Source organism: Chrysochloris asiatica, unplaced genomic scaffold, assembly GCF_000296735.1.
Source record: "Chrysochloris asiatica unplaced genomic scaffold, ChrAsi1.0 scaffold00104, whole genome shotgun sequence".
NCBI classification, from domain to species: domain Eukaryota; kingdom Metazoa; phylum Chordata; class Mammalia; order Afrosoricida; family Chrysochloridae; genus Chrysochloris; species Chrysochloris asiatica.
This window is the reverse complement of record NW_006408622.1, coordinates 7,875,266-7,947,354: the sequence shown is the minus strand read 5'-3', so window position 1 is coordinate 7,947,354 and position 72,089 is coordinate 7,875,266.

Sequence of the window (72,089 nt, the reverse complement as noted above, 5' to 3'; positions counted from 1 at the left end):
CAGGCAGGTATGGAAAGGAATATACACCAAGGTAACAGGGGCAAGATTCTTTGTGAGTGAGCAGGGGAGGGAGAGAAAGACTTGGGCAGCAACTGCTTCGTGAATATGGTCACATATGCACACACACATGCACACATTGACACATGGCTGCAAGCTCACATCATTGGTGGTTCCAGAAAAACACCTTCTTGAGCCCCCGATGGCGCTGACGATGGTACTGACACATTCTCTGCAGCCACACCCGCCTCTAGAGGCAGGCAGAGGTCAGGATGCCAATCTGATCCAAGGTGGCCTCTAACACCCAGACATTTCATAAGAAGGGAAGGAACACAGGAGAGAGAGAAGGAAAGAAGGAAGAATGACAATTGTGTTGGCTTGATGAAACAGCTGGGAGAGTACTACCCAATACAGGCCCAGTGACTCTTTGTGGACGGACAAAGGAGACTTGGGCACCTGGGATCATCGCGCTCTTTGCACGGAAGCTGGTTCTGCAGAAGTGACTACTGATGAGCAGGGAGCCCATCTGTCTAGCTTGTCACTGTCCCAGCCAGTCCAGACCTCCTCCATCAAAGAAACTGCCCACAGCCATGCCCCTTCTCACCTGTTTCTGCCCAAACCAAGTCCACCATGCTGGATGCACAAGCAGGCTCTAGTTGTCCATGTTCCTGGCAGCCAGGGCAGGGGTCACACCCTGACCCCAAATCTGGTGGAGAGGATAACACAACCCCAGTGGCTGCTTCTCTTACCAGAGATCCTCTGAGAAGGCAAGGGTTCTCTCCCAGGCCTAGGGGAGCTGGTTTGAAGAGTAGCATCTGGCACCCCCTGCCCACCCTCAAGTACCAGACCTGTCTTCTTTTCTGTGGCCCTCCTCTCAGTTTCTGCTTCCAGTGGAAACAGTGGCGCTCAGGTGGTGCAGTGGGCTAAGCATTCGGCTGCTAACCAAAGGCCAGTGGTTCAAACCCACCAGCTGCTTCGAGGGAAAAAGACGAGACAGTTTGCTCCCATAAAGACTTACAGCCTCAGAAAGCCTAAGGAACCATTAGACTCTGCCCTTCAGGGTCACCATGAATCTGAATTGAACCGACAACAGTGGGTAGTAGAAGACAGAGCCCACCTGACTAGCTGACTTCCTGTTCTATGCAAATGAGCATCAAAAGGCTACTCTGCATCCCTCCTGGGTCTATAAGACCCGAGAAGGGGGCTCACATCATGGGGTCCAGAGAAACTTCCTTTCCCCCAAAGGTGGAGATGCATAGGAGGTTACCACAGGAGGCCCCTACTGTCCTCTCAAGGTTCCCTTCTGTCAAAGTCCCATACTGTTTTCAAGGCAGTAGGGGAGATGCGGGTCCAAAGGCTATCCTCTCCTGGGACCGGACACTCCAATCCATCCCAGGCCAGAGCCTGACTGTCCAGTGCTCAGAAAACACATCCAGAGACGTCCTTCCCACCTGGGACCATTCCATTCTCATCACACACAGCCGCACATTCAGCTCCAAAGACAAGTTCAAAGCCCTCCCCTCCAGCATTCCAGATAATAAGGAAATTCAAATTACTGGGGGAGAGTAGGGAGAAGAGGTTGTGGAAAAGAGGGAGGGTCAGAGTAAGAAAAACAAAATAGCCCCTTGAGTACCCTCCTCCCAATCCCTAGCCCCCCAGCGGTTTCTCTCTCCCTGAATGGCGTCATCAATTTTTACTTTAAAAAAAAAAAAATCCAATTAATCTTGTCAACACCTCCTGGGAGACTCAGGGCAGGGCCAAGGATTCATCCCATTTTCTTATTTATTAGATTTAAAAATTTGTCTCTGGGCAATTCACTTCAGGGAAGAAGCAAGGACTTGGGAATTCAGCCAAAACACACGCACCTCCAGTGGTGATGGGCCAGCAGGCAGGCGGACGGACAGCTCCAAGGACACGCTGGGCTGCAGCTGCTCCGGGGCCTGGATGCTCCCCCGAATCACCCCAAGAACCCCCTCTGGCTGTGGAGACCCAACCCCTTATCCCATTCGAGGCAGCGGGAGACACTCAGCCCCCTGCTCAGGGAAGCACCCACTGGGCCTGTGCAGCCAGGACCCAGGAAAGTTGTCTGCCCAGTCAGTTCCTTTCTTGCAAAGGCAGGGAACGAACAATGACGTCCCTCCCGGCTGAGGGCTCCAGGAGAAGCTGTTCACTGGGAGAGAGGCTGCTATGGCAACTTGAGGAGAATGGAGCCAGGCACTGCTGCCGTCACCTTGAATCCGGCACCGTGCGTTCCGTGGTGGCAGCCAAGGGGGCTGCATGCCTCCACCTCTCCCTGTGCCGCAGATGGCGGTTGGCGTCTGACCCCTGGCTTCCCTTCTCAGCCTCCTGGCCTCGGTAACTAATCTGCTTCTCACTGAAACAGAGCTCACAGCCCGGTCCCCCGAGAACACCACCTCCATCTGTTTTGTCAGACTCATTCTTGTGTGTACGGCTCCGGTTCACTTCTGAGATAGGGTTCGTCTTGATTTCAGCTCATTAAAATCCTGCAGCTAATTAAAATAGTTTTAATGGTAGTAGCAGCGGCAGCAGCAAACTCTAGGACGAGTCCCTCCAGTTTTTATGCATAGGCATAAAGTTGCAATGCTCAGCGAGGATGATAAATGGCTCAGACTTATACTCCAGGCCCAGCCCACAGGCTTCAGATTCTCTCCTGCCCCTTTCACTGAGAGCAGGGAGCGCTGACCTGGGTCCTGAAGTTCCAGGGCCCTGTGCTGGGGAAAGCAAGATAGCCCTGCCTTTCACTCCCCTTGTTGCAGGGCGGGGATCCTTCAAACCTCCATGTCCTCTGTGGAGAGGGCGGAGAGAAACGGGGTGGTGGTCACTGAGGAACAACCCCATAGCCCAACCTACACCACTGCCTCCACAGTGAGGTGCTATGCGGGGGCTCAGAGGGAGCTTGCAAACACACAGCTGCAGTGAGGGTGTCTTGAGAGTCTGGCCAGAGGCCCACCAACCACAAGCCCCTCCACTGCTGTTAGAAGTAGGACTACTCCACAGACACCAGCTCTACCCAGAATGTCTTATATTCTGAGGGCATTTTAACCCAGTGAGGCAGGGCTATTACTGTTCTTAGGTGCCATCAAGTCAAGTCCAACTCATAGCAACCCCATGTGACAGAGCAGAACTGCCCTGTAGGGTTTTCTAGGTGATAATCTTTACAGGTCAGAGAAAAAGTGGAAGACCCCCAGCGAGATGGATTGGCAAAGTGGCAGCATCAACGGGCTCAAGCGTGGAAACAAATGTGAACTGGTACAACAGTGCTTCGTTCTGTTGTACATAGGGTCGCTATGAGTCGGTACCTACTCTATGGCACCTAACAACAACACCAATCTTTACAGGGCATGACCAGGTCTTTCTCCCCCCCTGCAATTAACCATTGTACCACCAGGGCTCCTTGATGACACAGGGTTAGGAAGAGTACTTTTGCAGATGGAGAAACTGAGTTTCCCACCCTCCACTGTGGCAGAGTTCAGAAAGACAAGTCTCTGAATGTTAACCTCCCTCACGGCTCTTTTCCCACAGCGTGGGGAGTCGCTGTGTCTGTCTCCCCATTCTCCACACGTTGAAAGCAGTGCTGCACCTCTTCCCATCTTTGTATTCCCAGCACTTAGCACAGTGCCTGGCACAGGGAAGGGGATCAATACACTTGACTGCATGCGGAATGAGCCCAAGTTAATAGATGGATGTGTTGGGGGCCATCTGGAGAGAGGCACTCTATGAACCTGGAATTTTAAAAAGGTCATTTATGTTTCATGGAGCAGTGGGTTTGTTTTGATCAGGTCCAAAGTACAGCCCAGTCCTCTCAGAGCAGAAAAGGCAAGGAAGTGAAGCCTCACACACCAAAGGCGCACTCACTCACCATTGCAGTGGTACATGTGCATCATCATGTTGGCATGACAGACTTCAGATCATGGGGCTTGAAGACTAATACACTTTTTATTTTATTTTATAGTTTTTATAGTGAACTGAGTGGCAGTTTACATGGGAGGACATGAGCTTTAAACTCATCCTATGCATCATCATCCAATAGCATTTGCTTCCATTCCCTCTGTTTTTTTGTTGTTGTTGGTTTTTTTTGAAGTACACTGAATCACTCAGGAATATATAACCATTCAAACAACCAAAGGGTACACCCCACACAAGCCTGCCCCCCAGCCATCAGCACACAGCCCATCTCTCTCCCTGAGTCTAGAGTCCCCAGCCACTCCATCTCTCCATGTCATCGTCTCTGCCTCCATCTCTGGCTTCACTGCTTCTCTAGATAGGGTCCTGCACTCCACTCTTCTCCCTTGTTGGTGCCAGGACTGCAAGATCAACTACTCCCCTCTTTGTAATGTAATTCATCTACCTTTACATTTTCGACACTCACAATCAGTCCTGACAGCAGTTATTCACTATTGAACCACGAAAGTCTTATCCCAGTCTCCTTTTACCAGCTCTGTCTAGATAGGTTGGAAATCATTCAGTGGAAATTCTACTTTCCCCGTACCCTCTGAAACTACGCTCCCTCTTGAAAGCTAGTAAGCCAATCACTTCATGCCTTTGTAAGGACTAATATACTTTTATAGGCAAATGTCCATCAATAGATGAATGGATAAACAAAATGTGGCATATACATACAATAGTATATTAGCTAGTTGTACGAGAAATAAAGTTCTTATACATACCACCAAATGGATGAACCTGGAAAACATTATGCTGGGTGAAATAAGTAAATCACAAAAGTAGGATATTGTATGATCCCACTTATATGAAATAGCTATGAACTTTTAAGAACAGGCAGATGCATAGAGACAAAAAGTTTATTAGTGGTTACAAAGAGCAGGTGGGAGAGGAGGAAGAGGGACACTGCTAAAGGAGCACTGCGTTTCTGCTTAGTGTGATGAAAAATATTTGAAAATGGATATTGTGTTGTTGTTGTTAAGTGCCACGGAGTCAGTTCTGGCTCATAGTGACACTGTATTTGGTTTCTGAGGAGCAGCTGGGAGTTTTGAACCACTGACCTTGCGGTTCAAACCGACTTTGCGGCCCAGTGTTTTATTCCACAGCACCACACCAAGACTCCATTGAAAATGGATAGCGACGATGACATCACAGCATTGGTGAGTGTAATTAGTGTCATTAAATTGTACATGTAAGAATGGTTGAAATGGCAAATTTTTGTTTTGCTATACCATCATAAAATTTTATACATAAACTATATACATGTATTATATTAACACGTATTGCTATTGTTATTGTTGATAAGGGCCGTTGAGTCAATTCTGACTCATAGCATCGAGTTATAAGGTTTCTGAGGAATGGTTGGTAGGTTTGAACCACTGACCTTGTGGTTAGCAGTTCAGTGCTTTCCAAATCTTTGCAATATAATGTAATGCTAGGAAACCCTGAAACAAAATTAGTTTGAATGTATTGATTAAAAATCGATGAAAGCAAGGGACAGCTAAGTCAATTAACATAACATAATTCACAAAGCCAATGTTCTACACCCTACTGTGCTGAGTAACATCTCAATAGCTTGTGAGCAGCAACTGACGATCTCGTCCCATCCAGAAGTAAGAAGAGTTAAAAATATTAATGACTCAAGGAAACAATGAATCCAAAGGAAGAAGGAATCATGAACCACAGCTGCTACCACCTTAAAATCAGAAGAACTAGATGGTGCCCAATGACCATTACCAAGCACACAGCAAGTCCTGGACAGAATGGGAGAAAGAGGCAGAACAAAATTCAAAATCATAAAAAAAAGATGAAACTTACTGATCTGATATAGACTGGTGGAACCCCCACCCTGGATGAACCTGTAAAATATTATGCTGGGTGAAATAAGTAAATCACAAAAGTGGGATACTGTATGATCCCACTTATATAAAACAAGTAAATCAAGTTGTTGTTAAGTCCCACTGAAGTTGGTTCCAACTCATAGCAACGCTGTATGGGGTTTCGGAGCAGTGGTTCATGGATATGAACCACCAACTTTGAGGTTAGCAGTTCACTGTTTATCCTACAGAGCTACACAAGGACTCCACCCTTAGACATCCTTTAAACTTGGAACTGCAGGGAATACCTTGGAGCCAAACAAAAGACAGGCCAATAGGTGAGCATTAACATTCAGAGGAAATGCACCCCTCAGAACAATCAATCATACAAAAGGGCAGCATGTGCCCCCAAACAGAGCTTGTAATGCAGGAACAACGGACAAAACGTAACAAAACCTAGGGAGAAATCAGGAAGAGTACTGTTAGAATGAGGGACTTGCAACTAAATTTATCAAACAAGATGTGTTGAGTGGGAAACTAATTTGCTCAATAAACTTTAACCCAAACTACAATAAGGAATAAAAGTCAATAAAAGAAAACATTTTTAAAGGTTGATTGTTGTTAAGTACCCTTGAGTTGGTTCCAACTCTCAGTGCTTATGCCCCGTCCTGCACCAACCTCACAATCACTGCCACATTTAAGCCCATTGCTGCTGCCACTGTGCCAATCCATTTCATTGGGGGGTCTTTCCTCTTTTTTTGTCGTTGACCCTCCACTTTAGCAAGAATGATGCCCTTCTCTAGGGTCTGGTCCCTCCTGATAATGTATCTGAAAGGTTGTCATTGAGCATAAATTTCTCACCACCTGTCAGTTCATTCATCCCTCAGATGATCAGGAGCCAAGGAAGACCAGAACTGCCAAGTTCATGCCCCAATGAAACATGATCAAGTAGAGGAAATACACAGGTTTTGTGGGATGGACAGCAGACTCAGAGTCTGGGCCTGTTTTTTCCTCCAACCTGCTGTGTGACAATCAGTACTTAATTTTTCTTTCTTAGAATCATTCCCATCCAAAAATACACATGGCCCTGAAGTTCCTTGAAATTCTGGCGGGAGACAAATGTCTTGCAGAAGAGAACTGCACCTTGTGAATTTCATTTGCATATGGCCATATCCAGGTGGCTCTCTGGTCAGGGTATCCCTGATCAACACCTGTCACGTGTCCCCTGCCACGGACAGGGCAATGGCAAGCCTCAGCCGGAAGAGAGCTGCCTCCCACCATTGCTTTTGCCTCACAGTTCTACATCTTGGACAGTACATTCCAAAGTCAGCTGGGTCCATTCCAGTCCTGCCAAACTATTTCCCTTGCAGGCAACTATGACTGTTCTTGTTAGAGGTATCAGAGCCCCTCAGTGGCAATTGACAAATAGGACATTGTTTTCTCCTGATCTGCAAAACCACACTCTCTTGAGGCCTGCCTGACTGGTTGAAGGGAGTCCCACTTGGGTGCACTTACTGCCTGGTAATGCTGTATTTGAATCTATGGTGATAGGAATTCCTATATGTGGCCTTTTGCCTTGATTCTTTGGAAAAACAGCTTGAGAGATTTCCCCAAAAAACCCTGAGGAGTTACCTTTGCTCTAATTTTCCACCTCAGAGGGTTTGTCCAGAGTAACAGAAATTTCCTGAGCAAGCTATAAACAACTTAGTTTGAAAATGTTGTCTGGTTCTGGCCCACACACAGTCTGCCCAGTGATTGGTATGCACCTTGTAGAGACTGGCCAATAGATTATGCAAATGAGATGAATTGTAGCCTACTATGTAAATAAAGTATCAGTAGCCTATCCAAAGGGGCTTGATCAATTCCTGGGATTGCCTGTCCTTGAAATTGACAAGGAATGTGTGTTATTTAAGCAGCCAGACCCACAAGGGTTTCCCAGATAGAAAAAAGCAGACCAAAGAAATAAAGCAGCAGCAGAAAGAGAGGAGGCAAGGAACCTCCTAAAAGAGCTGTTAACATGGCTCAAAGACTGTGACATTAAAGATGGTGACAGGCCCAGAAGGGGCCCACCGGCAAAGCCTGCAGCCATAGGCCTGGAAGGGGCCCAGCAGGAGAGTTGGCAGTGACAGATGGCAGGGCCAAGAGAAGCCTGTCTTCAGGGGGGCTGAAGGGAGCCTGCTCTCAGAGGAGGTTTACACAGTCAGAGCTGCCCTGCAATGAAGAAGGGAGACTTGCTTACATGCTTCCTGATCCTGTGTTGGGGCTGTTACTTCCTTTAACTGTGAGCATGCTCTGTGACTTCTGTGTGACCACTGCAATGGATTATTAAACTCAACAGAGAAATAAGAGGGTGCTGGTGGGAGGGGTGACTGGTGTCAGAATTGATCCAAATGCTGGAGTGGAGGCATGTTCAAGTTCCACCTCATAGGCATCAGCTTTGGACTGATCTTGATTCAAATGAGCCCACCTGAAGTTAGACAGGCCCTGATGGCAATACCACAACTATGCCTCCTACCATGTAAAAACCATTTTTAATGACAGTTTATCATTAAATGGGGACAGTTCCCCCATTAAATGATGAAAAAACTCTCTCTCTAGACAGAAATCTAAACTGGGATGATAATGAGGATCCCTCTATATCCAAAGTCACCCTTTTCATTTGAAAATCAAGAACTTAAAAAGGATTCTTGAGACAATCTAAATGTTCTGTGTTGTTGAGTACTGTTGAATTGGTTTCAATTCATAACGATCCTGTACAGGACTTTGAAGGAGGAGCTGGTGGATTTGAACTGCTGACTTTGTGGTTCACAGTCCAGTGTTGATCCTACAGTGCCACACCAGGAATCCAAGTTTTCTGTACCTAGACTGTATCAGTGTTCAATATCCTAGGGGTACTATTTTTCTATGGTTTTCTCCTTTGGGGGAGAAGTATAAATGGTACTCGGGATCTCTGTATTTCTTACAAATGCATATGAATCTATAATTATTGCAAAATTAATAGTGTAATTGAAAAATCAAGAACTTAAAAAAACAAAAGTCACTGGCCTTTCAGCTCATGCATAATGAAAGCACATTCTAAATGGTGTATATGTAAATAATAGATAACCACTTTATGGATCAGTGCCATCCCTTTTCTATAAGAAGCATTTTAAAGTTAAGGGACCATACCTTCAACAGGAAGAGTGGATGCATTCGCAACTACTGGTTGATCTTTGTGCATTTTTCAATTGCAAACTGCACTTTAAAAAATGCAAAAAATTATTAATATTGATTTGGACTGAAACGATATTGAATTTCAATAGATTTCCAGCTCTTTTATGAATTACCCTGGTGGATATGGGGCAGTTATGAAAATAGAGTATTTGCATACCTACTCTCCTATCAATGAGGGTCCTTGAAGAAGGATAGCATGCTCCAAGGATAATGAACTTCGCAGGGGCAAGGCTGGTCCCGGAGTCCTTAGCCGTGACCTTGGGCTTCTAAGTTGGTATAGACTTTCCATTACACAGTCCTTGAACTTTGAACTTTATTCAAACTGAGACTGCAGAGCATTCGTTACAAACACCTGCTCAAGGTCTGGAATGGGATTAATTTTCTAAAGGAAGGAAAAGAAAACGAACTGATATTTATTATTCTCCCCCCTCTTTTTTTTTTTGTACATTCTAGGCAATAAGTTGAATACTATATTAACATGCCATTTAACTTCCCCATAATAGTCTTTGGAAAGAAAAATCATTGCTTCTCTGGCTCTCTGAAACCAGACGCCGAGATTAGGCTTGGGGTGCAAGATGCTGGTTATGGGTCAATACCTATGAAGGGAAAAAGGAGGAAGCAGAACCAATCAAAGCAGTCAGACAGGGACACAGGCCCTGTTAAAGCAGTTGGACAGGGATGCAGGCCCAGTCAACAAAGTTGGACAGGGATGCAGGCCCAGTCAAAGAAGTAGAACAGGGATGCAGACCCAGTCAAAGCAGTAGGACAGGGATGCAGGCCCAGTCAATTAAGTCGAACAGGGATGCAGGCCCAGTCAATTAAGTCAGACAGGGATGCAGGCCCAGTCAAGCCTTGATGGGGAGCTCTGACAATGGGCCTAGCAATCTCGATATCTCCACCTTACCCAAGAACGGAGGTGGGTAGCCCAGGGAAGGGAATGATCTCAGATGAGGCTGTCTGCTGTCATTGGAGGAGCTTTTGCTAGAGACTGGCTACTGCCCACATGTCCTGTGGCTGATCAGCAAGTCCTTCCATGAAGGGGCAATGTCTACTGCCCACCTCTCTATTTCACAGATGATAAAATTAAACTCCAGAGAGACTAACAATGGCCAAGTCAATGTGGAAAATTAGAATCTTCCCAGATCTCTCTGAGTCAAATTCTGCCTCTCCCCACCATATCCATAGCATCTTCCCAACAAAAGCTTAGATCAGACTGTCCTGACCTTTAGTTACTGATACACGAAGGTTTGAAAAGCTCCAGGGAAACATACAGAAACAAAGTGTAAGTAAATCTCTGTACCTTAACCGTCAACAGTAACATCCCTGCAAAACACAGACACACACACTCACACAAATGCACACACATACAACGCCCCTTCTTGGCAATTATCTCACTGATAATAGGAGATGGGTAGCAAGGGTTACTGGGGTTAACAGTTGCCCTGACAGTGCATCCTTGAGAAAGACTCTCCCAGCAAAGCCACTGGATCTTGCCCAACATCAGCGGAGACTGTGTGAGGCTGCACAGCCTTCATTTACTTTTAGAAAGCACTGAGCTATTCACATTTTCCAGCTGCTCTGACATCCACAGCCACAGCAGGGAAAATTACAGGGAGGAAAAAATTGCATATTTACTTCTCAAAATTGAAAGTTGGGGTATAATACGGACAGAGAGAAGTGTGTGAGTAAACCCGGAATGGCCTGGCCCCTGGCAGGGTGGCTACTGCTTCCAAACTGCAGACAGCAGTCCAGACTCCAAAAGCGAAAGTGGCAAGGAGGTTGGGCTTCCTTCCAGGGAATTCCTCTCTCTCTGGCTGGCACCAGGAGGACCCAGAGGACTTACTTGCCTTTGTGGTCCCAGCTGCCAACCATGCCTGGCACCGAGTAGGTGCTCAGGCAATCTGTGGTGAGCTAAGGAGGGATGATACGAGGAGGGAGGGGGAGAAGAGATGTTGGGCCACCCCTGTTGGGTGCAGACTGGCTCCAAGGGTGACTACCACATTCTTACTTCCAGCAATCTAGCATGATTTTGCCTGGAGACATCCTCAGAATGAGCTGGTCTCTTCCAGTCTAAGGACTCACAGACTCACAGGTCTCTTCTGATCTAAGGACTCACAATCCAGTCTGTTGGCCCAATCCTTGCTGCTCTTTGGAGAATCATGTCTCTCCCACGCTACCAGGATAATGGCAGAGTTGCAAGTGGCTTTGTATGACATCAGAGCCTCCCTCCTCCATGAATCTCTGCCCCATGTCTCCTTGTACTTCAAGCCTTCTCTATGCCTCTTTCCCCTGTTCCCATAAGATGTTGAGAAGGCAGAAATGTGAGACCGTTCAGAACTTTTCTGCTCTTTTACCCCATACCCAACTTATAGGCTTGGCCTTTTGTTTGCTTTTCTAGCTGCCCAGAGCTGATTTAGCACCTGTCACCTGGACAGCTCCCTGTCCTGACACAGGTATCTACAGTGTATTTACTGTCACTCTCCTGCTCAAAACTGTCTGAGGCTCCCTTGTTGCCCAATGACCTAGGTCCAACAGGCCCCTGAGGACCCATTCCTGCCAGCCCCCACTCCCAGCCTCATCTCACTATTCCTTGAAAGCCCCTAGGCCAGATGAGAGACCCTCATCTGTTTTCCCAGAGTTTCTGGGTTTTCCTCCAGTACAGATAATACTCACAGGCTAGTGTCATACCAAAAGGGAAGAACATGCTCAGCAATTCTCAAACCGAGGGAACTGAAGAAAACACTCAAGCCTTGACTTGAAATATTGAAGGGTTCTATGGGCAAAAATATTGAATGATGCAGAAAGAAGATGGAAGGAATATACCAAGTCACTATATCAAAGGTTGATGTTCATGAATTTCAAGTAGCAATGATATGAAGGAAAAAGTCCAAGGTGCATTTAAAGGCATTGGCAATGAACAAGGCAATATTGACGGAATACAAATTGAAATCTTTCAATAAAATGATTCATTCACTTATCTCATCTCTGTCAAGAAATTTGGAAGACAACTATCTGGCCAACTGACTGGAAGAGATCCATATTTGTGCCCATTCCAAAGAGAGGTGACCCAATGGAATGCAGAAATGACTGGACAATATCATTAATATCACAAGCAAGTAAAATTTTGCTGAAGATAATACAAAAATGCTGCAACCATACATTGACAGAGAACTTCCAGAGGCTCAAGCCGGATTCAGAAGAGGCCGTGGAACAAAGGATAGTATTGCTGATGTCAGATGGATCTTGGCTGAAAGCAGAGAATGCCAGAAAGATGTTTACCTGTGCTTTATTGATACGCAAAGGCTTTCAATTGTGTGGTTCATGACAAGCTATGGACAACATTGCAAAGTAATTCCGGAACATTTAATTGTGTTCATGAAGAACCTGTACATGGACAAAGAGGCAGTTGTTCTAACAGAACATGGGAACACTGAATGTTTTAAAATTAAGAAAGGTGTGCAAAAGGGTTGTATTCTTTCATCATACTTATTCAACCTGTATGCTGATCAAATAATCTGAGAAGCTGGGTTCTATGAAGAAAAACATGGCATCAGGATTGGAGAAAGACATTAACAACCCTGTGATATGCGATAATGAAACCTTGCTTGCTGAAAGTGAAAAAGACAAAATACTTACTGATGAAGATCAAAGAGCACAGCCTTCGGTATGGATTGCCTCTCAATGTAAAGAAAACAAAATTCCTCACCACTGGACCAATGAACAACATTCTTATCAACGAAAAAAAAGATTAAAGTTGTCAAGGACTTCATTCTTGTTGGATCAACCATCAATACTCATGGAAGCAGCAGTCAAGAAATCAAATGGTACATTGCATTAGGCAAATCTGCTGCACAAGACTTCTTTTAAGTGTTGAAGAGCAAAGATGCCAGCTTGAGGACTAAGGTGTGCCTGACCCAAGCCATGATATTTTCAATAACCTCATATGCATCAGAAAGTTGAATAGTGAATAAGGAAGACCACAGGAGAATTTGTGCATTACAGTTCTGGTGTTGGAGGAGAATATACCATGGACTGCCAGAAGAACAAGCCGATCTGTGTTGGAAGGAATGCAGCCAGAATAGAATGCTTCCTGGAAGCCAGGATGGCCAGACTTCATTTTTCATACCTTGGGCATATTATCAGGAGGGACCAGTCCCTGGAGAAGACAAAGTGGAGGGTCACAGAAAAAAAGGAAGACTCCTAATGAGGTGGATTGGTACAGTAGCAGCAGCAATCGCTTCAAATGTAGCGACGATTGTGAGGTTTGCTTGGGACCGAGCAGTGTTTTGTTATGCTGTGCATAGGGTCACTAAGATTTGGTATCATCTTGATGGCACCTGAAAACAACAAGTGTCGTACCTGGGTGGTATAGGCATTTAATGCACTTGACTGCTACCTCAAAGGTTGGAGGTTCAAATTCACTTAGAGACACCTTGGAAGAAAAGCCTAGTCATCTACTTCTGAAAAATCAAACACTGAAAACTCAATGGAGCACAGTTGTACTCTAACGCACATGGGGTCGCCAAGAGTTGGGTTGCTCATGAGTTGGACTGGACTCAATGACACTTGGTTTGGTTTAATATATAAAGAGATTGGGCTTGAGTGTCTGAAATTCAGCATTAAATTTTCTCACTTTGTTCTTTTACATCTCTGAGATTTAGTTTTCCTAATCAGTAAGCAGGGCCTGGTGGACTGATTGGTAGGACTGTGTGTGTAGGTGCCTGCTGTGAAGGGACATTGTCCTGGGGTGAAGGGAAAGAGCTCATGGGAGCCAGATGGTGGTCTTCTTCCTGCAGGATTAATGCTCTTCTCATCAGTGTTTTCCTCTTTCCAAATGTCTTTACTGGGTTTCTGAAGATCTGATCTTTCTCGCTCTTGACCTTAAGGACACAGGCTGAAAAGCTGTGAAACCTTTATAATCCCCTCACAAAGCATTCCATGGCATTTGCTTGTCAGGCTGGGGTGGTGGGTTAAGGACTTGAAAGGCTAAATGGCACACACAGGCCCCATGGTGTACCCCTGTACCACTCTGCCAGCTGACTTTGTTAAGGGTCACTTGAGCCCTGAATTCTTACATGATTGCATAAAAGAGGAAGACACTGATAAAAATAGATATTTTTATGATGGGACCCAAAGAAGTCTTCGGGTACCACTTGTCTGAAGCAGCTCATTTCTTCAATAACCATGTTACTTTTATAATGAAATTATTTTTAAAATAGCATATCCTTGGTAGCAAACCTTCAAATCTTTCCATTTGGAATTCTGCATCTTAACTTGAAATTTCCTGATTCTTAAACTGGTAACAAAGCACATTTTTAAAACCTACTTGGACAAAACAAAGCTCATATCCTCAAATCCTAACGGAATTGACCTGTGGCCCACCAGTCACAGACTAAAGAAGAATTGGTACTTTTGAGTTATCGTGTTGATGAAGAATATGGAATATACCATGGATTACCAGAAGGACCACCAAATCTGTTTTGGAAGAAGTACAGTCAGAGTGCTTCTTAGAGCAAAGATGGAAGGATTTTGTCTCATGTACTTTGGCCATGTTATTGGGAGAGCCCAGTCCCTGGGGAGGGACATCATGCTTGGTAAAACAGAGGGTCAGCGATAAAGAAAAAGACCTTCAATGAGATGAATTGACGCAGTGGCTACAACAATGGGTTCAAACATAACTGCAATTGTGAGGAAGATGCACGATTGGGTAGAGTTTAATTCTGCTGTACGTAGGGTTGCTATGAGTTCGATTCCACTCGATGGAACTTAAACACCACCACCACCACCACCACCACCATCACCAGTCACCACCCCAGCCACGAAAGCTATAGCCTGGACTGGGGGAAGGCAAGTGGCACCTGTATTAAAATTTGTTTTAATAGTACCCAAAGGTTCAAGGGGTTTTGTGCAAAGTTAGCTGAGGGGAGAAGACTCTTGGTCAGGAGCTGGTCCCTACAGCGATCTAACCGGATGGGACTCACTCAGAAACATAGTCGTCTGATGCAGGGCATCTGCCTCGGCCTGGAAGAGTCACTGGACAGGGTGGGGAGTAGCAGCATTGTTGTTGTTAGGTGCCATCAAGTTGGTACTGACCCACAGCAACCCTATGCACAACAGAACAAGACACTGCCCTGTTCCACACAAGCCCCACAATCATTGCCACGCATGAGCCCATTGATGCTGGGGGTCTTCCTCTTTTTCTCCAACCCTCCACTTTACCAAACATGAAATCCTTCTCCAGTGACTTCTTACAATGTGTCTGAAGTATGAAAGATGAAGTCTGGCCATCCTGGTTGTACTTCTTCCGAAACAGATCTATTTGTTCTTTTGATAGTTCATAGCACTTTCAATATTCTCCTCTAATACCATTAACTTCTATGCATCAATTCTTCTATGGTCTTCCTTATTCACTGTCCAACTTTCACATGCATATGAGGTGATTGAAAATACCATGGCATAGGATGTAGAAATGTCCCTCCCCAGCACTGCCTTCTTTATCCCACTTACCAATGTCCACCTCATATGCACTCAGATGCACCTATGGCAGGGAGGTCCTGTCCTGACCTTCAGTGGGACCAAAAGTGGGCCAGGGTGTTGCCAAATGTCAACTCTTGACAATTCAATGGTTACCATCAACAGACAGAGTATCAGACCAAACATTTGACAAGAACTCTGTGACAACCAGCATGTTTGGAGGCAAGTAACAGAAAACCCAACTCAGAGGGAATCCTGTGGCTTAAGGGTGTCACTGAGGTCCCAGGTTCTTCCTGTGACTCTGCTCGTCTGTTCTAGGGACAGGGGTCATCCTCAAATGGCTCACCCCACGAGAGGCTGCCAGCCAAGGTCCAGATTGCAGGCCTCCTCACTACATCACATCAGAAGAGAAAGGGCGTCCATTCCCCAGTTGTGGAACAAAATGATCATGGAACCTCCCTGGGCCAATATCTGAAGTGAGGACCATGCCCTATGCCAGTGACCTAGATTACCAGGACCCATGTGGAATGGAACTGTCCTCCTTGGGGCTGGGAATGGGGTCAGCTCCTCCCAAGTTCAGTGAGTAGGAGACACTGGGAGGAGGATGTGGAGTCGCTAATGTAACTGCTAGGATTGTTTTTTATTCCATAAAAAGGTGTACGAACAACTGTAAAACCCAATTTACAAATGAGGACCCAGTCTCAGAGAGGCTGAGTAACTTATCCAAGATTGCAGTTACTGATGAAGCAAGGATTTGAATTTAGGTCCAACTCAAGATCTCAAATGCTGCCCCTGCTGAATGACTGCACTTAGCCCACGGGAGCCCACAGGAGGGTCTCCTGTGACCGAAGCAACAACACCTGACAGCCATCCACACAGCCTGGGGGCAGCTGCATCAGTCCATCAGGAGCCCCACCCTGATGCTAGAACCCCTCTCTGTTCACACCCCATCCATCCTGCAGTGCTGGTCTGCTGGTTCTCAATTGGACATTGACCTCAGTTGTAGGACAGCGAGCCCTGGAAAGGTGCTGACAGTCCCGAGCTCACACAGACTACTCCTGTCACTTGGCACACATGCAGATGTGTCAGGGAGCCTCTCCTTGTCCTATGGACGAAGTAGGTGACAGCCCCTGTGGTTCTATGTGCACACGTGGATGTGCATGTACGTGTGTGTGTATGTGTTGTATAGAACCTACCTTCCTCTGCCCTGTGCCACCAGCTGGCTGCAGTCTAGCCACAGTCCAGGGCTCCCATAAGAATGACCCCACAGAGCTCTGACCCCCAGCTTAGTGGAGTTTGCTCCCCAGTCACTGCCTGGGGCCAGTCCTCCTTCCTGGCAGAGAACAGGCTCCCTTTACTCCTTGGCGGGGAGTGAAGGGGAAGTGGGACAGGGGTGGGGGGCAGGAGGCCTCAGAAGCCATGCCATCTGCCACCTGGGCCTCCTCCTGCTCCACCTCCCCCTTCGTCCCCTCTCCACCTCGGGGTGCATCACTCTGGTGACCCTGGGGAATTTGAAGCTAATTTTCCACCATCATTAGTGATGGAAAGACCTCAGGTTCTTCCTTTAATTAAAGTCAAGCGCGGGGCTAGGAAAGCGATGTGGATGTGCACACGGCAGTCCTCTTCTCGCTTGTAAAAGCCATATGCAAATAATTAAGCAAGGCATGGAAGCCATAATTAAAAATTTCACAAACCTCTCATTAGTGGAGGAGCCTCACAGGGAATCCGGATGGAGCCCCTCCCCCAAGCCCACTGCAGTGTCTGCAGATGGCTAATTGGGGCTGGGGGACCGTGCGCCTGACCTCGCTGGCCTCCAGTGATGACCTTTCGTCTCCATCCAGGATGCCTCCAGCCAGGAACTAGGCCCCCCAGGGTCCCAGGTGGGTTGGGTGGCTGAGTGTAACCATTGACTCATTCAACCATCCATCATACAGCAAGGAGGTCCCACCGTACATGGACCTGGCCCCAAATCTCAGTCTCCCACTGCTGACAGAGGGAGGGTGAAAAGTTTCAGCTAGACTCTCCTGACAGACATTCTTCCAGTCCCCGAGATAGCCAAGAGGAAGGTGCAGCTCCGATGATAGCTCTTCCAGCAACAGATTCCTCCCAGTCTGGTGGCCACTGAATGGGGAGTAGCAGCATGACAACAAAAGGACCATGAATTCATGCCCATGAACACCCTCTCTCAGCCCATGTTCCTGGAAAACTAGGAAGAGACCTGAGGGCAGCCTGGCAGGGGAGTGGATCTGATGCCTCTCCCACGCCCACCCTGGAGTCCTTAGCTTGTGCTCTCAGTCCCCACAGATGTCTGGTTCACCTCACGTCCAGAATCGATCCTCCCGCCAGTCACTGCACGCATAATCTCCACTTGCTCATCGACATTTCCAAATGAATATTCACTGGACCCAATCGTAGCCACTTGTTTTCCACCTGGTCTGATCAATGGCACTCCTCTGAAGGAACTATGCTCACCAGAAACACTGACAACACTGACCTCCCCATGCGGGAAAGGGGGCCTGGACACTGGGCTCCTGTTTTAACTCGGGTACTCTGATATCAGTGCGTGTCTTGGGTCCACTTGGTGGCCATGAGCTTCCCTGAGATAGGTCTTACACATCCCAGAAAACCTGTAAGGCTCTTCCCTCACCAAGCCTGGGCTCCTGCCTTGTTTTCATATCCTGGAGTGCAGGAAGCCCGGCTGCTTGGTCCATATGAGATGGCAATGGGATAATGGGATATACACAGGTGACTGAAAGCAGACTGCCTGGGTCCAAACCCCAACTCCATCATTTAACAGCCTTGTCGCGCTGGGTGTGTTACTTAACTGTTCTGTGCCTCAGTTTTATCTGCTGCAGAATGGGAAACTCCCAGCTACTTCTCAGTGTTGTTATGAGGACTAAATGGCAATGTAGGTGACACTCTTGGACACTCAGAGAGTACTGGGTATAGTCTGGCACACAAGGAGTCCTCGATCATGTTAGTAACTACATTGGGGATGAGGAACAGAATTCCCCAAAGTACTTTTTCTCTCAGGCACTTCCTTTAGGCCTCAAGGAAAATACCAGAGAGAGGCGGGGAACTGTGGAAGTTTCCAAAAAGGGTGTCCAGGAAAAGTCTCAGGCTCTCAGGCTGCAGACAGACCCACAGAAAGGACTTCCAGGAATCCAGCCCCTACGTGCTTCATCAAGAGGGAGAAATGAGCAGTTGTTCCTGGCACCATGCCTCTGAGCCAGTGCTGACCTTGGGCTTATCACTGTGGGTGTTGATCAAGTAATGGGGTGGGTATTTACCTTAAAGTCCTGTTTTCAAAAAGATTTCAACTACATCTGCTAAATGTGCCACACACCTTTCAAAATGATCACTTAAAAAAAAACTGATGGCGTTGATCTTTTCAACCCTGGTGAACTACGTATGTATGTGATATATGTATCAACCTTTTAGCCCATGGAGTTCTGATGTGGTACCACAGGATAAGCACTTGACCTCAAGGTCCATTTGAACGGCAAGGTCAGCAGTTCAAACTCATCAGCTGCTCCTCAGAAATCCTATACAGGGTTGCTATGAGTTAGAACTGACTCCACGGCACTTAACAACAACTTTTAGCCCATAAACCCACCAAGCCCCTTGGTCACTTTCAGTTCAGACTACAAGTTTGTAATTTGAAAACACCAGTGGTTCAGATATTCACAGAATCAGGAAAACAGCATAGCATTCAATATACTGGTTTTGTTTTTATATAACTAATTCCTTGTTAGCAAGGTTGAAGTCTTATAAAAATTGGCAAAATTGTAGGAGCTGATGCTTGGCAGGGAACGGTAGAATATACTCTGAAAATATTTGTAAGGGTTTCCCTTTGCATTCACGTACACACAAACACACATACACACTCAATCCTGATCTTGATCTCAAGCATGCTGGAACACTCATAATGGATATCTAATATTATTTTCCAGTTCAGCTCATTTACTTTGAAGAAATTTGACTCCAGTTCAGAAACATAATCAATTCTATTGAGAGTCTCCAAGGCTTATGGAAACAGCATTCCCTTACTGATAGCATACATACCTTTACTGCCCACTCATCACCACGAATAGCCAGATAATAGATTTGACCTTTTGTAAACTTGGAGTCCCACACCCTCGTGAAGTTACTGCTTTGGCTCTTCACAAAGAAGTCCTCTGGGCCCCTGTCTCAGTTGAAGCTTCATGAGGATTCTGCCCTAAAATGAAGCTATAGGACTTTGTACATAAGGGTGGTAGGTGTTTGGGGTCCTGATGAAGTGTCCTGTTGCTAACCTCGCTCATATGAAGCAGTCTATTAATATTCTTCTTCCCATCCTCACTGAACTGCTGCTCCTTAGGGTTCTTGAGGTTGCAAATCTTTATGGGAGCAGAGAGCCTCGTCTTTCTCCCTCAGAGCAGCTGGTGGGTTTGAACAGCCAACCTTGAAGTTAACAGCCCATTGCTTAACTCACAGCACCACTAGGGCTCCTTAGTTTCCTAGGGTTCCCATGATACAGTACCACAAACTAGGTGGCTGATTTATTATTGTGTCACGGTTTTGGAGGATACGAGTCTGGTATCAGGTGAACAGCTGTGTTGACACCTTCTGAGTGATGGCCGGTGATCCTAGGTGCTCTTAGTCACCACAATCTCTGCCTCTGTCTTCACATGACTGTCTTACCTCTGTGTCTTCCTTCTCCTTTATAAAGACACCACTCAAACTGGATTAGGACCCACACTACTCCAGTACGACTTCATGTTAATAAATAACATCGTCAAAGACCCTATTTCCAAACAAGGTCACAGATACAGTGATTAGGACTTCAACATATTCTTGGGGGGAACACCATTCAATCCACATCACAGAGAATGGAGTTTTGCAGGAAAAAAAAAGAGAGAGAGAGAGAAACCAGAGGTTTTAAAATAAATTTCACATGATCCTCATCCGGCACCATTTAAGGTAAGAGGGTGGTTTTGTATCACAGCTCAGAATGTGCCAAGGAAGGTGATCACCATCTGTGCAACGGACTGTAAAATAAGTCCACCCTTGATATAACCCTCATTCATACATCACTTCAGCTCCACCCACAGGGACAAACAAGTAAGCAAAAGCAAGAGTCCAGATGCTCAGTTTGGCAGCTTGACCTTTGGGGCAGGGGCAGGCGTCCAGCCCTGCCTAAGCTCCCAGAAGCAGGACTATGCAGCCTGTGGCTGGTATAAAGAATCCTACTTTGCAGATTCTCATTAGGATCAACTCTTGGGAAGGTAAAAACTGAAGATACGACCAAAATCAGTTTCCCCAGACTCAGTCCCATTTTGGAACTTCTCTGTAGTGAATACAAAAGTGGCATTTTTCCTTAAAGTACATCTTCACCTTAAAGCAGAAAACTGTTAACTCTGTCTGTGGCATGTCATGGGAACTATGGTAGAAATGTCAGCATACATGTGTAAAGACAGTCAGTAACAGAGTGCTGGTGTGGCGCTGTGGGATAAAGCATTGGACCAAAAGATTGGTTTGAACCACATGGTCAGTGGTTCAAACTCACCAGCTGCTCCTTGGAAACCATGTACGGGGTCACTATGAATTGGAAATGACTGGATGGAACTTAACAACAAAAACATACCTAACATAAGTGTCCCAAGGAAACCAGGGAGGGCTTTTCTCAAAATCTCTCTCACTTGGATTTCTGCAAAGGCCCGTCCAAACAGAAAAATTAGTTTGTATCATGAAGGTATACTTTTTTATTTTGAATTCCCTCCCAAAAAAGCTCCCCAAGTATTGAACATTCTTTTTCAATACTTACAAATCACTCTCCCCAGAGATTCTGATACCCCTCCCCAAAATTCATCTGATCTGTCCCTCCTCTCCCTGCTGCCCCACCATTTCCTTGGATAATTGCTACTCAACAACCATGTCTAGAGTTGTTGTTGTTGAGTACCATCTAGTCTATTCTGACCCATAGCGACCCTGTATAGGGTTTCCAAGGAGCAGCTGGTGAACTTGAACCACCGACCTTGCAGTTCAAACGGCTTTGCAGTCTGGCGCATTAACCAACAGTGCCACACCAGAGAAGGGAGGTCAATTCCACTTGCTTTTCCAAACCCTAATTGTTTAGAGATTTTCCTTTCCTCTTCAGCAGGGCCACTAGCTTTTCTTCCCATTCCAGACATCTGTGGTCCAAGCCCCAACATCCAACATGGCGGATGGTGGAGTTCCCCCAAGGCTGTGTGTTCTTCCAGCCCTGCAATGTGAAGGCTCTCGGAAGGAAAGCAGGATTTTAAGTAGCGTGCACAGCATACACAACCAGGGTTCCCGAGCTATAAGCTCCATCCCCTGGCAACAATCACTCAGATGCAATTTCGTTAATTCTTTTCCACACTGTCTCAGCATTTGGGCAACCTGGGAGACTGCACACAACAGTAGAAGGGCTAGAGTCCTGGGGATGAAGGCATCTCATAATCATCCTCTCTCAGACAGAGATCATCAGAAACCCAGTGTCACTTTTGCTCTGGCACATGTGGAGCTAGGCTCACTCCCAGTCTTTGTCCCAGGCTCTGTTATTTTAGGATAATATGAAATGACTTCTAAAATGGTCAATATTTCTCCCCTGACACAAGGGCCAAAAATCACTTCATCTTTCAAACTTTCTTTGTGGTACCAATTCTTCTGCAAATGAAGGCAGATGGTTCTGATATCACACTGTGTAATATTCCCCAGCTTGATTTATAGATTTCTTTGTGCCTTCCCTGAACGCACAAACAAGCTTCTGCATCCTCTCTTGCACACTTTAAGGTAAGCTATTCTTGTTGACCTTTAAACCTAAAAAAAAAATAAATGTGTCTGAGACATTTCCCAGCAAACATGAAAATGAGCTAGGCCTGCGGATGCCAATTAAGAGATGTAATTATGAAGGGGATCGTCATTGTCTGTGCTTCGGGTAATGATTTAATTTTAGTTTTATGTGTTCACTCAATGGAGGAAAAGAAAATAAACCGGGTTCCGAATCATCTCGTGAAAGCGACGAGAACAATTTGGCACCATTTGTCCCTTAATTTACCAAAATGGGAAGGAGCCCGGGGAACTTGGCACCACAGTCTTCCAGAAGGAAGGAACACTTCTTAAGAGGCACAGAAGCAGCATGGACGAACCAAAATAGAGATAAGACCGCCATTCACTATGATGTAAATTGGATCTCACACTTCAAGCAGGGCAGGAAATTCCACTTGGGTGCTGCATGAGGCTTTCTCCAATGTTTTTTCTCCCACTGACCCTCTCTGGGTGACATCCACTAGGGGCTGGCGGTAGTCTGCTGAGACACAGACAAAGTGGGCGTGCCCTTCCTTCTCCTTAAACAAACCTCACTCTCCAAGGCAAACGGATGCCGTGTCCCTTCTGTGCTAGCCTCATTGTGACTGAATCTGGGTGCACCGTACATACACACACCTGTGACCACACAGGACCTTGCCCACGAGATTGACTTTGGCATCCCCATGGTCCTTTCAACCACCAGGCTCTAACTGAAATCTATCCCCAAGCCTCAGGAAGCGAGTGAGGAGAGTTCCATTGGTAATGTCCAGCTGTATTGTTCAGTGCCTCTGTCTCCATGTGTCTTGATATCTTACATATGTGCACAGTAGCTGTCCCCAGCTGCTCTCTTCCCTTTCTCCAAACTGTTCCCAGCTGTGTTGAAGTTCCCTCTGGCAGCCCCCAGCCCCTTCTGCTTTCCTCTCTTTGCTGCAGTGGTTGTGCTGCTCCTCTCTGGGTAGCTCAGTCCCCTCCTCCTTCTGGGAGAGACTAAGGGGATTTGCCTTATAATCTCAACAATGCATGACAAAGGCCTTGGGAACACCAGGCAGAATTCTCCTCAGGCCTGAGGATAAGAGGCTTCATCTGTTGGTGACTATTTTGCAGGGAGTCCTGGTAGCGTAGTGGTTACAAATCAGGCTGCTAGCCTCAGGGTGAGCAGTTCGAAGCTACCAGCTCTTCCACAGAAGAAAGATGAAGCTTTCTGTTCCCATAAAGATTTACGGTCTCAGAAACCCTGTATAGGGTCTCTATGAATTGGAACTGACTCCATGGCACATAACCACCCCCATCAACCATGGAGTCTTGGGAGTCCTGGTGTGGCACTGTGGGTTGTTGCGTTGGGCTGCAGTCGGTTTGAACTGCAAGGTTGGCAGTTCAAGCTCACCAGCCGCTCCTCGAAACCCTATACAGGGTCGTTATGGGTTGGAAATGACGACACTTAACAACAACACCACAGTATGCACAGACACAAGTTCCTGCTCACAGAGTGTGAGGTTTCCAAGACTCTAAGTCATTTATTCATTTATTTATTTATTAATGTGAATTGAGTGAAAGTTTACAGACAAGATTATCAGTTTTACATTCAACAAATCCTACACTTTGTTTTGTCTTAATGATTGAGGTCCCCTCCATGCAACAACAGTTATCCTGCTTCCTCCCTGTGCTTCCTAGTTCCATTCCATCCACCTTCCCATCCTTTCTCAACTGTGTCCTTAGGAAAATGTTGTCCTTTTGATGTTGAATGGTTGACTACTTCCATGGTGAGCATACTTCACTAGTATTGCTGCCCTCCCTATATACCTGTCTACTGCTTGGCTGAAAACTGGGCCACAGGGGTGAATTCCTTTCCAGATCTGAATGGTGGTCCAGGGCCACAGTCTCAAGTTCCTCCCAAGACTGTAACTCTTTTTTTTTTTTTTTTAAATAAGTTTTTATTGTGAATTGAGTGATAGTTTATGTGGGAGAACATCGGTTTTACATCGTTTCATTGTAATGATTATAATCTCTTCCATGCATCATCATTCAACAGTGTTTGCTTCTAGTTCCTATGTTTTGTTTTAGATGTACACAAAAACACTCAGGAACATATAATCATTTAAACAACCAAAGGGCACATTCTGTAAGCCTGCCTCCTGGCCACCAGCACACAGCCTTTCTCTTTCCATGAGTCTAGAGTCTTCAGCTGCTCTATCTCTCCATGTCTTCATCTTTGCCTCCATCTATGGTGTCGCTGCTTCTCTGGGTAAAGTCCCAAGAAAGTAAATCACTATCAGAGTAGACAGCCTTGTCTTTCTCCTGAGAAGTGGCTGGTGGATTTGAAAAGCCAGCCTTGCGGTTAGCAACCCAATGCCTAGCCTACAGCGCCACCAGCGTTCCTTGGTTTTTAGCCATAAATCATATATATGTACACATGATTCTACAGTTTTCTTCTTTCACTTAACAAGAGTCTTGGACATCTTTTCCAGTCAGTACATACAGATCTACTTCACACTTTTTAAGCGCCCAGAATATTCCAAGGTATGGGTGTTGCAAAACCTAATCTCAATACATCCAAACATCCAAACAGCCTGTTGAGCTTAGAATAACCAGCCCTCTTTACTTTCCAAGTCAAGGGACCCACTGTCCACAGGCCATCTCAGAAAGGGACATGTCAGTGAATAAACTGCAGGTCCCTACTCCACACCTCATCTTCTTGAAGATGCCCCCAGCCCTGGGAGCCCCTGACTCCTCATCTACAACAGCCACATTGCAAAGGAATCTTTGCTTGACCCTCAACCTCTCCTGGCAGAGTCCCAGGGATCCATGACTCTAAAACCCCCATTCAAAGAAGCTATTTGAAAGGAGAAGCACTGTGAATATAAATGACTTTTTCAGATGCTTGACTTTTTAAAAAGGAAGATGAATCTGGCCCTTGAAAATAAAAAACAGATTGAGAAGCTGAGCTTCGTGGAGTGACTTAAACAGGAATTCAGAGTTGGCACCCGCTGGGAACAGTGCAGCAAAGGCGGGGCGCATAAAGCAGCCAGAGCTCAGAGCCTGGCTCAAGAGCACACCTCCCTCCACACCTCATCTCATCCTCTCCCCACCCCACTGCCTCCACCCACTCCTCATGCAACACCATCAACCTGTGGGCAGCTTGGGGGCCACAACCCCACATCATGATTCAAGTGATGCCTAGACAGGCCCTGAGAAGGGACCCTCATTTGCTGAGGTGGCTAGCGTGAAGAAAAGTCCCAGAGCCTATGACACACAGAGTGAAACAAAAGAGACAGGGGAAGGCACTCCCCAGCAAAGCCTGGCAAAAAGTGTATGCAGGAGAGCATTGTATGCAATATCCCGTTTTGAAAGCCCACTCTGGATAGTTGCTAGTGAGGAATAGATTTATGGGAGACAGTTCCTTTGTCCACCAACTCTGTCCACCTGGCTGGCAAGTACTGCTGGGTGCTGGGAACACATGTGGTGGAAAGAGCAGGAGTCCTGCATGTGGCCGGGGTGGGGACTATGGAACTTGCAGGGCAAACTATGACTGGACAGAGGCCATCACTTCTCCCCATATGGTCAAGCCACGGGGAGCCAGAAGTTTCTCAGGCAAAGAGGATTTCCTGGGGAGCCAAATTCAGCAACAACTGAAGTCCATGAGGACAGAAGTGAAAGCTCCCCACTGGGCTGGCGATCAACTGGATGACAACACACACACACACACACACACAGGCGGCTTAACCTTGGGCTCCTCATTAAAAAATTCCAAGGGTTTGCTGTGAAAGCCAAATGAGATAATATACATAATGCACCCAGCATGGTAGAGGTACTCACCAAACACCTACTGTTAACCACACCTCCAATGTCAGTGGGCGGATGAACAATTTCCTGTGCCTTACTGACAAGAAGGGAGCACAGGAAGTCTCCCTCCCAGAATGAAACCCCAGTTACCATGGGTTCTATGACTCCATAAAGGAAGTTAGGGGTACTAGAAACATTCTTTTCTGCCATAAACTCATGTTGTCTGTCCATCCTGAGCAAGTGGGAGGTTGGAGCTAAGGAGAGCGGTTAAGATGAGTAAATGAGAAAATAACTTCCTTGCTTAAAAAAGCTTCTTAGAATGGAAAGGAAAAGGACTTGTGTGTTAAGAATGATAATACATGGGAGAAGAGCAGGAGCAGAATGCAGGACCCTATCCAGAGAAGCAGCAACACCAGAGATGGAGGCAGAGATGGGGACATGGAGAGAGGGAGCAGCTGAGGACTCTAGACTCATGGAAAGAGAAAGACTGCTGGTGGTCAGGAGGCAGGCTTGCAGAATGTGCCCTTTGGTTGTTTAAATGATTGTATATTCCTGAGTGTTTTTATGTACACCCTCCCCCAAAACAACAACAACAAAAAAAACAAAACCCAGAGGGAATATAAGAAAATACTATTCAATGATTAAAAAAGAAAGAAAAAAGAATGATAATAAACAGCTGTAACAAACACACCCATTTGTGAGGACGGCACAGGACTGATGAACATTTCATTCTGCTATACAAGGAGTTACTATGAATTGAAAGCTACTCATAACAACAACAACCATTTATTTAATCCCTTCTCTCCCAAATTCTCATTGGAAAGATAAAATAAATATACAATTGAGGGGCAGGTAGAGCCTGTATCTATAGAGGAAGCTTGTTATGATGAAGCAGCAACCCAGACACAGTGAAGAACTCTGCCATGGTGATATTGGCACATGGTGGTGGCTGGTTGGCCATTCAGAACATGGAATATGGTGCCTGGTAGAGCTCTCAGGTCCAAGAATGCTTCAGGAGGGTACCAGAATGGGCAAGCCCCACTGCATCTCATAACATAGCGTCCGTCTATAAAGCACAACCCCAAAGCTAAACCAAACTCATAACCATCAAATGGATTCAAGCTTATGGCAACCTTATACAGCATTTCCGAGACTATAAATCTTTAGGGGAACAGACAATCTCATCTCTCTCCGGCAGATCACCTGGTGGATTTGAACCACCAACCTTGTATTTAGCAGCCCAACACCTACCCCACAGCACCAGTTTGCAAATCACCAATCATAATGGTTTTATTACTTTTTAAATCCCTGGAGAAAGACATCGTGTTTGGTATTGTGGCTGGTCAACAAAACAGAGGACGATTCCCAATGACACGGACTGATGGTGGCAGTACTAATGGGCTCAAAGATAACAACAACTGTGAGGAGGGTGGAGGACCAGGCAATGTTTTGTTCTGTTGTACGTAGGTTGCTATGAGTTGGAACCAACTCGACTGCACCTAACAACAACAAATGAAGAAATTATGTAAACAAAATTAAGTGAGATGTGACGAATAAATATTAAAATGATAACTATAGCAGTCACACACTTTATTCTTAGCAAACAGAAGTCAAAATTTTCTCAATCATGCATAGATAATTTACACAACTGGCCTTACATGAGTACAGGGAAAAAAATCTCAGTAGAAGTCTCCACTCAACCACAATGAAATAAAATAAGATTCTAACAAAAACAGGGATATAAAAATGGATATAAGCATTGTTTTTAATACCATAAAGTAGAAATATATAAATGTCCAACAGCAGAAGAATGTTTAAGTAGATTTTGGTCCATCCAAACTGTTGAATTCTATGCAGCTGTTAAAAAGAAGTATCCCATTTGTCTAATACAAGGTCTAGAAGAAGAGAATGGGGAGGCTGGTAGAAAAAGCAATAAACTGAGGAGATAATGGCTGAAAATGTTCCAGAATTGAAAGAAACACACGATTCCTTATACTGAAAATGTACACAAAGTGCTCTGCAGAGTTAAACACATGCACAACAAACACACACATAATAAAATCGCCTCACTTGATAAAACTCCAGACACCAAAATAAAAGAGACAAAATTTAACCGCTATTGGAAAGAAAAGACGGATTACCTACTAACACTGAGACTAACAGCAGACATCTTAGCACCAACAGATGCTCAGACGGCAATGGAATCATATAATATTTTTGAAGTGCTGAAGGAAAATAGCATCAAACTATGAAGTTATTCAAGAATGAGAGCAAAATAAAGACGTTTTCAGACATCCAAAATTTAAAGGGCTTGCCACCTAAATCGAAATGCTTTCTAAATGATACATTTCTGCAAAACGAAAAATGAACCCAGAGGGAAGGAGTGGAATTTTAAGAAACACAAGTAATAGTAAAATATGTTAACAAACTTAATTAGCTATTTGTGGTGTCATAGGCTAAGCCCTGGACCTCAAGGTCAGTTTGAACCACAAGGTCGGTGGATCAAACTCACCAGCTGCTCCTCAGAAACCTAATACAGTGTTGCTATGAGTTAGAACTGACTTAACAACAACAAAAATGACTATAAACAATAGTAATACTTCTTTGTATTAAGGTGGAAATATTCTCAACTATAACAATAAGGAAAATAGAGGGAAAGAAGGCGCAACGCTTCATTCCAATGTGCTAAGATTCTTGCTTGTCTAGGAGGATAACAGTGAATTACATGCATATATATATGTAAATATTTTAAGGGTCCTCAATGGTGTCCTGGCATGGTGCTGTGGGTTAATGAACTGCAAGGTCGGCGGTTCAAACTCCTTGGAAACCCTATACAGGGTCACTATGGGTCGGAACTGACTCAATGGCACCTAACAACTAAAATAAAACAATCGAAATATAGTATATAGTTTTTAGAAAGGGAATAAGAAAATTACATTGATTGAACAAAGCTCAGGAGAGAGAGGTAAACAGAACCCACAAAGTAAGGTTATTAGAAATAAACCCAAAGTATTAGCAATGACAATAAACAGTGTGAACCCCTTTGCAATAAACAGTTTGAACTTTTGGTCTTGATTCCTTAGAATTGGACCACACCAAAGGCCAATGAGTGGACTGGAGGTTAAGAGGCACCACATTGGGTCCCTATGCTGCAATTTATCATAGCCACATGGTGAGGCCAATAAAGGCCTTGGAAGATGGAGGTTTAGTGGACCTTTCCAGGTGGTGAGAGCAAACATCCGCTCTTAGAAGAGCAAGAGATTCCCCTGGGAACATGGAACTTCTGTGATGAGACCCCTCCCAGAGCTCACCCTACGTGTTGGAGTCCTTTTCGTTTCCTATTAAAGAGAGCCCTTTCCCTGGAGTTTGTGAATCATCCTAATAGATTACTAAGAAACACAGATGGAGATGATACCTGCTGAGTTAGCTCTAGGTGAATGGAAATGAGAAAGGAAGGGCTGCACTGGTAGTTGGGATCTGAACTGACCAGGGAAGGGAGGCTGAGATTTCCACAGGACGCAGTTGGCATATTATCCACCAAACATTTGGCATCAGAGTTGGGTGATCCCAGCCTTCCTGGACTGGCTTGGTACAATTGGTGATGAGTTGGGATACACAAGAGAGACCCCTGAAGTCAAAAGTAGTAATGGATTGTTGTTGTTGTTAAGAGCCATCATGTCGGTTCCAATTCATAGCGACCCTGTACAGGGTTTTCAATGCTTTAAAACTTTGCAGGAGCAGTAAGGTTCACCTTTCTCCTGCAGAGCAGATGGTGGGCTTGAACCATCAATCTTGTAGTTTGCAATTCAGTGCTTATCGTATGGAAGCTCTGTGCTCCCCAATAAGAGATTATTTTGAATCAATTTGATGACAGTGGGTATACTAATAATCTAACATTTATTCATTGCTCACTATATGACAAGCCTTGGTCAAAGTATTTTGCATGTACTGGCTCATTTATTCCCCATGACAATTTATCACCACCTGCTAGAAGTTAAGGAATGTATACAAGTCCCCACAGCTATTAGACAACACAGCCAGGATTGGAAATTAGACATCCAGGCTCCCCTGCTCTTCCCCTTCCCCATGCTCTCTGCTTCCTTCAGAAACAGATGCTTCCATACACAGAACCTACATACACTTAGAGAAGAAGATGACCATCAAACTGGATGGAAAAAACAAAAACTCTTTAAAAAGCAACACATAAAGAAGTACAGCCAAAATACTTCTTAGAAGCCAGGATGGCCAGACTTCGTCACTCATACTTGCGACATATTATCAGGAGATACCAGCTCCTGGAAAAGAACACCATGCTTGGTAAAGCGGATGATCAGTGAGAAAGAGGAAGACCCTCCTCCCCCACCAAAGAGATGGATTTGCACATTGGCAGTAGCAATGAGCTCAAGGGCAGCAACAATTGTGGGATTGTGGCAAAACCCAGCAGTTCTGGGTTCTGTTGTATATGAGGTCGATACAAGTAAATACCAACTGGATAGCACCTAACAACAAGGAGCTCTGGTAGCGTAATTGTTATGAACCGGGCTGCGAACTTTAAGGTCAGTGGTTCGAAACTACCAGCCGCTCCGCGGGAGAAAGATGAGGCTTTCTACTCCCGTAAAGATTTACACCCTCGGAAACCCTGTACAGGGTCGCTATGGGTCGGACCCGACTCAACGGCATTTAACAACAACAACAACAACGGCTTCATGTCGAACTGACCCTTCAATCATTGTATAAGGCTATTCTTTATCTATCATTGATTTTAACTTAAAGTCTGATCCAAAATTAAATACAAATTATTTTTACTAAAAAAAAGAAAAAAAGCAATGTAAAGACTGGAAATAAATAAGTACAAAGTGGAATGACAGCAAGTACTAACTAAAGGAAAGCTGAAATTGTGATGTTATTATCAGATACAACAGAATTCAAGGCAAAGAGCAATTAGGACAAGGAACGGTACAATATAATAAGAAAAGAACATCTGCTGGTTCTACTACCACCATTTCTCTGTCTCTGTGCTTTCAGTCTCCTCTATCTGAGTGTTACAGCTCTCCTTGTGTCCTCACCAGAACTGACTTTGATGCCCATAATTCCACCAATAATCTCTTCAAAGGAACACCAGTGAAGTAGTGGTTACGCATTGGGCTGCTAACTTTTAGGTCAGCACTTCGAATCTATCAGCCACTCCATGGGAGAAAGATGAGGTTCTTTGTTCCTGTAAAGATTAACTGCCTCAGAAATTCTCTACAGGGTTGCTATGAGTTGGAACCAACTCCATGGTACATAACCACAACCACCAGTCTCTTCAAGACGACCTAGACTTTTACTATTAACACACTGCCATTGAGTCGATTCTAACTCATAGCGACTCCTATTAGGCAACCAAAAGCTTCTCCAGCCTTATTACCAATGACCCAATTCCAAAACCACTTCCATGTTTTAGACACCTGTTAGATTTTATATTCTTCCAGTACCAAATGTGTTAGGCTGAGTTCCCTAGAGCAGCAAAACCAGTGAAGCTTATAGATGTCTATCTACAGAGAGAGATTTGCCTTGAGGAAACGACTAACATGGTTGTACAGGCTGGCAAGGCTTCTGGTGTAGGATAAGCACTGGGTAGCACTACAACAACAGACGCTGGCAAATCTTGAGCTCATGGGTCAGACGTCAGACTGGAGGCTTCCCCTGACTTTCGTAGCTGCAGGGGCTGATGATCCCAAGATTGGCAGGTCAGACAGCAGACTGCTGACTTATCAGCTAACAACTCCCAAGACAGGCAGGCTATAAAGTGTTCAAGGGCAAAGGTATCAGTTTGAGGACTCAAACCATGGTATTTTCAATAGTCTCATATGCATGTGAATGTTGGACAATGAATAAGGAAGACCAAAGAAGAACAGATGCATTTGAGTTATGGTGTTGGAGAAGAATATTGAAACTACTGGGCTGTGGAACAAACAGATCTGTGTTGGAAGACATACAGCCAGAATACTCCTTAGAAGCCAGGATCTTCTCATACTTTGTACATGTTATTAGAAGAGACCAGTCCCTTGGTCTCCAAGAGACTTGGAGAAGGACATCATGCTATGTAAAGTTGAGGGTCAGTAAAAAAGAGGAAGATCCTCACTGAGTTGGATTGGCATGGTGGCAGCAGCAATTGAGGGATGGGTGCAGGACCAGACAGTGTTTGGTTCTGTTGTGCATAGGGTCACTGTGAGTTGGAACCTACTTGATGGAACCTAACAACAACAACAACAACATGGCAGGCCACTGGCTTAAGTCCCAAGAACCAGAGGTCAAGAGATGACAAGCCAGATGCAGGATCCAGTGTGAGCAAAAAAGACAGTTCTGAGCTTTGTCAGAACACGCATAGATATTGAATTCAGGCCACCCCCTTGAAGAAATGTCCCATACAGTGAATTGGTTGATCACATTAGATTGAATCATGGAAGGGATTCCATTGTATCACAAAATGGGAGATAACTCTATCATTACATAACTATCGAATTACATCATTAACTGTCAAACCACTGAAAAGCACAACCTAGCTAAGTTGACATGCAATCTGAACTACCACAGATAGCTTTTTAGATTTTTCATGAAAATGTAACTTAAAATTGTACATGATACATTACTATCTATATAGAAATTAGTAACAAAATAAAATAAATAGCTTTAAAATACTCCCTCAACATTCATAACTCCCTCTTTCTTGTATCAAAGAAGAAACAGAAATTTTAGACAATGAAAACTTACGACAATTTATACATACTGAAACATACAGAATATAGCCATAACTGTACCCCAAAGGAACTTAATAGTTTTAAATAATTTATGCTGGAAGAAAAAAAAACAGATAATAAATAATCTAGGCTTTCAATTTTAGAAATTAGAAACAGAACAGGAAAATAAACTTTAAATCAAACAAAATCTGCTGTGAAGTTGATTCTGACTCAAAGCGATTCTGTAGGGTAGGCTAGAGAGCTCCTTAGGGTTCCAAGGCTATAAATCTTCACAAAAGCAGATGGCCTCCTCCACCTCCAGCTGAGTGGCTGGTGCCTTCAAATCGCTGACCTTACAGTTAGCAGCCCAATGTTTAATCCTCTGAATCACCAGGGCTCCTTTCAAACAAAAATTAAGAAAGGATTAAAGATAAAAGGAAGAAAGCAGAAAGGGCTTCAAAAAGTTCGTGGAAAGATTCCATTATATTTTAGTTCCATTTTTCCATGAACTTTTTGAAGCCCCCTTGTACTCATTTTTAAAGAGCTCAGCATTAGAATTGATAAGTAAATCTAACAGCTATCTGTTAGAAATGCAATTAACAAGACAAGCCTCTAGTAATGTCCAATCAAGAGAAAAGCAACATTAATGAGAAAGATAGAAGCGATACAAAAATAATTATTAGAACATAAGAAAACCACATACAGAACTCTATGCTAATAAATTTTCAAATCTTGATTGATTAAACGTATGAGAGTCTAGGGAAGCGAAAGTTACACAAACGGATCTAAAATGAAGAAAAGCTGAATAGAAAAAAAGTGTGGAAAACAGTCATCATTAGTCCCAAAGGCATAGCTGTCTTCAGTTTTCACTAGAAATTTTCAAACCTTCAAGGAACAGAAATTTTCTATGCTATTTAAAATGTTCCATAGCACAAAGAAAGGAGAAAAGCTTCCTAATTAATTTTATGAATAACACATAACCGGATACCAAAACCTGTCAAAAATGAAACAAAAAATAAAGCCACAGACCAATCTTACTTTTCACTAGACACGTAAAAGTCCTAAATAAAAGATCACTGCAGACACATACAACCCTACCACCACCACCCCCAGCTCCAAACTCATAGCAATGCTAGATAAAATTTCATATAAAATAATGAAATACGCAGTTGAGCTTGAAGAAAAACAAAGAAAATCCTCAGGTGTCAAAATGAAGAGATGTGAGAACGGAAGCAATACACTGTTAGCTAGTTCCCCAGAGGCCCAAAATAACAGATGGAGACCCCAGAGTCCAGAGCCTGAGGCTTTAGTGTCCACTGGGATAGGAGGTATACCTAGGGTCCTCATAAGATACGAAACTGAAGCTATGCTCCTATGTAATGCTAAGGAAAAAAACAGAAATGTCCACTAATAGGCAAATGCTTAAATAAGATTTAAGTCCACTCACACTCTGGAATCCGATGTTGTTATTAAGGTGCCATTGAGTTGGTTCCAACTCATACAGGCCCTATGCACAACAGAACAAAACACTGCCCAGTCCTGTACCATCCTCACTATTGCTGTTAGGTTTGAGCCCACTGCTGCTGCCACTGTGCCAATCCATCTTGCTGGGGTCTTCCTCTTTTTCACTGACCTTCTACTTTTCCCAACCTTGTTTTCTTTTTCCGGGGCTTGTTTTTTTTTTTTACCAGTTCTTGGTTTTTAGGTTGCCTTTTTGCTTTTTTTTTTTTTTTTTTTACCGACACAGATTTGTCGGTTCTAGAATCCTATACAATTGTTTAAAAAAGAATCACACATTTTAATAAGAAGCTCTAAGAGAAGAGAATGGAGAGCTGGTAAAGTGAAACCTACACCTCAGTGGCAAAGAAATTAGAAAACTCAATTGTGGCCTGAAAAAAAGTGCAAACAGGCATTGGGTGGGTGGGGAAGTGGAGTGGTAGAAAGTCTCCCAGAAAGGAAATGCCAAGAGAGCACCACAGCCGTGGAGTTTCAATTTACACACGTGTGTGGTGCTAGAGAAAGGGACCTAGAATCCCCAACACAGAAATCAGGGGCAAAAATAAGTCGCAAACTGAGGCATCTATGGGACCCCCAAGCAGCAACTTTTTTTTTTTTTTAATGCTCTGAGAAATACCAATTTCATGAGTCAGGAGTATATAAGGCTATCTTTACAATCAATCAGTCAATCACAATCAATTAGTTTGGATCGCTTTTGCTTTTCTAGAGTATGATGTAAGGAGCTCTGGTAGCATAGTGGGTTTGAATTCGAGCAGCTAACCGCAAGGTCAGCAGTTCAAAACTACCAGCCACTACTCGGGAGAAAGATGAGACTTTCTGCTCCCATAAAGATTTACAGCCTCGGAAACCCTATGCAGGGTCACTATGAGTCTGAACCGACCCCATGGCACACAACCACCACCACTAGAGTATCATGCAGAAATTATAATCCCCCAAGGGAAATGATTCACCATGAGAGAAAATCGGCTGGTAAGTAAATAGCAAGACACAAACCCTAAGTGCTGAGATGAGGAGAAAACCTTGACAGGATAATATAATTATGTTTGAAACCAGTAAATAGTAAAAGAAAGAATTATCAAAGGACAGGAAACTATAAAAACAAGCATGTAGATTTAAAAGATCTCTATGAGAACTTCTAGAAATCTAGTGACTGAAATTAAACACAGAATGTTGCTAGATTCCATCAAGTCAGTTCGGATTTCTAATGACACTCTGAACAACAGAATGAAATACTATCTGATCCCGTGACATCCTCACAATGGTTTAGCCCATTGTTGAAGCCATTGTGTCAATCCATCTCTTGTGGGTCTTCCGCTTTTTCACAACAGAAGGCTTTAATAACAGAATAATTAACAAATGGTGACATTTAGTGATCTCAGAGACAAATGCAATAAAAAACCTGGAAAGCAGACTTGGAAAATATGAAAGTGTAATTAAGAGGAAGAGAACAGAATAAGAAGATCTAAAAGAGGAGTATTAATAATGAAGACTGGGAAAGAAATGTACTCCTGGGGACGGAAGCAAACTCCGATGCTTCGGAAAGACTTACAATAATAACCTTGTGGTGAGCATGTTGGCATCAGTGTTGGGTGGCTGGAGCACTTCAGTGAACGCTATTAAGACTTACATAGATCTAACCATGTGCCAGGCACTATTTAAAGCATTTTACATTATCAAGTCACTTAATTTCTACAACCACCTCCGAAGCTGGTAATATATCACTTGCAACTGTAGAAGAGTAAACTGAGGTACCACCCCTCATCTGCATTGGCATCTCAAATACCAGCAGGGTCACCCCTTAATGGAACTGTCAGCACCAAGTACTCTTAAGCACTTCACATATATTAACACACTTTCTGCAACCAAGAATTCGGTAATATCCACAATTTGTACAACTCAGGCAATTTGACATACTTCTGTGGCTTGTATGTTGCTGTCATGTTGGAAGCTACACCATTAGCATTTCAAATACTAGCAGGGTCACCCATGATAGACTGGTCTAAGAGGAGTTTCCAGACAAGACAGACTTGGACAAAAGGCCTGGTGATCTGCTTCCAAAAAGCAGCCAAGGAAAATGTTAAGTACCACAATAAAATATTGTCTGATATAGGGCCCTAGAAAGGAAGATGAGCCCCTAGGTTGGAAGGCACTCAAAATAAACAGAGGATGAAACTATGGGTTTGAGAATACCAACAATTATAAAGATGGCATCGAACCAGGCAATGATTTGTTCTGCTACACAGGGGGTGGTCATGATTCAGAGTCAACAGCAGAGGCACCGAGATTTTAAATAACTTTTCAAAGCTATTAAGTGTTAGAATAGGAGTCAAATCTAGCAAGTTCGCTACAAACTCTCATGTTCTTAACTACAATATGCTGTTGTTAAGCTCCGTCAAGTCGGTTCCAACTCAAAGCAACCCTGTACAGGGTTTCCGAGTAGCAGCTGGTGGGTTTGAACTGCTGACCTTGTGGTTTGCAGATCAGTGCTGATCCTACAGTGCCACACCAGGAGCTCTTCACATGTGTGACTGACATTTGAAAGGAAAATATTGAGAACAGAGGAGAGGTACTATTTGATGAGATGGTGAATGCAACTTTGCAAAAATTTAAGACAGCCATTAACCCTTAGTTTGAAGAAACCCATCAACTTCTAAGCAGGGGAAATAAAAATCTATACCTAGAAAAATCTCAGTGACAATGAGAAATATCAAAATGAGAAATCATACACACACACACACAAACAAATGAGAATGACACTGTCCACAATGACTGGAAGACTGAATCCAGGTTTCTCTAAAGAGTAGTAGTTGTTGTTGTTAAGTGCCGTTGAGTCGGTTCCAACTCATAGTGACCCTGTATTGGACCCTGTATGGTGCTCTAAATCAGCACTGGACTGCGAAACATAAGATCGGCAGTTCAAACTCACCAGCCACTCCTGCAAAGTCCTATACAGGGTTGCGATGAGTCGGAACCAATTCAACGGTACTTAGCAGCAACAACAACATAGGGTTTCCAGAGTGAGCTTGAACCACAGACCTCGTGATTCAAACTGACCTTGTGGCCCAGAGCTTATCCTACAGTGCCGCAGTGGGAACCAGAAAATAGCAGAGTAAGATATTCAAAGGGCTAAAGAAAATTAACTATCATCCTAGAACTCTATATTTGGTTCAATTTTTAAAGGCAAGAGGATATATCTGAGTAAACAAAGGCCAAGAAAGTTTACACAAGTCTTACCTGAAAGATATACTAAAGGGCTATGTGAATAAGAAACCTGAAAGACGATGTAGGATGCAATAAACGAAAATGAGCAAGGAAATTGGTAAACAACTGTAAATCTACATAATCACTGATTTTAAATAATGATGATAAAAGTAGGGCAATGTATGACTAAGAATAAATGCAAATAACCAAAGTAAAAAATGAAAGAGGTGATATTACAACTGGCCTGAGAGAAATAAAGACAATTATGACAGAGTACTATAAACAACTATATGGCCACAAGCTGTATAAATATAGATGAAATGGATCAATTTTTAGAAGCACACAATCTACTCACACTGACTCAAGAGGACAAAGAAAATCTCAATCCATAATAAATGAAGAGTTAGAATCAATGATCAAAAACTTTCCACCACCCCTCCATTCCACCCCCAAAATGGCCTCTACCAGAAGTCTTCAATGAAGAATTTTATCAAACATTTAAGACTTGACACCAATACTGCTGTAACTCTTCTAAAAGCTAGGAAAGCAAAAAATAATACATTCTATGAAGCAGACATAACCCTGAGACCCAAACCAAACAAAGATACCACACACAATAAAACAAATTACAAGGCAATATCTCTTACAAAGACACAGGCAAACAATTAGTCCAGTGTATTAATGAACCACGTGAATATCTGTCTTCACCATTCTGAGACCAGAAGAACTAGATAGATAGTATCCAATTACCACTTCCAACTGTTCTTAAAGGAATCACAGCAAAAGGTCCTGGATAGAATGAAAGAAAAATGTGGAACAAAACTCAAAATCATAAAGACTGGAAGAATTCCCTTAATCATCCTTCAGATCTAGAGATGAAGTCACCTGCATGGCTCAATTTTCAGCCAAACAATAACATTAGGATAATCAACCATTTGAGATAAAAAGGGCAAGATTTACCCAAGGACAAAGTTCAGAAGAGTTAAGAAAGAAGGAGGAATGATATAAGGAAACAAGGCAAAGAGTGATATGTGATGTTACATTGAGGAGATTGCAATGAAGCAAAATGTATATAAATTGTTGAATGGAAAACTGATATCTGCTCTGTAAACCTTCACCCAATTTACAATAAAAATTTTTTTAAAAGAAAGAAATCTTTAAAAAAAAAAAAATCCTCAACAAAATAGTAGTAAACAGAACTCAACAGCATATTTGGAAGAGCCATATACTAGGAGCAAGCAGTATGTAAGGATAGTTCAACACTAGAACATCAATAGAACAAAGAAGCAGAATCGCATGATCACTGCTATGAATGCAGAAAAAGCATATGATAATATCCAACACCCTTCTTGATGGGATTATATCCAAAGTACATAAGATGAAGTCTCACCATCCTTGCTTCTAAGAAGTATTCTGGCTGTACGTCTTCCAACACAACTTGTTTGTTCTTCTGGCAGTCCATGGTATTTGATATCCTTTACCAATACCATAAATTCAAAGGCATCAACTCGTCTTCTATCTTCCTTATTCATTGTCTAACTTACATATGCATATGAGGTGACTGGAAATGCCATGGCTTGAGTCAGACATACCTTAGTCCTCAAAATAGCAGATTTTCCCAATGCAGTACTTTGATTATGTTATGTCTGCTTCATAGAATGTATTATTTTTTGCTTTTCTAGCTTTTAGAAGAGTTTCAGCAGTATTGGTGTTTGCTTCCATGACGGTGATGGGAGATCCAACTAAAATGAAATTGTTGACATTTTCAATGTTTTCTCTGTTTATAATGTCCAGCTGTGAGGATTTTTGTTTTCTTTATATTGAGCTGTAGGATAAGCACTGGACTGCTAACTACAAGATTCAAACCCACCAGCAGCTTTGCAGGAGAAAGATGAAGCTGTCTGTTCCCATAAAGAGTTACAATCTCAAGACCCTACATAGGGTCATTATAACTTGGAATGGGTTTGGTTTAAAAAAAAAACAACAAAAAAACCCAAAACAGTATATTGAGATGTAATGTATACGGAAACTGTAGTCTTTGGTCTTCATCAGGAAGTGCTTCAAGTCCTCTTCACATTCAGCAAGCAAGATTGTGTCATTTGCATATTACAGGTTGCTAATATGCAAATAATACAACCTTGTGTTTGGTTCCTCCAATCCTGATAGCTCATTCTTCTTCATATAGTCCAACTTCTCAGATTATTTGCTCAGCATACAGATTGGAGAAGTAAGGTGAGAGGATACAACCCTGACGCACACCTTTCCTCATTTTAAACCACACCTGTACATAGAATGAACGAGGCACATTAACCTACAGGACCATGTTGTTGTTGTTATGTGCCATGGAGTCAGTTCCGACTCATAGTGACCCTGTACAGGGTTTCCAAGGCTATAAATCTTTACGGGAGCAGAAAGCTTCATCTTTCTCCCGTGGAACAGATGGTAGTTTTGAACGAACTACTGTATTACCCAGAGTCCTGGTGTGGCGATATAGGTTAATGTGCTGGACTGCAAAGTCGTTTGAACCTCAAGGTTGGCGGTTAAAACTCACTAACCACTCCTTGGAAACCCTATACAGGGTCACTCTGGATAGGAATTGACTCAACGGCAATTCCACTCCTAGTTATATGCCCAAAATACTTGAAAGCAAAGACTCAAAAAGAGACTTGTATACTTATGTTCATTGCAGCTTTAGTCACAGCAGCCAAAAATGGAAACAAAAGGTGTTGCTGTCTCTCATCAAATTAATGGATAAACAAAACGTGGTATGTACATACAATGGAATGCTACTCGACCAGTAGGAGACATGAAGTCTCGATGCAAGCTACAATATGTACAGAGCTTGAAGACATTAGGCTGAGCAAAACAAGTCAGTCACAAAATGACAATTATTGTATGATCTTGTTGTGTTGTTGTTGTCAAGTGCCCTTGAGTCGATTCCGATTCATAGTGACCTTGTCTAGGGTTTCCAAAGAGTGGCTGGTGGATTTGAACCACCGACCTTGTTGTTCAAACCAACCTTGAGGTCCAGGGCTTTATCTTACAGCACACACCTAGTTAGGGTGCCTTATCAAAAAAAAAAAAAAAAAAGGCCCAATGACAACAGAGAAGGGACCAGTTACATTCAAGGTAGACAGGTCAGTTCAGAGGTTATGACAACTGCTTGGGGCTTCCAAAAGGGTAACCTTGACAGATTTTTCTCAAGGAACACAGGACAATCACAGGGGCTTATTAGGAAGAAGTTTTAAGCAAACTGAAAACTGTATTGGTGAAAAAAGGACCAGAAAGTTGTACTGAGGCATTTATTTCCATTAGAACAATGCACCTGCCCATTCATCAAGGGTGTCCTACAAGAGTTTCATTTGGAAAGCTGACCCCAGTCACCCTACAGCCCTGATCTTTTCTCTTCAGACTTCTTTTTGTTCCCCAAACTCAAAGAACATTGAAAAGGAACATTACTTGAATTCCTCAAAGATGCCAAAACTGCCTTTTTGACTTGGTGTAAAAACCGAAGAGCACAAAATTCTTCAGGGCAAATGGAAACAGAGTCTTCTGAAGTATATAGACCTAGCTGGAGAATATAGCCAGAAACAATAGCTTCACATTTTGATATTTTTGTTTAATAAAGATTTCTGTGGTTTTGTGTGAACGTGAGCCCTGGTGTGGCACTGGTGTGAACTGATGAACATCAAGGTTGGCAATTCAAACCCACTACTAGCCACTCTTGAACTGACTCCACAGCACATAACAACAACACTAGCCACTCTTGGAACCTTTATACAGGGTCATTATGAAATGAAACCATCTCAAAGACATACAGCAACAACATGATTTTGTAGCAATAGTTTTTACTTACCTTCGTATGTACAACAAAGACAAAAAAAGGGAAAGTAACTGCTGGGGTTGTTTATGTACAACCTTATTAGGGGATTGGGTTCTTTGGTTTGAAGATTTAGGGACATGGTTTCATGGAACATCAAGTTAATTGACCTAATAATGTGTTTAGTGTTTCTGTTCTGCCTTCTAGTTTGTTGATAGTGCCTGGGGTCTTAAAAGCTTACAAGCAGCTATCTAAGGCACAATTGGTCTTTATTCACCTGAAATAACAATAACTAATTACAAGACGTAATAGAAAAAGATCCCATTCACAAAAAACAATGCAAATATTAGGGATAAATTATATGACAAATATCTGGGACCCCCATGAAGAAAACTGAGTAAGACAATGGAAGACTTAAGTAAATAGAGAAAAATTCCTTGGTGTTCTTATTTTCCTATGTCACTAAGAAATTTAAGTACTCTAAACAGAGTCCTGGCGTTCTGGTATGGCGCTGTGGGTTAATGCGCCAAAGCTGAACTGCAAGGTCAACAGTTCAAGCTCACCAGCTGCTCCTCAGAAACCCTGTACAGGGTCACTATGGGTCGGAACTGACTCGACAGCACTTCACAACAACAACAAAACAGAGTCTTGGTGTGATGCTGTGGGTTAATACGCTGGACTGCAAGGTCGGTTTGAATCACAAGGTTGGCAGTTTAAGCTTACCAGCCAGTCCTTACAAACCCTATACAGGGTCACTATGGGTTAGAACTGACTTGATGGCACTTAACAACAAAGAGAACTTTCAGAATCCAGAAATAAAGCTTACAGATTTTTTTTGTTTTCACAACAGTGCTTAGACAACTAACTAGAGAAAGAAAAGTAATTTCAACCAAGAACAATTGTGAAGACACAATTAAAGAATTAAGTTGGACCCTCTTCTCTACACCTACAAGGGATTGCAAAAAGTTCAGGGGGAAATGGAATGAAAAGATAATGGAATTTTTCTGTGCATGTTGGAAATCCCCTTGTATTTTGGCTCAGTGGTGCAGTGGCCTCTTTGTCCTGGGTTTGTATAAAGAAAGGGGAGGGGGGACCTGGGAGGGGATCTGTGATTTCCCAAATTGATTGACATTTCCAGGATACGCTGTTAACAACTTGATGGTTTGTTGCTTTTGTCTGCTCTGGCCTGGTAATTGATCAGCCCTGAGTTGGCTGACATTTCCTGAGTAATCTAGGATTCTTGTGGAGTCCTGGTGTGGCTCTGTGGGTTAATGCATCAGACTGCAAAGCCATTTAAACTGCAAGGTCGGTGGTTCAAGCTCACCAGCTGCTCCTTGGAAACCCTATACAGAGTCACTCTGAGTGGGAACCAACTTGATGGCACTTCACAACAACAACAACGTGGGTAGTCCTGATGTGGTGTTGTGGGTTGAACTGCAAGGTCAGTGGTTCAAGCTCACCAATTGCTCCTCGGAAATTCGATACAGGGTTGCTATGGGTCAGAATCGACTTAACAACAACAAATCTGGCTAAAAGGATTGGTTGGATTCCAATTCAGCTAGCAGGATTGTCTGGGTTCCAATCTGGCTAGGAAGACCCCACCTTTATATTGACAAGACGTGGCCTACATAAATAACTGAAACTTTGAGATTTTAGGGGTCTCCTGGTCAACAAGAGCCAGGAGGGGGAAGCACATCTTTTGGGTACAGGAGCCCCAAGCTGAGACCCTCTCAGACTCAGTATAATAGCTGCCATACTGAGTTGCAACGCTGAAGAGCTGTAACTGACAGGAGTCTGGATCCAGGAAAAAACAGGACCTGATAAAGAAGTAGGGCGGTCAATAGAACCAGGAGAAGTGGCTGTGGCAGTAAGACCCAGAATGCAGAAGCAGCAGTGCAAGGTGATAGCAGCTCACAGAACTGGTGCACCCTCATCAGTGGGCTGTTCCTAGAGCTGTCTGTAGCTGTCCTCTGACCAGGAGGGACTGGGAGCCTGCTGTGAGGAAAAGCTGACAGTGGACTCTACCAAAAGGCATAGCAGTAGCTAGCAGCTGATCCCACAGAGCGTTGTCACGGAGATTTCTGTTTGACAGTTTTCTAATGCTGACATAAATTGCTCTGTGCTGGGACCTCTTCCAAACTTGGTCCTTTGCATTCCTTCATTTATACCTTTCTGTTTACATCCTTCTCTGTTACTAAAGTTGCTATCACAAATAGTCCTGGTGTGTCACTGTAGGATAAACACTAGACTAGTAACCATGAGGTCAGCAGTTCACACCAACTTGTCACTCCTCAGAAACTCTATACAGCGTCACTATGAGTGGGAACTAACTTAATGGCACTTAATGACATCATGAATATAGTGATTCTATGAGTTTTATGGATGCGGCAATTAAGTATCAAACAGAGTAGAGAGGACGAAAGGTCCATGGGACTGACGGTGTCAGAAATAGTAGAGAAGCTAAAGAGCAGTTGTACATTTGTTCTTTGCCTCAACTAGCTTTGATGTAGATTCTTATACTGAAAGTTAGTTGTGAAGTCATAAAAGATGTTGTCTATTTTAGACTCCATGGACGTTGGGATCCTCTTCTCTTCTGATTTGTTCCCTGATATATCCCCAGTGCCTGACAGACCCCCAGCGTTGCTGTTGGTGTTAAATGTCTTAGAGTCTGTTCCAACTCATGCTGTTGAGTCACTTCTGACTCATAGTGGCTTTATGCCCAACAGAACGAAAACTATGTCTGGTCCTGTGCCATACTTAAATTTGAGCTCACTGCTGCTGCCACTGTGCCAATCGATCTCATTAGAGGATCTTCCTCTTTTTTGCTGACTCTCCATTTTACCAAGCATGATGTCCTTCCTCAGGGACTGGTCCCTCCTGATAAGGACTCAGTCTTGCCATTCTGGCTTCTAAGGAACATTCTGGCTGTACTTCTTCCAACACAGATTTGTTTGTTCTTCTAGCAGTCCATGGTACTTTTGATATTCTTCTCCAACTTCATCGATTCTTCTACAGTCTTCCTTATTCATCGTCCAACTTTCATATGGATATGAGGCTACTGAAAATGCCATGGCTTGGGTCAGATGTACCTTAGTCTTCAAACGGACATCCTTGCTCTTGTACACTTTAAGGAGATCATGTGCAGCAGATCTGTCTAATGAAATACATCGTTTGATTTCTTGGCTGCTGCTTCTGAGAATGATGATAGCAGACCCAAGCAAAAAGAAGGATTTGACAGCTTGATTCTTTTCTCCATTTATTATGTTAAGATGATGACGATTTCTGTTTCCTTTACATTCTTTACATTCAGATGCAACTCATACTGAAGGCTATGGTCTTTGATTTTCATCAGTATTTTAAGTCCTCTTCACTTTCAACAAGCAAGGCTGTGTCATCTACATACTTCCCGTTGTTAATGAGTTTTCCTCCAGTACCGATGCCACGTTCTTCATATAACACAAATTCTCGGATTATTTGCTCAGCATACAGATTGAATAAATAATGGTGAAAGAAAACAACCCCAGCACACACCTTTCCTGATTGAACCATTCAGTGTCCCTTTGTTTTGTTCGAATAACTACCTCTTGGTCTATGTACAGGTTCCTCAAGAGCACAATTAGGTATTCCAGAATACTCATTCTCCACAATGTTTTCCATAGCTTTTCATGATCCACACAGTTGAAAGCCTTCACATCATCAATAAAGCAAAGGTAAACATCTTTCTGATATTCTCTGCTTTTAGCCAAGAAGAATCTGATGTCATCAATGATATCCCTTGTTCCACATCCTCATCTAAAATAGGTGTGACCCTCTGGCAGTTCCCTGGTACTGTTGTAGGTGTTTTTATAATTGTCTTCAGCACAATTTTACTTCCATGTGATATTAATGGTATTGTCAAATGATTTCCATATTCCATTGGATCACTTTTCTTTAGAATGGGCACAAATACGGACATCTTCTAATCAGTTAGTCAAGTAACTATCTTTCTAATTTCTTGTCATAGATGAGTGAGTGACTTCAGTGCTGCATCAGTTTATTGAAAGATTTCTATTTGTATTCCATCAATTCCCAGAGCCTTGTTCTTTGCTAATGCTTCAATGCACCTTGGACTTCTTCCTTCAGTACCATTGGCTCTTGATCATATGCTACCCCTGGAAATGGTTATCACCAACTATTTCTTTTTGGTACGGTGACGCTGTGTATTCCTTCCATCTTCATTTGATGCTTTCTGCATCACTCAATATTTTGTCTATGTTGTTGTTGTTGTTATGTGCCGTGGAGTCGGTTCTGACTCATAGCAATCCTGTACAGGGTTTCCGAGGCTGTAAATCTTTACGGGAGCAGAAAGCCTCATCTTTCTCCCGTGGAACAGTTGGTAGTTTCAAACTGCTGACCCTGAGGTTCGCAGCCCGATTCGTAACCACTACGCTACCAAAGCTCCTTGTCTATATAATCTTTCAATATTTCAAGTCTATTTGTCTATATAATCCTTCAATATTTCAAATCAAGGATTTAATTTTTTCTTCCATTTTTCCAGCTTGAGAAATGCTGAGTGTGGTCTTCCCTTTCAGTTTTTTAACTCCAGGTCTTTGCACATTTCATTATAATATTTGGTTTTGTCTTCTCAAGTTGCCCTTTGACATTTTCTGTTCAGCTCTTTTACTTCCTCATCTTTCATTTGCTTTGCCATTTCTACGCTGGAGAGTAAGTCAGAGTCTTTTCTAACATCCATTATGGCCTTTTTCCTTCTTTGTTCTCTTCTTCAAGAACTTTTGCTGACTTTCTGTATGATGTTCTTGAATGTCATTCCACAACTCTTCTGGTCTTCGGTTATTAGTGTCTAATGAATTAAACCTGTCCTTGAGGTGATTTTTAAATTCAGATGGAATATATTCAAGATCAAAATTTGGCTTTTGTGGGCTTGTTTTAATTTTCTTCACCTTCTGACTGAACTTGCATATGAACAATTGATGGTCTGTTGCACAGTCTGCCTCTGGCTTTGTTCTGGCTGATGATATTGAGATTTTCTACCATCTCTTCCCACAAATGTAGTCAATCTGATTTCTGTGTATTCCATCTGGTGAAGTTCAAGTGTATAACTGTCCTTTATGTGGTTCAAAAAAAGTATTTGGAATTAATAAGTCACTGGTCTTGCAAAATTCTGTCATGCATTCTCTAGCATCTTTTCTATTATCAAGGCCATATTTTCCAACTACTGATTCTTCCTCTTTGAGTCTAACCTTTGCATTCCAATAACCAGTAATTACCAATACATCTTGATTGCATGTTTGATCAATTTCAGACTGAAGAAGTTGACAAATTCTTCAATTTCATCATCACTAGCTTTAGTGGTTGGTATGTAAATTTAGAAAACAGTGGTATTAACTGGTCTTCCTTGCAAGCGTATGGATATTATCCCATCACAGACCACACTGTACTTCAAAATAGATTTTGGAATGTTCTTTTTGATGATGAATGCAATACCATTCCTCTTTAATTTGTCATTCCTGGCATAGTAAACCATATGATTATCAGATACAAAATGGCCAATACCAGTCCATTTCAGCTCACTAATGTGTTCCATTTCAACATTCCTAGATTCATAGTTCTTATATTACATATTCAAACTATTAATGGATATTTACAGCTGTTTTCCCTCATTTTGAGTTGTGCCCCATCAGCAAATTAAGGTCCTTAAAGCTCTACTCCATTCGCGTCATCATGGTCAACTCTACTTTGGGAGGCAGCTCTTCCCCAGCCATATTTTAAGTGCCTTCCAACCTGAGGGGCTCATTTTCTGGCATTACTATCTGACCATATCCTGGTGCTATTCATCACTATTCAATATTCTGGTGCTATCTGACAGTGTTCCACTGCTGTTCATAAGGTTTTCAGTGGCTGAACAGCTCTCCTTCCTCCTAGTCTGTCTTAGTCTAGAAGCTCAGCTGAAACCTGCCCACCTGCGGTGTACCCTGCTGGGATTTATAATCCCAGTAGCATAGCTTCCAGCATCAAAGCAACATGCAAGCCACCACAGTACGACAAACTGACAGACACATAGTGGTCCAACTCATAGCAGCCTTGTATACAGCTTTTGAGGAGCGACTGGGGGATTTGAACTACCATCCTTGCTTTTCAAACTGACCTGTTGGGCTAGTGCTTATTCTATAGGGCCACACCAGGACTCACTGCAACTCATAGCACCCCTGCATAGAGTTTCCAAAGATCAGCTGGTGGGTTTGAACCAGCGACCGTGCAGGCGGTCTAATACTTATCCTACAGCATCGCACCAGAACTCCAGTGCCTAGAGTAGTGCTTCAATAAATATTTGTTGAATAAATGGATAAGAAGATTCAATGTGGTAATATATAATATAGTTGTTGTTAAGTGCTGCCGAGTCATTTTCAACTCATAGTGACCCTATATAGGGTTTCCAAGGAGTGGCTGGTGAATTTGAACTGCCGACACCTTGCGGTTCAAACCAACCTTATGGTCTAGTGCTTATCCTACAGTGCCACACCAGGACTCCTATAATATAGTTAAGAAGTAAATATTTCTGTATATTTATCCTAAATATATCTGTAAAAAATACAATCCCAATACAAATCTCTGACACATATTATTTGAAACTAAAGTGCATCCCCCTTTAATAGTGAGTAAAGTAATTGTTATCACGACTAATTGTGATTGTCGCAACTGTAACGGTAGAAGTTTTGCAGCAAAAAGGGATGAGTGGTTGATCTTACAATCTAAGAGCAGAGGACCCTGGGACCATCAAGGGAGAAGAACGGAAGCAAAGTGTGGGACCCTCCCCAGAGAAGCAGCAAAACCAGAGATGGAGGCAGAGATGATAGGGTACTCTAGACTCATGGAGAGAGAGGGGCTGTGTGCTGGTGGCCAGGGGGCAGACTTGCAGGGCATGTACTTTGGTTGTTTGAATGATTAAATATTCCTGAGTGTTTGGGTGTACATCTCCCCAAAAAAGACAAAACAGAGGGAATAGAAGCAAATACTGTTGAATGATGATGTATGGAGGGGGTTAGAATCATTGCAATGAAACGAAGTATGATAGGATGAGTGTAAAACCATTGTTCTCCCATGTAAACTATCACTCAATTCACAATAAAAACTTAAAGAAAAAAATCCCTTGTTGTTATGTCTCCAAGTCATGACAAACGTATGAAGAACAGAATGAAATGCTGCTTGATCCCGCACCATCTTTAGCACTGTAGTGAACAATGGTTTGTTGTGATCCAAAAAGTTTTCATTGACTAATGCTCAGAAGTAGAATGCCATGCTTTTTTTCTTAGTCTGCCTTAGTCTGGAAGTGTCACCGAAACCTGCCCACCCTGGGTGACCTTGCTGGCATTAGAAATACCCATGTCATAGCTTCCAGCATCGTAGCAACGCACGAGCCACCACAGCACAACAAACTGACGGACGAGCGAATTAAAGTGCACCTAGAAGATTACAATTTGATTATCACACAAGAGTAAACTGAGAGGAGATTTGCCTTGGGAGTTAGTTAAAATGTGTTCATACATTATCATTGTAATAATGGATGCTGGTACTAGACATACTAGAAAACAAGAGTCCTAAAATGGTCCCAAGTATATATGTGAATTTAGAAAACCATAAAACTGTCACTTAAAAATCATTAAAGCAAAGAATGACTGTTCAATAAATAATGCTGTGAAATTGGCTAGTCAGCTTACATATGTAGTTGCTGCCTTCACGTGATCTTATATAGGGTTTCTGGTGTGGTGCTGTAGGATCAGCACTGGACTGTGAACCACAAGGTCGGTAGTTTAAACCCACCGTCTGCTCCTCACAAACTCTATTACAGGGTCACTGTGAGTCACAAGTGACTAGAAGGTACTTAAAAACAACATCATCATATAGGGTTTCCAGGAAGCCACTGGTGGGTTTGAGCTGCCGATCTTAGGGTGGTGGTGGTTGTGTGCCACCGAGTCGGTTCCAACTCATAGTGACCCTCTATAGGGTTTCAGAGGTTGTAAATCTTTATGGGAGCAGAAAGTCTCATCTGTTTCCCATGGAGTGGCTGGTAGATTTGAACTGCTGGCCTTGTGGTTAGCAGCCAAGCTTATAATCCATTACACTATGAGGGCGGCTCCTTTAGGTAAGTTGTCCATAGACAGTAGATTCATGCTATTTAGAAATATGGACATAGTAATATATGCCAGGAGATACAGTTTGAAGAATAGTAGGTCACTGCTGTTGTTGTTGTTAGGTGTCACTTAGTTGATTCTGACTTACAGTGACCTTATGCAGAGCAGAACAAAACACTACCCAGTCCTGCACCATCCCCACAATTGCGGTTAAGCTTGAGCCCATTGCTGCTGTCACTGTGCCAATTCATCTCATTGGGTGAGGGGTGGGGGGTCCTCGTCTTTTTATTAACCCTCCACTTTACCAAGCATAACGTCTTTCTCCAGGGCCTGGACCCTCCTGATAATATGTCCAAAGTATGAGGGACAGAGTCACTGATTTACTATAAGCCTTTATTACTGTACCTTCCTAAATTTCATACATACATTGTCTTGATAGGAATCCTGGTGTGGCACTGTAGGATAGCACTGGTCTGCTAACCACAAGGTCAGAGGTTCAAACCACCCGGTCATTCTTCAGAAACCTTACACAGGGTCACTGTGAGTCAAAACCAACTCAAAGGCACTTAACAAGATTGCACTGATAAAATGACTTTTCAAAAAGTCATTTTGAAAGCAATGCACATGCCTTTTTGCCTATCAGATTGACATAGATGGAAGGAAAAAAAGAAGATGAGGATTCCCAGAGTTGATGTGAATACAAGAACAAAGTCACGCTCGTGCCCTCTGGGTATCAAAGAGGTGGGCTTTCTGGAAGGGGATTTGTCAGGGTGCATTTAAAGCCTTAAAAGTGTACAGACAACAGTTCCACACCTAGGAATTTATCCTGAAATTACACAAATGCATATGGTAAGAATAGTCACTTTAACCATCTTTAAAATTTAAAAACAAAAATGAAAATTGCCAAAATGTCCAACAGGGATATAATAAGTTTAGTATAAATTATGATCAATTCATATGGAGCAATGGTGTGCAGGGCTCAGAAGGAGGATTGAAATAGATCCATTATTAAGGAAAGCCGTTCATGATTAAACAGGTTATAAGCAGCATGCATAAAGATGATTTTTATATATTCATGAATATAGTAGACTCCTGGTGTGGTGCTAGTCAGCACTGGACTGAGAACCACAAGGTCGGCAGTTCAAACCCACCAGCTGCTCCTCAGAACCCCAATATCAGGTCCCTATGAGTCGGCGTCAGAACCAACTCCATGACACTTAACAACAATAAAAACAATAGAAAGCAAAGTTATGAAAACTTCTTAGCTAAAACCAAACTCCTGAAGGGAATGAGTCACTGGGCCTGGGGCACAGGACTTTGGTATCAGGGATCACAAAGTCAAAATCAATTGGCATAACATAGTCCAAAAAACCAATGTTCCACATCCTACTTTGGTGTATAGTGATTGGGTGACTGGGATCTTAAAAGCTTGTTAGAAAAGGGTCACCCATGGGGGGGGGGGGGGGTACGGGGCTACAAAAGGCAAGAAGTAACTGGCTTACAAGCTTTCAAAAGGGAACCTAGATCCAGAGGGCGTGGAGGAAGGTAGTAGAATCTCCACTGAGTTGTATCCAATCTGTCTAGGCGGGGCTGATGAAATGAAATGAGGATAGGTCTCTTGTGATACAATAGTGAATAATTGTTATCAGGACTAACTGTGAGGGTTAGAAATGTTCAGGTAGATGTTTTATAGCAAGGAGGGGAGTGATTAACTTTTCAGTCTAGGAGCAGAGGTCCCTGGAACCATCAATGGAGAAGAACAGAGAGCAGGGCCCTACCCAGAGAAGCAGTGATGCCTGAGATGGAGGCAGAGACGATGATGTGGAGAGATGGAGCAGCTGGGGACTTTAGACAGAGAGGGAGAGGGGCTGTGTACTCACAACCGGGGTGCAGACTTATAGTGGTTGATTGACAATGCATGGAGGGGATTGTAACCATGGCAATGAAATGATATATGATAGAATGAATGTAAAACTAATGTTCTCCCATGTAAACTATCACATAATTCACAATAAAACACTAAAAAAAAAAAAAAAGTCACCTATTGGCTTCTCCCCATTCAGAGCAAAGAAGACTTAAGAAAATCAAAGACGCATGAAAACAATTCATCCAAAGCTCTAGTGGACTGCGTGAACCCCAGGCTCCATGAACCCTGAGACCAGAAGAACTAGATGGTGCCCAATTACTACTGTGGACTGCTCTGAAAAGGATCATAATAGGAAGTCCTGGATAGAGTGGGAGGAAAATGGGGAACAAAATTCAAAATAATAAAAAGGATCAGGCAGACTGGTAGAACCCTCAGGACTAAGCCCCTTAGACATCCTTCAAGACTGGAGCTAAAGTCACCCTGGTGGCTCAAATTTTAGTCCAACAATTGACAAGACTATAAGATAATCAAACCACCAGGGTGAAACATGTTTCTTAGAACAACCAAGCATGAAAGATAACGAAGTTCAGAAGGCAGGAAGGGATAGGGAGAAGGACAAATGGTAATGGAAAACACAGGGACTAAGGGGGATAAATGCTGTTACACTGTGGGGTTGCAATTAATGTCACCAATTGTGTAAGAATTGCTGAATGGAAAATCAATTTTCTCTGTAAACTTTCACCTAAATCACAATTTGATAAACAGTGGGAAAAAAAAAAAAAAGTTTTAGTTTATTGTTGTTAGCTGCTATTAAGCCAATTCCTCCTGCTGGGAACACGTATGTGCAGAGTAGAACTGCCCCATAGGATTCTCTAGGCTCTGACCTTTCAGAAGCAAGACCACCAGGTGTGTCTTCTAAGGCACCTCTGGGTGGGTTCAAACTGCCAACCTTTAGCCTGTTAGTCGAACACTTAACCTTTTCATCACCAGTGACTCTTTATCAAATGAATGTAAGTTAAGAGTTTAGGAATGCAGAGTAACTGTACATCAAACGTCCTCTCTGTAACAATGTTACAGATCTAACACAGTGATGACATTTTTTATTTCCTGTTTTGTCCTCTTTGGGGGAGCTGGGTTTGTCGGGGTTAAGCCACACTTCCAATCTGTTTCTTGGCAGATGGGGAGGGTCCCAGGACAGGAGCCACAGCTGGATGGTACTGCACCCTATGGCTCTGTAGCAGTGACCCACGGTTTTGGCAGTTTCTGTCCCTTTCTGGGGCTGCAGCAGGCACTAGGCCTCAATCAAGTTCTTGCTTCCAGGTGGGAAAGCATCCACCAGCCCAAGAAGGCACTGGATTACGAAATCCTCAAGCCTGCCCACAAAGCCAGACACCCTTCACTCAGACACGATTTTGTTTGGTCAGCTTGGACTTCTGTTTTAAATGTGTAAAACAATAAACTGGTCTACAGATTTAGAAGGCAAGCGATTTCATATGAAAATCTACCTGTGTTTGAGTATTTGGAATGTCTGGACCCCCCACTTTCCCTAGCTAATGCCCTCAGGGATCCCAGACATTATTTCCTTGCCCTAAAACAGACATCATGATGATGATACTTCTTCACATGGCCCCAGAGGGTGCCCTTGAACTGGGAGGGCACTTCAGAAATGCTTCTGAATCCAGAAAGGGAAACTGGCCCTTTGGGAACTTCACCTTAGCCAGTCATTGGAGGTAGGATCTCGAGCGTAAGGGCAGGCAACGTTCCCTGGGGTTAAGGACAACTTCTTGGGATCACCACTTGGGAGGTCAGCAGCTCAGATGTGGCCTCGGCCCAAAGACTGTGTGCTCAGGCAGAGTTCCAGTGTGCCCACTACCCAGAGGTCATTAGGAGCGTGTCCAAGAGAAGCAGGGCTGGAAGGGAAAGACCTGCTTTCAATGTTTGCCTTCTTGGGCAAGGCCATGTAAGATAGGCACAAAGCACCCAAGATGAGCGAATGCACTGAAGCTGCAGTCACATCCCCATCGTTTATTTGAAACAGAACATTAATTCTGACTGTCATTAGAGTCCATTTCAATTTTGTAATAACATAAAAAGTTAAGAGTCTAATTTATTCATACAAATCTTGTTAGTATCCAATTTCCACATAATGTAACATATTCCTTAAAAAGCTGACAAAGCAGGAGAAATTTAATATGTTAAAAAAAAGAGAGAGACATTCATGGCTTTCACTGCCAAACAGAGCCAAAGGTGAGGAGGGGGAAGCCAGGGAAGGAACCTGGAACAAGGACCCTAAGGATGCTGTGGAGACAAGTTGAGTTTGGCTCCAACTAGCTGGGGGCGCGGAATTGAGTGGGGACTTTCCCTCAAAGCCACTGCATGGACCACCTCCTCACCATCTCCACGCCCCCCACACTGTCCCTCGGGGCTCTATAGACAGCTCCCTAGCACTTTTCCTCAGCAAATTCATCCTTAAGAGACGGTAACTCCTCTTAATTACACATCTGCAGTGTTTGCATTAGATAGCTGTCACCCTGTAATTTACCCATACACGGGTTTTAATTGTACATTAATCTTTTCTACACGCCACTCCTCTGCTACAATCTGTAAGAGCAGCAGTTTGGACCATTTTGTTTATTCCTCAACCAAAAATAGCTGATGAATGTAAATTGCACAAGGTCCTTTCTCCTTTTCCAGGATCACCTGCTGTGGGCTGGGACTGGAGGAAGGTTCTCAGCACCTGGAAGCCACCTTTCACTACAATATTTGCCTAGCATAAATTTTAGAGAAAAGGTCAGGAGCAACAAGCAATCCTCCAATTATCCACCGCATGCTCTCTCCTGAGCGCTCACTCAGGGAGCATCTCACAAGAGGGCAGCGGGTGCACCTGAGAAATTCACCCGTGTGGAGGTTCCAAGGTCACCGGGAGAACCAGGAAGGAGAACTATAAATTACAAAGCCGCTGGTTGGCTGCCAGAGCCCCAGGAAGCTACATTTAGCATATCATTCTCCCAGCAGCAGGATGAAGCCTTTAACTCCCTTTCTGATGGAATCTGAATGGAATTTGTTACAAGAACATTGTGATTGAAATATCACCAATTGGCTTTTCATGACAACTCGCTATAGATTGCAACTGTGATGGGAGGTGTGTGTGGGAGGGTGAGGTGGCTGTTGTGTTCTGTAACAGGCCGAGAAGGTGGTGAGGGAGCCCCATACAATATTTATGAAACCCAGATGGAGCCCTACATGGGCAATGAGCTGATATCATAACATAGATTTCAAAAAGCGCCTTGACATTTGCCCAAGATCAAATTCCCCTTTGCAAAGACCCACCAGGCTTTGTGCTACTGGCTTTCTGCACACTTCCCTCCCCATCCCCCCACTCCTTCTTCTAAAGCTGGTAATTAACATTGGGAAGGGGAAAGCAGAGAGATCAGGGTGGTGTCCAGCATAAAATAACATTGCTCAAGTCCAAGTTTCCTTTGTGGAAAATATTGGCGGTGTTTTTGTCTGTGATGAAAGACAAGAGTTTGCATTATTCTTATTATTCAACACATTCCAACATATAAAACAAAGCTCCAGCGATCTCTTGAGGAGCTGCTGCCAGCAGATTTGGGTAGAGAGACAAGTGGCCAGAATTCATCACTAGGAAGCCCAAGAAAGCAAAATGAAAGCAGGCAATGAATTTTCTGGGAGCCAAAGATCTAGCTTAGATGCAGGCTTGTATTCCTTTTTAGAGCACCCTTGGAGATGGAAAACCCTTAGCAAGCTGACATTTCCCTCCAACTGGTCCTGAGCTTTCCCTATGGTCAAAATCACAAGTTATTTGGGAAATGCGGAGACCAACATCTCCAAGGTGGTCTCTTATCTCATGCTCCATCATACAAAGGCTATCTCTCCTGCGAGAGAAATGAGCACCATTTTTTGTGGGGTCAACTCCAACCTCATGTGAGTCAAAGCAGACCTGTGCTCCATAGGGTCTTTAATGGACAGCCAGGCCTTTCCTCAGAAGCACCTCTGGGTGGACTTGAACCTCCAACCTCTTGATTAGCAGTAAGGGCATTAACCAATTGCACGCCTTCTACCCGTGCTGTATATCACGACTGAGGCCCTGAGTGGCAATGAAATAGTGCATGGGATCCAGATCTGAAGCCCACAAATATTGTTTACAAATAAAAGGCAAATATGATTTAGGTGGATTTTGATAAACACTTCATAGTACACATCCTAAGAGAAGCCGAATACTTGTCAGGCATGCATCTTTATGAGCCGGCTGCCTATAAACCTTCCACAGAAGGTCTGTGCTTAATGTTGGTTTGGCAGTAAATTAGCGAGATGCATGGGTTTGCTGCATCAAATTACCATCGACCCATAAAATGTTACTGAATGATTCTTCAAATCTGCCAAGTTTTCAAATCAGTTTTGGAGAAAGCAGCAAGGATTTCTTTTCTTATTTTCTTTTCTTTTCTTTTTTTTTTTTTAACTTTGATAAACCTTTCATATTAGTTATCACAGACAAGCATAAACCTTTCTAATCTATCTTTAAAAAAAAAAAAAAAAGGTGTTGTTTTTTCCCAAAACTGCTTTTAGCTCTTCCGTTTTTGCATGCCCGCCTCCACATCGCATAAACAATGTATGTGTCATGGATTCATTTCTTGCCCTATTTTGATAGGACTGGCAGGGCTGCTAACAGGAAGGTCTTCAGTCTGAACCCACCAACCACTCTGAGGGAGAAAGATGTATCAGTCTGCTTCTGTAAAGATTTACAGCCCTGGAAACCCTATAGAGCAGTCCTATATTCTGTCCTATAGGGTTGCTATGAGTTAGAATAGATAGACTCAATGACAATCCATTTGATTTGCTGTTTCGTTTCCGCTGTCCATGCATCATGGTACTGAAACTTGGGAGACAATTTCTACCCACACCAGCATAAGGTTCTATCCTCTGGTCTTTGACACGCAACCTCAAACTTTTTCCTTCTAGGAAGCCTTTCTTCAATCTCCTTGAGACCTGGTCATTGTTTTACAAAGTAGACACATGTTAGGTCTCCTGGGTTCTCAGCACACTTTCTTCCCTGTACTGACCCTGATCTCCTCCCTCCCTGTCTTTCTAGGGCCAGCCCAGGCCTCCCTCAGATGCCCCAGCCAGAACCCCTTGCCCTCCATCCCCAGACTCAGAGACATCAGCCACTCCTTCACCTCACTGCCTGCATGGGTATACTCCGGGTTGGCAATGACGGAATTTGTAAGCCACACAAAGAAGTAAAGAACCTTGATTTGAACCTAAGGGCCTGATCCAGAGCTCTCATTCCCCAGACCATGCTGCGTTCAAAGTAATAATGTCCAACTTGAGAAAAGTGGAGAAGCCACATCAAAGGAAGGGAGGCATTATTATAGTGCCCATCAAAATGCTGATGGGGCAGGAGGGTGAGGGGGAACAGACATGATCCTTTTGCCATCATCTGACCCGAAGGCATGTCATTTATAACAGGGAGGGTTGAAAAAGCTGAGGAAGTTGTGTGGAGGAGGGTTAGATGCTGCACTCAAGAGGGGTTTCTCCAGAGAGATCCCCAAACACATAAGCCCATTAGGGATGAGGTCTTCCAGGGGAGGCTTCTAAATGGCCAGTGTAGAGAGAATTAAGGTGAATATGGGTACTGGGAAGGAGTTCTGGTAGCGTAGTGGTTACGAATCGGGCTGCTAATCTCACAGTCAGCAGTTCGAAACTACCAGCTGTTACGCAGGAGAAAGAGGAGACTTTCTGCTCCTGTAATGATTTACAGCCTTGGAAACCCTGTGCAGGGTCGTTATGAGCTGTAACCGACTCCACGGCACATAACAACAACAATAACATGGGTACTGGGGGCTCAGGACTCACAAGCCTGAGTCACAAACAACTCTAGTCAGCAAGGATGGGAGAAAAGAAGTCAAAGGTAACCCATTCGTCTGTGTGATTCTTCCTTCAGTGGGTATTTCTGGGGCACTGCTCTGTGCCAGGATCGGCTCCACACTGATGTTGCAACAGTGAGCAGGACAGACAGGGGAACCTCAGAGCACATGGAATTTGTAAAGGAAAAGAAAGACACAAGAGACTCTACCATCTAGCCCCAGAGAAATGGATCATGAGCTCCAATAAGGTTCCAAAACCTCAGGTCAGGCCCACTGTCTACAGTTCTTGACCAGTTTCCCAGGTGTTTCTGGGGCAGGTGTCCAATTCCCCAGCCTCACCATGAGAAACTGTAGTCAGTCCCTTGTCTTCCAGCATGGCAGGTTCAAAACCACCCACCAGAGGGTATCATACGTCACCCCAGACCTTTTTTTAAAATTCTACAATTTGGAGAAGGAAATGAATTCTAAAATTTGTTGAATAATGTTTTCAAGTTCAGAATATCCTTAGCAAAAAATATACTCAATTAGTCATCTGGGAAATAAAATTAAAACCATACTGTGATATCTCTACATATTCACCAGCATGACTAATGAAAAAAAAACACAAAACAACAAAAGAATTGGCAACACTAAGTGTCGTAAAGGATGTGAAACAACTGGGACTGTCATATACTAAGGTAAGTGACAAAGTATTGCTACAGAATCACAGTGGTGGCCGTGTGCTGTGGCATCTGTTACGACTCATAGAGACCCTGCATAGGGTTTCCGGGGCTGTAAATCTTTACAGGAGCAGAAGGTCTCATCTTTCTCCTGCAGAACCGCTGGTAGTTTTGAACTGCTGACCGTGAGATTAGCGGCCCAACCTGTAACCACTATGTTACCAGAGCTCCTTACAGAATCATAGAAACCTTTATTAAACAAAAATATCAAAATGCAAAGCGATTGTTTCTCAATGTAGATTCCACTTAGGTCCATAGACAATGTTTTCATCTCTACCTTTTCCCCCAAAGAATTGCATCTTTGACTTATACTGCCTCAAAATGGAAATTTTGGCATCTTTAAAGGGCTCAAATCATGTTCCTTTAATGTTCTTTGAGTTTAGGAAACAAAATGATGTCTGACGGCGTAAGAGTCAGGGCTGTAGGGTAGCTGGAGTAAGGTTGACTAACAAAATTCTCATAGGAGAGTCTTTGCCGCCATGGAAGAATAGCAGGTACATTGTCCTGATGGAAAAACTGTTCTTCACACAACCTTCCTGGCCTTTTTCTCACTAATGCAGTTTTCAATTTTCTTTAAATTTCTTTCTAATACATCCCTCTGAAATCTCGAAAAATAGTCGCCATAACCTTCTGAGCTGACCTCTCTGTCTTCAACTTAACTGCCCCAGCAGATCCCTTTGGAAGTCACTGTTTTGATGGGTCCTTTTTGCTTGTTTTTCTTAAAGTAAGACAAGTGTGTTACTGAGAGAACTTGTCTGCAGCCATCTACTGATCACAGAAACATGTTTAAACACTTTTAGTTTGGAACAAACCTGTGCACATATGAACTGAAACCCGAGAACAATACTTTTTGACTTACCCTTGTATAACTATTGTTGCTATGTGCCATCAAGTCAGTTCCAACTCATAGCAACTCTGTGCAGGGTTTCCGAGGAGCAAATGGTGCGCTTGAGCCACTGACCTTGTGGTTCAAACCAACCTTGCAGTCCAGCACATTAGCCCACAGCGCCACACCAGGACTTCTTGTATAATTAGTCCAGGGAATAAATAAATAAATATAACCATATTAGAACAGTTTGACATACTCATAGTCTGACCCAGTAATTGTCTCTTAGTGCAAACCTATCAGAAATGCATGCATATATCCCAGACAATCCAAATGTCCATCAACAGGAGAATTTTATAAATAAATTAAGGTATGGTTACACAATCTGGTTCTATATAGCAACAAGAATGAATAAACTACAACTATTTACAACAACAAGGAGCATAGTGGTTACGAATCTGCAGGGTCAGAAGTTCGAAACTACCAGCTGTTCTGTGGGAGAAAGATGAGTCTTTCTGCTCCCGTAAAGATTTACAGCCTCAGAAAGCCTGTACAGGGTGGCTATGAGTTGGAACTGACTCCACGGCACATAACAACAACAACAACAACTTACAACAACAGGTATGGATCTTACAAACATGACAAGGCAGACACAAAAGCACACATACGGTATGGTTCCACTGTGTATCAAATTTGTTGTTCTTAGGTGCCATCGAGTTGGTACCAACTCATAGTGACCCTATCTATGCACAACATAACAAAACACTGCCTGGTCCTGAGCAACCCTCACAATTGTTGCTATGCTTGAAACCATTGATGCTGCCATGTTGTCAATCCATCTCGCTGGGGGTCTTCCTCTTTCTCTCTGAACTTACCAAACATTATATCCTTCTCCAGTGACTGGTCCCTCCTTACAATACGTCCAACGTATGAGAGACCAAGTTTGGCCATCCTGGCCTTCAAGAAGCACTCTGGCTGCACTTTTTCCAAAATGGATCTATTGGTTCTTTTGGCAGCCCATGGCACTTTCAATATTCTCCTCCAACACCATAACTCAAAAGCATCAGTTCTTCTATGGTCTTCCTTATTCACTGTCCAGCTTTCGCATGCATATGAGGTTATTCAAAATACCATGGCCTGGGTCAGGTGCACCTTAGTCCTCAAGCTGACGTCTTTGCTCTTCAACACTTTAAAAAGGTCTTGTGCAGCAGATTTGCTTAATGCAATGCGTATCAAGTTTAGAAACAAGGAAAAACCATCTATTCCATTAGAAGTCAGGATAGTCATTATTTCTGGCACAGCAATGACTAGAAGGGGGCACAAAGGTGTTGCTCATATTCTGATTCCAGCGCTGATGCTGGATACAAAGGTGTTTGCTGTGTGTACGTTCATTGCATTGTACACTTAGGATCTGTGAGCTTTTATGTAACACATACTATACTTGGAATAAAAAGTTTTTAAATGAACTGTAGTAAGAATCCACGGAAGAAAGATGAGGCTTTCTGCTCCAGCAATGAGTTTAAAATGCCTCAGAAACCCTATACAGGGTCACTATGAGTTGAAACCAACTCAAAGGCACTTAGCAACAACAACAGTAAGTACGGGAGTGCTGGTGACACTGTGGGATAAGCACTGGACTGCTAACCACAAGGATGACAGTTCAAACCCACCTAATGCTCTGCAGGAGAAAGATGAGGCTTTCTGCTCCCCTAAAGATTTATATCCTCGGAAACCTTATACAGGGTCGATATGAATCAAAATAGTCTTGACTCGGTGACACACAACCACAATAGTGAGTGTAAATAGGGAGAAGGCATTGCTTGGAGAAGGAAACTGCTTAGGAAGTGGAACCTGAGGGGACAGTTGCCACATTGCCAGGAAAAACCCTTGACCAACATGCTTCCTTACTCCCTAGACAGAAAGGGACTGAACCTTGTCTGAGAGACCAGTGACAGGGAATAATAATGACAGCTGCCACTTATAACAGGCTGTTAGGCAAAGCAACTCAATGACGCTTCTACTGTTACCCCCACTTTACAGCAACCAAGTGGCTAAGGTGAGAGTTGAACCTGGACAATCTGATGCTTGGTGTGGTGCTGCAGGTTAATGTCCTGGACTGCAAAGTAGGTCTGAACTGTTCAAGTTCACCAGTTGCTCCTTTGAAAAATCCTACACAGGGTCGCTCTGGGTCAGAACCAACTCGACTTAACAACAACAGCAAAATCTGACTTCAAGTGCTGGTTTCAGTCTTGAGGCTTGGGGTGGGGGTGGGAGATGCTCAGCCAGTTGCCATGGCTGTCCTTGGACACTTTAATTTCTGGAAAAGAAATTGGGAAGAATTAAATAATAGGCATAGATTGTGCTTTCACAAGGATGAATGGTCATGAAATTAAATTTGCCGATGAGGCCAACCCTCACCAGGTGAAATAATGTTAGTGGTGATGGAAGCCCCAAATCTGAGCAGGAACCAGCAAGATGGATTCAACTCATAGAACTGCAATTTACCACACACACTGAGGCAGTAATCCACACTAAAGGACTTCCATGAGAAAAAAGTATGTAAGAAGGCATGTGAGGTGGCGGTGACCAGCCGACAAGAGACTTCAGTCTTCAACCATGACAACTCCAGAACAGAGCACAGTGCTTTGCCAAAGGGACCCATGCCCCACGCTGCTCCCAGCCCCACACCAACCTCTGCCAAAGAGATTTAAATAAGACACAAGGAAAGCTGAGAGTTGTCAAGGAAAATGTCTTGGAAAAAGCAGGACTCAAATTGGACCCTGAGATGTATTAAAGAAGCAGTAGGTTAAAGGATTCCTAAAAAAGAGAGTCCCACAGGAAAAGGAAAAGGTGTCAGAAGGAACCCAGAACACAGACCTCAGGAAGCCACACAGTGGCTGCATTACCCAAGGGTTCAACCCATGTAGACAGAGAGCTTGCATCCTGAACTGGGGTCAGCCAATGTAAGCAGCCTGAATCGTACACTAGACTCATCAACTGGACCCAGCCAGTAGTAAAGTGTCTACCTTTGCACCCTGGCTCAATCAATATACACAGACTGACTATATAATATACTGAGTTCAACGAATGTAAGCAGAGTACCAGCATGGCACACTGGGCTCAACCACTCCAGATCTAAGAAACAAAGCCGAATGGATCAGACCAGCATCTCAGGGAAAGCCACCAGGGAGGTCACCAATACAAGAGAGTTTGGGGGCCTGAGCCTTGCCCAGAGCCACCCCACCCCCAGACTGCAACAGGTACAGACTACATGGAGGCTCCAGGGCTTACACCCAAGGCTCAACCAGTGTAGACAGATGCATAGCTTAGTGCACAGCTGGCCAACAAGCTATCTCTGAGAACATTCCCAATGCCTAGCTCATCATGGTCAACAAAGCCAGAAGAAAGCGGTTATTTGTACCAGCATTTTTACCTGCTTGTGTTTGCCACTCTCCTCCTCCTTAAGATCTGGATGGAGATTCTACACAAAAGAACCTCCATTGGTATTTGGTGGGTGCCCAGATGTTTCCTTCAAGCACTGCTTGTCCTGAGGTAGGAGTAACTAAGCCCCAGCAATGCAGAAGCTAAGCCACAGAAGAGGGTCTAGGTGCTCACAGGCTTGGGAAGATGAGTATAGTCCAGAGAGATGAGTCAGCCCCCAAGAAGAAGCAGCCTGAAGAGGGGAGGGGGTGGGGGGACAACTTGTCTGCCAAGTATGAGTCAGTCTGTGCCCGGCTAGGGACTGCTGGTTGAGGAGATCTCACATCTCTGCCTCTACTGCTGAACATCTGGTCACATCCAGCAGCCCACGGTGGTGAGGGCTGGTCCAGCCCAGGAAGTCCAGGCTGCTGCGGCCACCCTATAAGCAAAGAGCCCAAGGAATCAGCCTAGAGAGTCCCAGGCCGCCATGAGAACACCTGTGCCTCCTAGCATGCCCTCCTCGGCTCTCGTCCATCCTATCCCCAAGTCTGGGCTCAGCCAGGGAAGAGCTGCCTGAGGCCCAGGCAGGGTGAGGACAAGGTGACAATGACCTAAGCTGTTGCCTGCGGCTAGTGGTTGCTCAGCTTGGGCCGGCAGCCAGCCAGCAGCGTGGGCATTACAAGAAGCTGAGTGACTCACAGACCTGTCCCCCAACCCCAGTTCTGGGACTCAGAACCTGATGGACCCAGAAGTGTCTGCAAGGCAGGAAGCTGGGCCCAAGCCGAGTAGTAGACAGTCACAGGAAACTCACCAACACAAGAAAGTGCTGGAAGCAAAGAGCCTTAGGCAGAGCCCCTCATAGAGGATGGGATTAGGCACAGACAAGCACTCCACCACATCCGGGGAGGAAGCAAAAGCAAAGGGCTAGGGATGGGGGAAGGGCACAAGACTGTGTTCTCTCCAGGGCACACAAGAGCCATGTGTCAGGCTAGGGAGAGGTGGGTGGCAGGTGAGACAGATCTAATGGGGGTCCAGGAACTCAGTGGATGAAACACAAGCCAGGGCTCCATCTGACCAGCAGGACTCTGGGTGAAAACTCCAGAGGAAGGTGAGCATCCAAGTCACAGCACGAGGTCTGCACCTGCTCCACTCTCCAGAATGAGTGTGGTCCAGCTGGAAGGTGGAAGCAAAAGGCAGGCCCCAAACAGCATGTCCCCTCCAGAGCACTGAGTGCTTGCTCCATGCTAGGGCTCAGAGGTGACCTCACCAGGTGACGGCATGAGAAGGCCCAAAGGGTGGGTCGGGTAGGTAGGCGCCCAGATGCATAGAGGAAGGACCACCCCAGTTGAGAAGATAGAACCCAACCAGAGTGCAAAGGAGGTTGGCACTCCTTGGTCCAGGGGGACCTTTACCACAAGCCACTGGTCCACATCACCCTCACCTCTCCCCTCACCTAGTCATGTGGGATTCCTGAGTCCACCCACGTCTCATTAGTAGCACAATGTCCTTCTCTTGGATGACTGCTGTTCTCTTCCTTCAGTCTCCACCTGGTAGCTGCTTGTAGGATAGAGTCTTAAGTTCCTCTCTGGTCTTCGAGGCCCCACATGTCCAGGACTCCTCCTTCGCCTCTCCACTCCTCCATTCTGCTGGCTACAGGGCCTTCCCACAGCCCCAGATTTCAACTCCAACTCCCCCTCACTTACTCTGCACTCCACCGGATGAACCTGAAGGTTCACGCCTTTCACCTCTTCCTCCCACAGTTCCCCACTAAGTCCCAGTTCCACCTTCCTTTCTCTGCTGTTGTCGCCTTTTTAGGGAGGTCCTCCTGATCCTCATCTAGGTCAAATTCCTCTATTGTAGGTCTCAGAACAACCTGGGTATCTCTTGTCTATGTTTATCACAGACTGGAATCAATCACGCATGTGTTTTTTGTTTTAGTTTTATCAGTATCTTTGGCAGAGAAAGAATCAGTGGGTGATGAATGAGGAATGAATCTCTCCCACCAGGTTGCAAACCCCACTAGGGCAGGGACCATGCTTAATTTTCTCACCTTGCACCCTCAGAGCCTGGCACAGCTTGCCAGGTGATTCACACCTAACACACACACAAGAAACATTCATCAGTGGCAGAATAAAGAACGAGGACATGGCTCTGGAAGGAGTGAGTGTGGTTTGGAGGATCATTTGGCTTCAGGTTTAACATTGACAATTCTCATTTAGTTCAAGTAAATGCTGCTCACCAAAGCCAACTCTGGCCATAGCTCAGCAGGGGGAGAGCGCTTGACCCTCAAGTCACCAGCAACAAGAAGTACACATTTCCCAGAAAGGCATGGCCTTCAAGGTGGGGGGCAAGAAGGCCAAGAGCCAGGTCGCTGGCTGAGGATGGCTGCTGGGCCTGCTACCTACCCCCCAGACCCTGGACTGTATGCTGACAGGCTCTGACCTCCAGATAGTGGAGTTGGAAATAGATTAAGGGCTGCTTCTTGGTGTCAACCCACTTGACGCAGGTTACATTTCTGGATTTCTAAAACAAGTTCAAAAGGCACAGCCCAGAGCTCCCGATTACAAATGACAGGTAGTTTTGTATGGGGTAAAAGTCGTAACATTTTCCCATCACCAATGTTTAAATCTCATCTTATGTCAGAGTGGTTTACCCACTGCGAGGGTCACATGTCCTTCAGCTGACAAGAAATCGTCTGAGCCCATGGGTTTCCTCTGCTCTAAAGTCAGATGAACCCCGGTTGTGACTCTGAAGATAGGATCAGAGCACCGACTTCCCAGCATTGCCACCACACAGGCTTTTCCCCCCAGCAGACTCTGAGGCTCCAGGACACAACATCATGTGTACAGCAGGATCACATCGATCTCCTCCGGCCAGCACTAAATAAATCTCCTTTTTATAACCCATTACCTTTCTGATTAGCTGAAAGCCTGTTTTTTTACTATTATTATTATTTTTAACAGAGTATTTACAGACTCTAATTGTCATGTTGGTCCCTTCAGGAGCTGCACAATCCTCTATCTTTCTAGGCTTCTCCTCTTCCTGCCCCACCTTTCTCCAACGAGGCTGCCATACACAGGCGAGATTTTCCAAATTGGAAAGAGCGGAGATTGGGGGCTCAGGCAGCAGGTAGAAGCTGAAGTAAGTCTAGGACTTCACCTTCAGCCCTACCAGGGCATAGGCACCCTCAACCCCCGTGTGAACTCCCGTACCCAACCCACATTTCTCCAACAGAAACATCAGCAAACAAGAAAAGCTTTGAACGGTGCCGTCACCACTACCGCAAACATCAGCAAAACCACAAAAAACCAATCAGGCTGCTGTTGGCACAAATTTGGAGAGAAGAGGAGGGCAGCAGCCTCCAATCAGGAGAAGTCGACTTTCTTCCTTTAAGAGTGGGTTCTGAGATGGGCCCACCAGGTACATTTACCTAACAAACCATACGGGCAAGAAAGTAGTTACCGAACTTTCACAGACTTATAAGCTTACATAAACAGAGATTTGAATAAATGTTTAAAAAATGAAATTCCCTTGGTACTCTGTAATCAGTAAATGTTCATTACGGAAACACAGCAAATATGCATGAAATTTCCCAAGTGGTATTCTGGTTATAAGATTAAAAAGGCATCTGAAACAGCAAGCTTCCTCCTCCAGTTAGAGTCTAGAGAAAACGTTGCCAAGCCTGGGAGGTCAGACAAACCAGCTCCTCTCCCAGCCGGAGCCAGGGAAATCAGACACGGCTCATTTCGGTGACTCAGGCAATTGATAGAGGAAGCCCCTCGTACTGGCTGATGGATGTCTCTATATAAATAATTAATCCTTGACCTTGCTTTTAAGAAAGTCTTGACTTTTTAATTTGGGGTCCTTCTAAAAATCAATATCGGAGGAGCATAATTCACTCTTACAGTCTGCCTGCAGGTAAATAAATAAATAAAGCTGTGCCAAGCACGTGTCCCAAGGCGAATGAGCCAGGCGACAGGATGGGGTCAGGCTTTGAGGTTTTCTGTGTTCAAATGCTATTGGATTATTGATCATTCTATTGAGGCTTAAGTCTCTTCAGGGTCTGAATTTTGATCCTTCCTGTGGGTCATTTTAGAGACAAATCAGCTGAAGGCTGAGGAATGTGCTTCTCCTCTCCCATCCTCCCCAGACCCTGTCCTGTCTTGATAAAAATAGCGGACTGAGTACCACTTTCCTGTGTGTCTGTCTGCCTTACCTTTGGACAGGAACAAGGGGTGGACAGTAGAGGCCATGCCAGTTGGAACATTGGAAAGTGGACTTGACCACTCCAGCTCCCAAGGCAGCCCTGTCCTAAGGCCGGACTTAACAAAAGCTAACCCCTTCTCCATGGGCAAGGGTCAAGACGAACTTCGACTTGAGGGATTGGGCTCAGTGGCACTGCTACTCAACACTCCGCACTCGGGTGGGAAGGTGGCTGGTTCGCCCATCAACCCTCTGTCGCCCCCAAGTGCTCAGTCTCCAACTCCACGTGCTCAGTTTGGCCAAATCCAAAAGGACCCGGAACGCTCATTCCCCTTAACAAAGCCAGTCACAGTGCGGGGTCTATCGGGGAGTCCTCTGTAACACCGAAGACGGAGCGGCCCCTACTTCCAGGTTAGAACGGAAAGCCGGGCAGGGCAGTTAGTACCGCACAACCAAGGGCGCCGCGGTCCGGCAGCACTTGCTGAGGGTCGGTTCCTGGGGCTTAGAGACCTGCGGTGCAGTGAAAGTTAGGGCGGCAACAGCCTTGAGTCAAGACCCAGGCGCCAGCACCCGAGAGAGCGCAACTGGCCTGCCACACTGGCCTCCGGTGAGGCCAGAGTGATGTGCTGAACAAGGAGCTAGCAGCCAGAGTTGCAGCCACCGTCAGAGCTTGGCTTGGTCCCGCGGCAAAGAGGATTCTCTTACAGCGCAGGAGAGCCTCCCAAGGCTGGCCTCCCGCACACCCAACACACGCACACACACACACCTTCGCAAGAGCACTGACGCACACGTACTCGTCTCGAACGCAAACAGGCCAGTGCCCTGGAGAGTCAAAGGGTGGAGGTGCTCGCGGGAGAGCGCGGGGCACCTTCTCTGTTTGACAAGAAGTCAATGCAGCTGTAACTCCTCTCACCTCGGAGTCCGAAAATCCCAAGCGCGCAGAAAAGACCCGGGCTCCCCGGACGCTCCCACCCGGCCCGCTCAGCGCTCCCGGCTTGGCGCCCAGCACCCAGGGCCCGGAAGAGACCTGGAGGTCCGCATGAACCCACCAAACCGTAAGGGTGGCAATTCAGACGCTCGGCGGCCAGTTAAACCCACGGAACGAAAGTCTAATTAAAGTTCCTACAACTGGAGCCGGTCCCCAAAGTGCAGCCAGACGGAGCCCGGCGCACCCAACCTCCGCCAGTAGCTCTGTACTAGCATTCTGCGCTAGGTCGCGGACTCGGAGCGCCACGTAGTCCCGGGCCTTACCGAGGACCCCTCGGAGTGCCCCTCCCGGCTGGGAATCTGCGTAGGGAGAGGACACGGATGGGGAAGGGGGCGCAGTGCACTTACCTGGCGCAGCCGGTGCTCTAGGTACCACGGGCGCCTCACCCGGGCGCTGTCCTCCACGCCGATTCCTCCGCTTCGAGGCGCTCGGGAGGAAGGGGGAACCCTCGCCCCCAGCTTGGTCCTCTTGCTTCGCCCTCCCCAGAGGAGCCGGGTGTGGTCGGTGGGCGAGTGGCGTGGGGCCAGCGGACTGAGCGCGCCGAAGAGGGAGAGGACGCAGTGGCGCGTTCCTCCTCTGCCCCCGGCCGGGTTGTTGCAGCCGCAGCCGCTGTCTCCGACTTCTCCTCCCTCTTCCGGCAGCACCGCGGAGCCCGGTTAGCGCACCGGGAAGGCTCCGGGGAAGTGCGAGTGGAGCCTCGGGCGATGCTGGAAATAGCGCCGCGCCCGCCTGGCTCCCCGCCCCCCGGCCCGGGCCCCGCCCCACGGTGGCGGCGGCCACGGCTGTGGCCCAGCGGTGCGGGGCTTACTCCAGCGATCTGCTTGGTGCTCCTGGGAGCTCACGGCCACCGCGCCCACACGCGTTCTGCGGCTCCCGCGGCCCCACTGGTCGCGCGATCGGAAGGAGTCGCCGTGGATGGGTGCGGTCCCGCGGCAGCGGGGGTGGTGGCGGTTATGGCGGGGACCGCGGCAGTCTTCCAGGTTCCTAATACCTAGATTACAGGCTGCTGCTAAACCCAGCCTTGATGGATCGCACCTCGGTGAGGGCTCGGGAAATGGACAAGGCGTCACGGGGCAATCTGTGACCACAGTTAGGCAGAGACTCGCTCCCCAGGACTCCGCACTACGGAGTGCCGGGCTCGCGAGAGGCGGAGCACTGAACTTGGGAAAGATTCTGAGATGTGCCTGGGTGGAATTTTGCCAAGGCCATGAGCCACCTCGGCAGGGATGTCTACTCTGACCACGGATTTCTGGTGCTGTGGATTCTGCTGAAAGTGTCCCATGACCCAGCATCTCCGTGAAAGCTTCACCCATGAAGTTCGGACAGGGGAATCTGCCAGAGAACTGGGGGATCCGGAAGAGGTGTGGGTACGGCCAACCTGGGCCAATCCAATCCCTATACCCCCGCATCCACATCTATCAACAGAATGGCCAGTCCATAGCCACACAGCACGGGGGGTGGAGGGTAGAGCAGGGAGGGACACAAACCCTTGATCCAAATCCCTGTCCTGGTCTTTCTGAGAATAGTGGATTAGGAGCTGGGCTGCTAACTGCAAGGTCAGCAGTTCGAATGTACTATCCACTCAGCAGAAGAAAGGTGAAGCTTTATGCTCCTGTAAAGATTTGCAGCTTCAGAAACCCTGTGCAGGGTTGCTCTGAATCGGAACCGTCTCCACAGCACACAACTACCACCTGAGAGGGCACTGGCAGGGAAGGAAGGGCTGGCTGGCTGCTCACAGGAGCTATGAGAAACTGCGTAAGTCAGTCACCTGTGTCTTCAAGAGTCACCTAACGTTTTAAAAAAACATGCAGACACCTTTAGTAAAATGAAATGAAAGATGTTTTTCCTCCTCTCTCATTTTATCTTAGTTGGTTTGCTTGGTTAACCTGAATCCAAAGAGTTAGCCAAAGTTGAGAGCTATGGTCCTTAAGTGACCAAACAGGGATGGGCTAGGGACAGAGCCACTCCAGAGGGAAGGCCTGGGAGCCCTCAGCACTAGGGCTCTGGCAGGCCTGGGTGGTACCCAGATTTTGTACAGGGCATCTCTGTGGCCTCCTTAAATGCCCCCAGGTAAGCTCAGAGCATCCTAAAGGTGGTCCAGGAAAGGTGAGAAGGCAAAGACCATCATAACCTGCTTTTCATTCTTACAACAACAGAGTTGTCGAGTCAGCTCCAACCCATAGCTGCCCGTGAACTTGACCACCGACCTTGCAGTTCAAACTGACTTTGCAGTCCAACACATTAACCCACAGTGCCACACCAGGACTCAACATCAGAGTTGTTGTTGTTGTGTGCCATCGAGTCGGCTCCGACCCATAGCGACCCTGTATAGGGTTTCCGAGGGTGTAAATCTTTACGGGAGTAGAAAGCCTCATCTTTCTCCCGCGGAGCGGCTGGTAGTTTCGAACCGCTGACCTTAAGGTTCGCAGCCCGATTCGTAACCACTACGCTACCAGAGCTCCTTTCAACATCAGAGTAGGTGTTATTATTCTGATTTTTTATAGATGAGGAAACTGGGCTCAAAGATCCCACCTAGTTGCTGGACTCCACACATTTGGAGGATGACAGAGATAGGATCCAGCCCAGCTCTGCTGAGTCTAAAACAGAATAGCTTTGGTGCGGGGTCTTCCTCTCCAGAGCTCTGAATTTAGAGACTATACCACACCCAGATGCTAGGCCAGCCTTCCTCGACTACTTCAAAATGTTATTTGTTGGGGAGGGAGAGCATATGCATGTGACTGAAACCACTTTGCCTTCCCTGAGCCAGGTACTGATTGAGTGGGCTGAATGTAAGGGACAAGGACATAAATATCAGGAAGAAAAAAGCTATGGGCTCCTTATCTAGTCCATATCCAACAGCTGGCAGAGCAGAGCAGGAGGAAAGAATGGAAACCAAGATGGGAAAGGGGAAGCAAGCAGGAAAATAATGGTCTTGTACCTGTCCCTGTGTTCCTCTGGCCCCCAACTTCACCACCCTCTCTCCACTCTGGGACCTGGCCACAGTTTGGCTGGGTAGTTGCCCCAGAGTTCCCAGTCTGAAGTCAAGCCTTTGGTCATAAAGGCCTGGTGGTCTTCATTACCATGTGTACTCTGGCATGCACTCACACACATTCATTGGGTAGGGGGGAGACGATAGGAGAAGACTTCGCATTCCCCAGCCCAACCCTAGTCAGGAGGAGGTTGTAGTCATGAGACATGTCTATAGTCTTTCCCAGGACCATACTAGCAATGAGACGAGTTGGTCAGGCCATCTCAGCTGCTTTGCACATCTGTGTAGAGATCCTCCTGGGAAGGGTGGTTTTCCATTAGCTTTTCCAACTGTACTTATTAGCACTTATTTGCATCTATTATTCAGGCAGACATCGCTAGGAATCAACAATGCGGCTTTGCTTTTGACATACTCTACATTTTCAATATTTCACTCAGACTTTTTTTTTTTTTTTTTTACTTTTGAGAGGCCCTCAGGAAAATCCCCAAAGGAAACCTGAGCCTCCCACTTCTCGCTTATCCCACCACACACACACACACCAAAATGCAATGAGTTTTCCTCTGAGATTTGCCAAGGGCTGCATGTCCTTTATTTGAAAGTCAGTCTGAATCTCTGCAGTCACGGGGGAGGAGAAGTTCTGCAAATCCAGGCATGAAGCCCTCTGTGCTCGCTTGCAGTTTTTGATATATAAAGATTAGTATATATGTGTCTTCATAGAAAGATTAGTGACAAATGTGTCCCTTTGCATCCCAACTTCAACTTGACTGAGCCAAGATTCTCAGTGGTTTGACAATTATGATGTAATCATCCCCCATGATGAGATGTGGTGTGATGTTGTCACCTTGATGATGACATTTGCTGCAAACAGCTAATTAATTGAAAGGGAGTTTCCTCAAGGGTCTAACTTGCTTCTAACACATATGGACATCTGGCAAAATTCACTTATTTTTGGCTGTACCTGGATCCTGCATCTGGCTCATCATCATCTGATCTCAGAGTTCTTTGGACTTGAACCAGAAGCCTGTCATATTTCCTGCCAGTCCTGAGAGTCAGCAGCCTGCCATCTTACCTGCCAGCTTTGGAGTCCTCTTCCTCCAAAGTGAGAAGCCTACCATCTGGTGTGCTGATCTTGGGTTGGTCAGCCCCTATAACTATATGAGTCAGGAGAAGCCTACAGTCTGGCAACTGACCCATGATAACCTTAGACCCTCTACAACCACATGAGTCATGTTCTTGAAATAAATCTATCTATTTCTATACAAGGTTGGTGTGAGTCAGAACCAACCGGACGGCACTTAAAAAAGAACAACATCTCTATATCTATATACATATACACATATTCGCCCTGGTCCTGCTCTTTAGGATAAGCACTGGACTCCGAGGTAACCACAAGGTCAACGGTACAAGCCCATCAACCACTCCTAGGGAAAAAAAAAATGAGGCTTTCTGCTAGCACAAATTTACAACCTCAGAAAACCTAAAAAGGGTCTGACTCAATAGCACCTAACAACAACAATGAGCCCTGGTTTTGGCACCGTAGGATAAACACTGAATTGGTAACCACAAGATCACCAGTTCAAGACCACCAGCCGCTCTTGGAAACCCTACACAGGGTCACTATGAGGCACACAACAACAGCAACATATATACATATGTAAGCTTCACTAGTTTTGCTTCTCTGGAGAACCCAGACTAAAATACCAACTAAAGTAAAAATAAATTGTTGGATGGCACCAAGAGTCCACAGTCTC